At 53.5% G+C, this 65068-nt stretch overlaps 2 protein-coding genes across 6 annotated transcripts in view; both read left to right on the top strand.

Moving 5' to 3' along the window:
- The first annotated feature begins 26789 nt into the window (after positions 1-26789).
- On the top strand, positions 26790-57462 carry ITGA3 (integrin subunit alpha 3). Of its 4 annotated transcripts, XM_029212706.1 has the most exons (27): positions 26790-26819; positions 27254-27461; positions 34599-34726; positions 35047-35126; positions 36914-37163; positions 38695-38781; positions 39145-39352; positions 39811-40007; positions 41679-41767; positions 41894-42030; positions 42198-42284; positions 43231-43298; positions 43374-43510; positions 44107-44256; positions 44348-44445; positions 44743-44890; positions 45170-45244; positions 45855-45934; positions 46044-46121; positions 47189-47291; positions 47398-47580; positions 47762-47884; positions 48609-48722; positions 49673-49771; positions 53323-53448; positions 53809-53950; positions 54706-57462. In XM_029212706.1, exons 2-26 carry the CDS (start codon positions 27256-27258, stop codon positions 53917-53919), a joined length of 3162 nt encoding a protein of 1053 aa, XP_029068539.1. In that variant the 5' UTR covers positions 26790-26819; positions 27254-27255; the 3' UTR covers positions 53920-53950; positions 54706-57462. The 4 variants fall into 4 exon arrangements, with proteins under 4 accessions (XP_029068539.1, XP_029068540.1, XP_029068538.1 ...); XM_029212707.1 differs by lacking the exon at positions 26790-26819 and having other exon boundaries at positions 26837-27461; positions 53323-53397; XM_029212705.1 differs by lacking the exon at positions 26790-26819 and having other exon boundaries at positions 26837-27461; positions 54706-56059.
- Positions 57463-59872: 2410 nt separating this feature from the next.
- Positions 59873-65068, top strand: part of PDK2 (pyruvate dehydrogenase kinase 2) — a 16391-nt gene continuing 11195 nt past the window's right edge. Inside the window, exons 1-2 of one of the 2 annotated variants that reach the window (XM_029213035.1) lie at positions 59873-60158; positions 62018-62159. In XM_029213035.1, coding sequence (XP_029068868.1) covers positions 60041-60158; positions 62018-62159 — 260 coding nt within the window. In that variant the 5' untranslated portion in view covers positions 59873-60040. The remainder of the gene's footprint in view (positions 60159-62017; positions 62160-65068) is intronic. The other variant, XM_029213036.1, reaches the window with a different exon arrangement.

Raw genomic sequence — 65068 nt, 5'->3', positions numbered from 1 at the left:
TCCTCTGTAACCATACTCTAGCTCAAAGCCCTCCGGTGCATCACCTTCACCTTCAAGCCCACACCAGCAGCACTTCAACCCCGCAAGCTCCAGCCCTGCCAAGATCCTTGCATTCCCTAGGGGCCAGCTGGGAACACGTGCCCCTCTCGGTGTCTTTCCTCCTTCTTCAGGTGCTAACCCCCTCTTGTCCTTGGAGACCAAGCTCACCTCCAAGAAGCCTTCCATGATACACAGCCTGGTCCCCTAGCTGAGAGCCTTGCCTCTGGCTTCCTAGGTTCTCTGTGCTTTTCTCTTCCCTACTGTGTGCCCGCTGTTGTATTCGACAGCAATTTGGCTTCCTGTGGTAAAACCTCTTGGTTAGACAGTCTCTCCCTCTAGACTGTGAGTGCCAAGAGGGCAGGATGATACCCCTTATTGCTGGCACTCTAGTCAGAGTTTATCACAGGGTTGGCACATAGTAGGTGCTCATCAATTGTTACATGGATGATCGGCGGACCAGGGACAGCAGAGATTGGCAAACTTTGTAAAAGGCCACATAGGAAATATTTTAGTCTTTGCAGGTCCTATGGTTTCTGTTACAACAAGAAAGCAGCCGCAGACAATAATAAATAACATGTGTTTGCAAAATCAGGCAGCAGGCTGGATTTAGCCTGTGGATTATAGTTTGCCAGCCTCTGAAATACAGGGATGAGCTCTCCCAGTGCTTGGGGACAACTTTCGTGCCCAGTGAGACCCATGCCTACTTGCTGTTCTGACCAGCATCCCTTCTCAGTCCAGCTCCCAAGGCCCTTCCCCCACCTTCCGCTCTCACCCTCCCAACCCATTCCACTCTCTGTGCCTTGTCACCTCCTTCAGGCTCGAAGCTACCTGTGACTCAGAATGCAGCCTTCTTTCCCTGGGACTCCTCCTGCCCAGACACTGGGACTCCCCATCATTCCCACCTTGACACAATGACTACCCCTTTGGACAAAGGAATGACAAGCAGACATTTACCATGAATAGCATTTCCTTAGCTGATCAGAAGCTCTTTCCTCTGCAAAGCAGTTTACCTGCAGTATTCCACTCTTTTGTCAGCCCCTGCCTCTCTTAACCTTTAGCTGGGTTCCCTGAGGTCTTTCCCCTAAAGGCTTGGCCGTCCTGGTCCCTGCCCTGGCAGAGGCACGGCGTGCCAATCAGCAGCGTTGGTCTCCAGGAAGATGAGCGTTTGGAGAGGGTTAGTTGCTTCTCCAGAAAACCGGGGAGGGACAGGTATAGAAAAAGCATGGGAGGTTTTGTTTTATGATAGGCTGGGGGAGTGGAGAGAAGATGTTAGCCAAGACATCCGTCCTTGCCCAACCCCACGGCCTACGCTGAGCTCCTCATTAAGCAGGCGGCAGGAGCATTTATGTGAGAGAGACTTTGAGCCTCTGAGCCCCAGCACAGCTGCTGTGGGGCCCATGCATCGGAGCTGAGCGCCACTCTGGCACCCAGGGGCTGACAGTTTGAGGAACACTGGAAGACAGCACCCTGGGAAGGACACTAGTGTTCTCCCCAGGGCACCATCAAGTCCCTTTGGTGTGGTTTTGTGGGCAAAGGAGCTCAGCTGGAGGGATGGAATGGGGGAGGGGGAGCGGCGTGGGTGCAGCCGGGCACCCACTGCTCGGGGAAATGTTTACGCTTATTCCTGGGCTTCCCCTCCAGAGATCCTGCTGTCCCCAGTAAAAGTGAGGTCTGTGACCAAGGGGGAAGGGAAGAGTGGTTGTCAGGGGTGGGCAACCAATGATCTCACCACACTGGGATATTTCCTTACAGGGACATCTGAGAAGTCCCCATTTGTTCTGCAGCTGGCCCGGGGGGTGAAGAGCAAGACGAGGAATGGAGAGGATGGAGACAGCTATGGAAACTGGGCCAGTGGAAGGAGGGGAGACACGCCATAGACGTCAGCCAGGTATGAAGAGGCAGAGGCACCCCCAATTATACAGGTGGGGTCGCTGAGGCCCAGAAAGGGCAGGTGACCTGCCCACAGTCACACAGCAATGTCTCCCATCCCCAGGACGGGCATTTCCCCATGTTAGAGCCACCAAGTTCATCACAGGCCCTGGTGGGTCCCCACAGTTATCTGCCTTGTGAGGTGAATGGCAGTGTGTCTCTGGGCCCCGGGTGCCCACTGGGGCTGCCCAGACCCTGCAGAGCAGCCTGAAATCTGCCTTCTTTCCTCTGAGGAGGAAGAGGCCAAGTTTTCTCATACAAATGGAGAGAGGCAGGAGCCAACAACCCATCCTGGCACAAACCAGCCAACTTAATATATTTAGAAATCTAAGGAGAAACCGGCAGACAGACAGAATTCCTGCCAGTCCAGGGCTTGGCCCCTCCTCAGGCTGACCATCCTGTCTGGATGAGGGGACAGGAGCCCTCTCATCCTCTCAGTCTTTCTCTGTCTTGAGGATAAGAGGTCAGATCATAGGTAGGATTTTCCAAGGGGCAAAGGTGAAGGAGAAATCTCTTTCCTTGGAGATTTTTAAAAGTAAGAGAAAACTGCCTAAGTGTGCCGGAAAAGAAGGGGGTGTGGTCTGGAGGCAGGAGAAGGGTCAAGGTGGCCCTTGGATGAGTCTGAACGGTTGCAATCAAGGCTTCTGCGGTTTGGAGACGGGCGATGCTGGGCCCTGACCGCGTGCTGCAGTTAGCGCAATTACCACCAGGTGGCAGGTCTGTCCACTTCTAACGGATGAGGACTCCGGCTGCTGGGAACTCAGACGGGTTACCGCATTTGTTTGTTCATCCATCATTTATTCATTCGTGGTTTTTATTCCCCAAGCACTTTGGACTCCTCATATGTGCCAGCAGGCATTGTGCTAGATGTAAGGAAGAAACAAAAGTGGCCGAGACAAGGGCTGTGTTCTAGGCATCTCGCACAGCTCCTCTCTACTCAGCACCCGTCCCATGCACAGACGAGGGTCAGTAAGGGCAGCTAGGTGTCTGTGGGTCAGGCCTGCTGCCTCGGTCGCTTCCTACTGCAGCCACGTGGGATGGTGCCCCTTGCCTCTGTTCTGCAGCAAGAACCGACGGGCAGTGGGCCCTGAGCGAGGTTTGGATGGCCTCCCATCCCTGTGTCGGGTCGCTCACAGCGGGTCTCAGGTGTAGCCGCACAGAGGTCCCCGGGGGCTGCGGTTTTCTCTATCTCTGTTCCTCCTCCAACCAGGCCCAACCTCCAACCACCAGCCCCTCCCCTCCCCTCGTCCTCCCTTGCACGGCTCTGTTCTGGCAGCTTTCCTCAGAAATGTGCATCCAGAGAGCAGAAAGTGGGCCCCTGGAGCAGACCCAGGTCCTGGGTGCCCTGGGGGTCACTGTGCGCCTTCTGCCTTCCTGAAACCTGGCTCCTACCCCACCCCTGCTCTGGGTAACCAGGGCCAGTGTTTACCTCCAGAGCACTGATCTCCTGTGTGCTGGAAGCATCGAGTCTTGTCCCTGGTGGTGCAGTGGTTGAGAGTCCGCCTGCCGATGCAGGGGACACCGGTTCGTGCCCCGGTCCGGTCCGGGAAGATCCCACGTGCCGCGGAGCGGCTGGGCCCGTGAGCCATGGCTGCAGAGCCTGCGCGTCCAGAGCCTGTGCTCCGCAACGGGAGAAGCGACAACAGTGAGAGGCCCGCGTACCGCAAAAAAAAAAAAACACACCCGAGAGTGTCCATGTGTCCAAGTAACTGCCTTGAATTGAATCGGAGGACCCCCTGGACCAACCTCAATGAGGACCGCAGGAGCCCCAGTCTGCTCCTTACACACCGGAACTCCAGACCCAGCAGGGGTGTGGTAGCACCCACTGGGGTCACTTTTTGGACAGGGCCCCCAGGTGGCTTCCTTGGCCAGCAGCCACGGAGCCCTGTCCTCTGGAAGAGTGCCAGCCACTGTTTGGCCTTGCTTCCCACTCCCCTCTCTTCCTGCTCCAGCTTCCCTGGCAACTGGGAATCCCCTCGCTCAACCCAGCCCCCTGCCTTCTGACACATGGTGCAGCTCAGCTAGAAAGCATCTGGCCATGCCCACGGCCCTGGCATCTGGCCCGTTGCCCTACATGAGGAGCACCCCTCCCTCACACCTTCCGTGCAGCTCCTCCATTAGAATTATATCTATTGGAAACTCCCCGACTCTCAAGAAAATCCCCTCTGTAGGTGGGGGTGGCAAAGCACCCCAGCCCCAGTACTCAGTGCCAGGTAGAGTGGGAGTCCCGATCTTATCAGCTCATCACATTCCTAACATTCCCCATGGGCAGGGGAGGAGGGGAGGACAGAGAGGAGAATGCTGCTTGACTTCAACATCCTGCGTCTCTGTTTGCTCCAGATTCTCCCCCCCCCCCACCACCACCCCCAGCCCGGGGCCCAGGGCCCCTCCATGTGCCTCCCAGGCCCTCGAATCTTGGACCGCATGTCTAGTTCCTCATCCTTTTCTAGTCTCTTCTGAGAGTTCCCCCAAAGTCCCCTTCCAAACTACGCAGGACCAGAAGTGAGGGTCAGCTTCTCCACCCACCTCCCACCTCTACCAACCCCAGCCCCCCTCCCTCTCTTGCCAGAGGAGGGGCTGCCTACCCACCTTCTTTACACAGCATCTGTGGATATTCGGACAAAGTTGTCCTTTACCTAAAACACATACACCTCCCTCTGCCCTCTGGCCACCTCCCAACTCCTGGCCAGAGAGCAGTGGCTGAAGGGGGGCTGGGATCCAGGAACCCCGAGTTCTAATTCTGGCTTCTGCCACTAACTTACTGACCTGAAGCTTGTCACCACCCTGTTCTGAGCCTCAGTTTCCCTGAGGAATGACAGGAATGGACTGGTGGTCTGTTTCTGAGCCTAAGGGGAACACCTAGTGACCCCTTAGACTAGACTGAAGCTTGGTGGAGGACGTGAAGGGGAGTTATTAGGGAGGTGCTCCCCCTTTGGAGACAGCTCCGTTTTGGTTTTTGAGTGAGGAGCAGGCCATTCCCAGGGGTGCTCCTCCCCCAAGTGTTCCCCACCCCAGGTCCTCCTTCTCTTATCAGAAAAATGTGTCCAAAAAAGAAGTACCATGGGGCTTCCCTGGTGGCGCAGTGGTTGAGAGTCCGCCTGCCGATATAGGGGACACGGGTTCGTGCCCCGGTCCGGGAAGATCCCACGTGCTGCGGAGCGGCTGGGCCCGTGAGCCATGGCCGCTGAGCCTGCGCGTCCGGAGCCGGTGCTCCGCATCGGGAGAGGCCACAACAGTGAGAGGCCCGCGTACAGCAAAAAAAAAAAAAAAAAAAGAAGTACCACGAAGAGTATCTCCAAACACACACACACACACACACGCACACGCACACAGAGCCAACATCAAGCTTCATGTTGAATTACTGTAAACTTTTGTACGAGATCAGGAATGAGACCAGGATTTCACTATCACCACTTCTGACTAGCACTACACTTGGAAGTCCCAGACAGGGCAATGAGGCAAAAAATAAAAGTTATAAGAATTGTAAAGGAAGAAATAAAACTACCAGTATTTTGGGGTGAGGAGGGGTGTTGAATCATCTATCTTATTTTTTTTAATTGAATGCAAGATTCTTTAAATTCTATAGTGCTTTACAATTTTCAAAAGTTTCACACACATAATTCATGTAATCCCATAATAACCCTTTTTCTCCCTACCCTTATATTGCCCCTCTCCCCTTCCCTCTCCCCACTGGTAACCACTAGTTTGTTCTCTATATCTGTGGGTCTGTTTCTTCTTTGTTTTATTCACTAGTTTGTTGTATTTTTTAGATTCCACATATAAGTGATATCATACAGTATTTGTCTTTCTCTGTCTGACTTATTTCATTTAGCATAATGCCCTCCAAGGCCAACCTTTGCTGCAAATAACAAAATTTCATTCTTTTTATGACTGAGTATTCCATTGTGTGTATATGTGTGTGTTTGTGTGTATCACATCTTCTTTATCCATTCATCTGTTGATGCACATTTAGGTTGCTTCCATACTTTGGTAATTGTAAATAATGCTGCTATGAACATTGGGAAAACTACTAATATTTAGATGACATATGATACACAGACAAAATCCATAAAATATACAAAATATTAGACTAAATAAGTGAATTTAACAAGGTCACTGGATACAAGATCAGTATAAGAAATCAAATGTTCTTCAATATACTATCAATGTACAATTAGGGAAAGGAATTTTTTTTAAAACACCATTTATACACCTTAAGATTAGCAACTATCTACCTGGAAATAAATCTAACCAAAATAGTGCAAGAATAGTCAATACACAGAAAACCACAAAACATTACTGAGAAATACTTTAAAATACCTAAATTAACAGAGGGGTATACCATGTTCATGGATTGGAAGACTAGATATTGTAAAGGTGTTCATCCTCCACAAATCAATGTATAGATTCAATGCAGCCCCGATCAAACTCCTAGTGAGAATGTGTATGTGTGTGAGTTTGTGTGTGTAACTTGGCCAGTTGATTCTAAATTTGCTCCTATAAAAAAATAAAATTTATACAGAAATGCAAAAGACCAAGAAACGCCAAGACACTCTTGAAGAAGAGCAAAGCAAAAGAACTCCAGCACCAGATATTAAGACAGCGTGGTATTAGTGCAAGAATAGACCAGATAGAACAAAATACAGAGCCCCAAAACAGATCCACACAAATATGGCCACGTGATTTTTTTTTTTTTTTTTGCGGTACGCGGGCCTCTCACTGTTGTGGCCTCTCCCGTTGCAGAGCACAGGCTCCGGATGCGCAGGCTCAGTGGCCATGGCTCACAGGCCTAGCCGCTTGGCGGCATGTGGGATCTTCCTGGACCGGGGCACGAACCCGTGTCCCCTGCATTGGCAGGCGGACTCTCAACCACTGCGCCACCAGGGAAGCCCCGCCACTTGATTTTTGACACAGATGATACTGCTATGCTATACTTGGGAAAGAATGGTCTTTTCAAAATGGTGCTGGGTCAATTGGATATTCATTTGGAAAAAAAGTATCTTTTAAAAATTGAAGTATAATGGACATACAACATTATATTAGTTTCAGGTGTACAACATAATGATTCTACATTTGTATACATTGCAAAATGATCACCACAATAAGTCTAGTTATTATCTGGAAAAAACATATCTTGATCCCTATTTCACGCCACACCAAAAGTAAATTCAGGATAAGTTTAGTTCTAAATATAAAAGGTAAGGAAACTAGAAGAAAGCATAGAATATCTTCATGCCTTTGGGGTGGGCAAAGATTTCTTAAACAGGACACACAAAGTACTAACCATAATGGAAAAAAAATTTGATAAATTATTCTCCACTAAAATTAAGAACTTCTATTTATCACAAGTCACCATGAAGAAAGTGAAAAGGCAAACTACAGAGTTGGAGAAGATATTTGCAATGCAAAGGGCTTGTGTCCAGGGCTTGTCCTGCAGATCAATAGCAATAAGATGGACAACCCAACAGAAAATCAGCAAGAGGCTTGAATAGGCACTTCACAAATAAGGCTTTGCAAATGGCCTGTAAACATCTGGGAAGATGCTCCATATCATCAGTCACCAGGGAGATGCAGACACCATAAGGAGCTAAAAGGGAAAAGACCGACACTATCAAGTATTGGCAGGATGTGAAGCACGTAGCACTCTTGGACCCAGCCGGTGGGAGTAAGTTGGCACAGCCACTTTAGAAACCTTTATGGCAGCATCAACTAAAGCTGAACTTATCCAACCCCTATGGCCTAACAGTTTCCCATCTGGGCATGTATCCAACAGAAAGGCATACATTATGCCCCAAAAGACGGGGGCAAGAGTGTTCACCACGGCACTATGGTCAGCAGCCACAAATTTCAAAAGCTGGATGTCCATCAGCAGTAGGATAGACAGATAAAGGGTGATACGTTCACATGATGGTGTATTGAACGAACTGCAACTACAAGAAACGACATGGAGGATCTCACAAGCTTAACGCCGAACAACAACAAAAAGCCAGACACAGAAGAACACATATTGTACGATGCTGTTGATAGAAAGTTCAAAACCAGGCAAAACTACTCTGTGGCGGTAGAAGTCAGGGTGGTGATTACCTTTAGGGAAAGCAGAGATTAGGGGGAGGCAAGAGGGGCTTTGGGGGATGCTGGAATTAATCTATTTTTTTGAGCTGCATTCTGGTTACATATTGTGTTCATTTTTTGCTTTAGAAGTTTGATTTTTTGTTGGTGTTGGCCGTGTCATATGCCGTGTGGGATCTTTTATTTATTTATTTATTTATTTGGCCGCACCGGGTCTTAGTTGCAGCATGTGGCATCTTTGTCGTGGCATGTGGGGTCTTTAGTTGTGGCATGCGGACTCAGCTGTGGCATGCATGTGGGATCTAGTTCCCTGACCAGGGATCGAACCCGGGCCCCCTACATTGGGAGTGCAGAGTCTTAACCACTGGACCACCAGGGAAGTCCCACATATTGTGTTCATTTTGTGAAAACCCCATGCACTTTTCTGTCTGTATGTTACACTTCAATAAAACATTCACATTACAACAAAATTAAATGGTGGCCCAGAGAGACCTGTGAACTTGCTCAGGGTCACACAGCTCTTAGACCGGCAGTTAAAGTCCTAGGTTCTTACTCCTGCTTTGTTCCCCCCCATCTATGTGGAGTGGGAAGAAAACAAAAACCACAGTTGCTGTTATAAAAGCTGACAGCAGAATTCCCCTGAGAGGAGGCTATGCTTGGGAAATAACTTGCTGGGCTCTCTCTGGGCATGAAAGGAAGAGCAGCATGGCCCCAGCTAATAGCCTGGAGCACTCGGGGTTTCAGGGGAGACTTCTTGAAGAGAGATGTGGGCGGGGAGGGAGGGTGGGGGGAGACAGACAGAGAGAGGCTGAGAGCCAACAAGATGGTGGGTGACCAGGGCGAGATGAAAACATGGCGGCTGGCCGTGAGAGGAGAGGGCAGCCTTGGGGCTTGAAGACCAGTGGTATCTGATATTCATCACTCCCCTCCCTCCTCCAGCACCCCCACCCCGCAGGAATGATCCTCCACCTTCACTGCCTTGGGTGACTAGTATTCAAGGAGGAATTAAGGAAGGAGGGGGTGCATTCCACACCTGGGCTGACAAAGTGCAGGGCCAACAGCCCACAGGTGAGAGGCAGAGAAGACAATTCAGCAAAAGCCAGACCCTCGGGGTGGGGGGCTCATGCTGTTCCAGTATGCGCGCAGGCTCAGCGGCCATGGCTCACGGGCCCAGCCGCTCCGCGGCATGTGGGATCTTCCCAGACCAGGGCACGAACCCGCGTCCCCTGCATCGGCAGGCGGACTCTCAACCACTGTGCCACCAGGTAAGCCCCCAGTATGATTTTTATTGTGAGAAGGGGAAGGGTGAGCCTAGAAATCTGGAGCACTCGAGTTCCCTGGGTGACTGACCCTTGGGTTTCATGTGAACCAGGCAGGCGAGCTTGGATGTGGTTTAGGGCCCATTGCACTCAGCTAACTTCCCCAAGCCCTTTCCTGCACTGGTGCAGGCTGTAGACGGTCAGACCTTTCAGCCAGATGTTACACAGACACACAAACACCGTGGAGCATGTCAGTGACCAAAGGCCAAGATGGCTGGAGGAGGCCATGGAGGTTCACCTTGCTGACATCTGGGAGCTTGAAGGAGCCCCCCTTCCCAACCCACCCCCACCCCTGCCCTGTCCAGGCCTATCTTTGGGTGGAAGGACTCTGACACTCAAAGAAACAGGGGTTCAAGGCCCCAAGGGAAGAGTCAGCAGCCCTGAGGAGCTGAGACTGAAGGCGGGGGGGGGGGGGGCCTTCAGCTCCCCCCAGGGCAAGTGGGAGGACGCTTACCACAGTATCTCCTTTGCCTCTCACAATTTAGAAACCCCAGTCACCTGCAGTAGGTCTAGTTTGTTGGTGCAGAGGTACAGGACCTCTCTTCTCTCAGACCTGTCACTCACAGGCCCCCAGTCGATCAGCAGGAAGACTGCAGGAGGCAGTGCTAGACCATTTCTTTCTCACTGACGAGGCTCTGAGAGGCTCCAGCCCAGACACAGCTGGGAAGTCATGGGGGTGCAGGAGAGGCCGGCCCTGGGTGAGGTGGCAGGAGGGCAAGGAACGTGCTTTGCTCCTGGTGGTTAAGGAGGCTCCAGGTCGGTGTGGGAGTGCGGGGGCAGCAGTGGTGGACACAGCCCCCAAGAGAGATAGGACCCTCCTCATGGAGGCCCATCTCCAAATGTCACCTCCTCCAGCAGGCCTTCCCAGATGCCCTCATCAAAGAGGCTGTCCCCATCCTCATCCCCAACCCGCGCTCCCAGAACACAGGCACGCCAGCCCCCCACCTGAGTGGAGGGCCTGCTCTGCCTGTCTCCCCACTGAGCACTGACTGACCTCTGAAGAGCAGGGCCAAGGGCTCCTCTGGGTCTCCCCCAGGCTGCCAAGGTGCGCTCTGCACAGGGCAGGTGCTCACCAGCACTTTCTGAGTCAACCAGAGAGGGGTCCACGCCACCTGGAAGACTTCCTGAGGGAGGGAGCCCAGGAGAGGCAGGAGGACCTTCCAGAATTTAGGGGAGAAGAGGGGGTGCTCGGATCTCCTATGACAGCCACATGCCCACCAAACCCTGATTCTAGGGCAGACCTGCCCTTGCTGCCCTGGCTGGGGACCAGCCCATCCCCATAACTAGTCCCAGCCAGGGAAGCCCAGGTCTGGGGAAGAGAGGCCGTGACTGGGCAGAGGGCCCGTCCTTCCCTGGAGCCCTTGGACCCACAGGACCTGGAGCCTCTCAGGCCCACAGCCCCTCCCCCCACTGGCCAGAGCTGAATGGGGCTCCCCAGGAGGCAGGCGGTGCTGCTTCCCCCTCTGTCCCCAAGGGTGTTATCAGGGAAAGGGTGGCCTTCAGGGAAGGGGAGCAGGTGTTTGCCTGGTTGGGAGAGGCTTGGCTGAAGTTCAAGTTTAGCTACTTAAACATGCCAAGGGAGGAAGAGGTGTTGTTTGCTCCTATGTTGCTGCCTCAAACCTCCCAGGGCACGGGTGGGGCCGGACGGGACCAAGAAAGCTGAGTGTCTGGGTCCTCAACACGCTATGGGGATGCACAGCCACTTCTCCTGGCCTGGCCCCTCCTTCCACCAGACCTCTCTTGGGTGGGTGGCACCTGGATTCTTGTCCCAGCCTGTCTGTGCAGAGATGAGAGATGAGGAGAGAGGGGACAGAGAGGCAGAGGAAGACAGGACTGCAAGGCAGAGGTGGGTGATGGGGACAGAGGAGGGGACAAGGGAGAAGGCTCGAGAAGGCTCTCGGGCAGAGGCCCTGGGAGTGGAGCAGGGCTGCCCAGTTTCCTGGCCCAGAGGGAGGGAGCTACACAGGTCTGGCCCCTGTACACTGCCCAGGAAGAGTATCGTAACTTTCTGGGGGCCGGCCCCTGCCTCTGGCGCCCCAGGGCAGTTCTGAGGGTGTGTCTGAGGCTGCCACGCATGATGGGGCGGTGTGCCCTGGGTGGGGGCCGCTTGTGAGGCCGACAGGCCTGGGATGGCACCCCCAGCCCTGTCAAGCTCCTTGATTGTTTTTTCCTGTCAGCTCTGCCTTCAGGGACGGCCTCCCGCCCAGGATGTAAGGCAGGCAGCAGCTTGTCTGACCCAGCCTGGCCCTGGGGGAGCCCCCCTCCTAGGGGGCTGAATAACCTAAGCCAGTGTGACAAGAGAGACTCTTCCCACCGCCATCCCGGGAGCCAGGGAGGGCCCCCTCCCTGCCCCCAGCTCTCCAGCCTCTCCCCCGAGAGCAGGCCGGGAGCCTCTGGGATGCAACCAGATTCCTGCTGGGCTGGTGGGCCGTGGGAGGATCAGTAGGCTGGCTACTGCTCTCTGTATCTCCCATCCCCCTCAGAGGGTGAGCCAGGCTCCTGCCTCCTCCGGCTTCCCCTCCCCGCGTCCAGGGCCTGCTTGCCTGAGTGAGACAAGAGTAATGGATGCAGCCAGGGCCTGACCCAAGTTCCTTGGCTCTGGGCCCAGCGCCAGGAACACAGTCCGTAAATATTTGGGGAGTGAATGGTGCCCGCCCCTCCCCACACAGCCGACTCATATAGCCACAGAAGGCTTGCAAGAGAAAGAAGCCTTGGTGTCCATCTTCATCAGCCTTGCTGATGGATGTTCTTTCTAAAATCTAGCCTCTGTCCTTCAGGGGCCCCTTTACTTGGTATTGGGACCGAAATGAACTGGTCTAGCCTTTGGAAAGTTAACCATGGTCCTCATCCCGCTCCACTGTGCCCCCTCCTGGAGAGTTGTCTGCCCGCTGTCACCCTGTCTGGAAGGGCTCAGCTCTGGGTGGGCGCCCCAAAACTCCTTGGGAGTCCCCTTTCCTGCCCTATCGGGAGCCTGGAGGGGAACAGCAGCCTTCAACTCCCCCTCTCCCGTGGCCTCAGATCAAATCAACAAGGATGTCTTTTGAAGGAAGTCTCTGGACAGTTCCCATGCCAGGCAGCTGGGAATTGGAGGGAACCAGTGGCCGCGGGCTGCAGGGGGATGGCTGAAGTAGTCTCAGGGTGCTCCCTGCCCGCACTCCTAGACCCTTGGGACAGGCTATGGAGCAGGAGAGCTGGAGTCAGGGCAGGCAAGAAGGTGCTCGTGTGTGCTCTTCCAATTTTGCTCTGTGGGTCTGCCCTCACTTCATGATACGCCCCTGGCCCCACTGTCTTGTCATGTAATATGCATGGGATAGAGTATACAGTAAGTAGTCAATAAATGTTAACCATTATTACTAAGACTTTTAAGACTCAAAGACCAAGTTCTCCACGTTCCCTCAGCCCTGAGTTCCGGGTGTGCTTCTCATTGCCTGGGGGAAGGAAGGCCGTGTAGGAAATAATATACTTTGGGACTGGACAAACCCCTGCCCCAACCTGCCTGCCCTGAGCAGGCCGACCTGCTCCCAGCCACTGTTGCCCTCCCCACCGGGTTCTCATGGGACCCCAGATCTAGGGTCTTCCTCCATAGTCCTCCAGCCTTGCCAGCCTGGTGCCCATCCCACTTCCAGGAAGAAGGGCATAAACACTGCTGAGATAGATTAGAGCCCCCAGCATCCTCTCCGGAAGTACCAGGGTAGTTGGGGTTCCTGTCTGGGTCAGGGAGGTCTGGGAATTCCTAGGGCTTGGGTTAGGGAGCCCAGGGAGTGGGGAAGCACCCATTCCCGGAGCTAAGGAGAGAGGGAGCAGGGTGGTCCGACCCAAAGGTGGCATTTAGACCCCTACCACCTCTGCCTGCATACCTAATGGGTGTGAAGTGGTATCTCCTTGTGGGTTTTTTGTGTTTTTGAGAGGCCTGCGGTACGCGGGCCTCTCACTGTTGTGGCCTCTCCCGTCGCGGAGCACAGGCTCCAGACGCGCAGGCTCAGAGGCCATGGCTCACGACGGGCCCAGCCACTCCGCGGCGTGTGGGATCTTCCCGGACCGGGCACGAAACTGTGTCCCCCGCATCGGCAGGCGGACTCTCAACCACTGCGCCACCAGGGAAGCCCTCTCCTTGTGGTTTTGATTTGCATTTCCCAGATGACTAATGATGTTGAGCATCCTTTTTTTTTTTTTTTTGAGCATCTTTTTTTAAAGCGCTTATTGGCCATTTGTATATCTTCTTTGGCGAAATGTCTATTCAAATGCTTTTTAACCACCTTGCTGGCACCAAGCCACTAGCCTGTCCTGCCTGCATCCATTCTTCCCGTAGCAGCCTGTCCTTTGCTAAGTGAGGCTCTAGCCAGGCTCTTCCCTGCTTAAACCTTTAATGGCTCCCCACTGCTTACAGCTGAACTTGCCAAACTGTGTCCTGTGAAAAGTGTTTTGGGAGAGGTCAGGAGAGGTTCCTTTGAAGATGGTTCCATGGTCAAATTATGGTCACAATTTGGGGAAATGCTACATCCTCTCACCCATGCCAGGAGTTTGCCAACACATGTTGGCCCAAGGAAGTCCCAAGGCAAACATTCCCCTCCTTAACTCAGCATTTCCCAAACGAATTTGATGATAAATTCACACTCTCCTCACCTTGTATTTTCTTTTTCACAGCTTTATTGAGATATAACTCACAAATCATACAACTGGCTCATTTAAAGCATGCAATTGAATGGTTTTTAGTATAGTCACAGAGATGTGCAGACATCACTAGTATCAATTGGGGAACATTTTCATCACCCTCAAAAGAAACCCCATATCCCAACCTGCCCCCCTTATCCCTCCCTCTCATCTCTGGGCAGCTACTAATCTACTTTCTATCTCTATATTTGCCTGTTCTGGACATTTCATAGAAATGGAATCATACTAGATGCAGCCTTTTGCGACTGTCTTCTTTCACTCAGCAAAATGTTTTCAGGGTTCATCCATATTGTAATGTGTATCAGTACTTCACTCATTTTCATGGCCAAATAATTGTCCATAGTGTGGATAAGCTACATTTTGATTCATCAGTTGATGGACATTTGTGTTGTTTTTACTTCGGAGCTATTTTGAATAATGCTGCTATGAACATTCATGTACAAGTTTCTGTGGGAACGTGTGTTTTCATTTCTCTTGGGGTATATACTCGGGAGTGGAATTGCTGGGTCAAATGGTAACTCTATGTTTAACTATTTGAGGAAATTCCAGGCTATTTTGAAGCAATTGCATCATTTTACATTCCCACCAGCAGTGTATGAGGGCTCCAATTTCTCCACATCTTTGCCAACACTTATCTGACTTTTTGGTTCTAGCCATCCTTGTGGGTGTGAAGTGGTATCTCATTGTGGTTTGATTTGCATTTCCCTAATTATTAGAGATGTTGAGCATTTTTCATGTGCTTGTTGACCGTTTGTATATCTTCTTTGGAGAAATGTCTATTCAGATCCTTTGCCCATTTTTAAACTGGGTTACTTGTCTTTTTATTATTGAATTGTAAATGTTATTTATATATTCCAGATACAAATCCCTTATCAGATATATGATTGATCAATATTTTATTTCATTCTATGGGTTATCTTTTTGCTTTCTTAAAGGTGTCTTTTTATTTATTTTTATTATTTATTTATTTAGGCCGTGCCACATAGCATGCAGGATCTCACCCATGCCCCCTGCCGTGGAAGCACGGATTCTTAACCACTGGCCCACCAGGGAAGTCCTTAAAGGTGTCCTTTGAAGCACAACTTTGATTAAGTTCAGTGTCTCAATCCATTCTGGCTGCTATAATGAAATACCTCAGACTAGGTAGCTTCTAAACAACAGAAATTTATGTCTCACAGTTCTAGAGGCTGGAAGTCCAAGATCAGGGTGTCAGCATGGTCAGGTGAGGGCCCTCTTCTGGGTTGCAGACTTCTTGTTTTAGCCTCACGTGACAAAATGGGCTAGGGAGCTCTGTGGGCCTCTTTTATAAGGATACTAATCCCAGTCACGAGGGCTTTGCCCTCATGACCTTATAACCTCCCAGAGGTTCCATCTCCTAAAATCATTGCCTTGGGAATTAGGATTTCAACATATGAATACGGGTAGGGGGGTGGGGACACAAACATCCGGACCACAGCATTCAGTTTATCTATTTTTTCTTTTGTTGTTTGTGCTTTTGGTGTTATAACTAAGAATCCATTGCCAAATACAAGACCACAAAGACTAACGCCTATGCTTTCTTCTAAGAGTTGTATAGGTTTACCTCTTATATTTAGGTCTTTGATCCATTTTGAGTTAATTTTTGCATATGATCTGACGTAGTGATTCAACTTCATCCTTCTGCATGTGAATATCCCAGTTCTCCCCTGCAGCCCACCTTGTATATTTACAAAACCTCCAGTAGCATCTCATGGAACCCTGGTGCTTCAGGGAACACCAATTGGGAATTGCCAACCTATATGATCAGGTCCAAGTTTCTTAGCCTAGCCAAGGCCTCTCACCATCTGCCCCCAACTGGCCTCTTGCTGTTCCTTAGACTTGCACTGGGTTTTTCTGCCTCCAGGCCTTAGTATATACTGTTCTAACACTGCACCCAACCACTATCACATTTACACACACCATCCACCTTTTCCTACTGAAATTCACTCATCCTCTAAGGGATAATAATAGCTAACATTTATTGAGCACTTGCTGTGTACCACTTTCCTAAGAGCTTTATTTGTAGTATTATCTCATTTAATGCTTACACTAACCCTATGACGTATATACGCCTATTATCCTCATTTTATAGGTGAGGGAATCGAAGTTCAACATGGGTAAGTAAACTGCCCAAGGTTGCACAGTTAGCAAGTGATGGAGGGAGAATTTAAACCCAGACCGTCTGCCTCCAGAGGCCCTGCTCTCACAAATCACTGCCCTCCAATCAACCTTCGTTTATCACCCCCACTCTGCCCACTACTTCACTGGTACCAAAATATATTTACTGAACTCTACTATGTATTTTGCTGAAATACCAAGTTAGCAAATGAGTAAAAGAATGAATAGAACTGCATTGTCAGAGCTGGAAGGGCCTCAAGCTTCCTGGAATGTGGGGTACACTCCAGGATAACAGGCTCTGTGACTCACCCAGGGTCACAAGGTGGGGCAGAAACCATGTCAGGACGAGGTCTTTACCTCCTGCAGGTAGTTTTGATGCCATGCCTGCTGTGTCTCCATTCAACATACGTTTATTGAGTTCCCTGCCTGTGCCAGGCCCCAGTCTGAGCCCCATCTGAGACAAACAGAACAAGACCCCTGGGACCCTGCCCTGTCTCTCTCCCCGGGGACAATGGGGCTTAGGCCTGGCGGGGTTCCTCCAGGGTTTCAAGGGCCATTCCCTGGGCTCCGACCCAGCTTTCCCTGTTCCCTTGGAGGAAGCGCTGAGAATGGGAGATGGCAGGCAGTCAGGGGCACAGAGCTGGCGGGGAGGAAGGGCCCCAGCTCCAGTTCTTTTCCTGGCACCCTTGTTTGCTGCATGTCCCTGACTTCCGGTGGTTGTTTCCGCCCCACCCATAACCTCCCTGGCTGAGTGGGCAGCTGGCCTGGGACTGGAATTCTCCCACCATCCTCAATTTCAGCCATCTCTCGGATAGGCAGTCCCTCAAAGCCCAACAGACCTGGATGAGAATCTTGCTCCCTCCACCAGCTGCATGACCTTGGGCCTGTCACTTTGCCAGTCTAAGTCTTTGTTTCCTCTTCTGGAAAAGGGGACAATGGGACTGACCTCACAGGTTTGTCATGAAGAATAAAAGACATAATATACATAAGGCGCCTGGCACAATGAGACTCCCAATACAAAATGTTATCTCTTTTCTCAGCCTAGCTCTTCCCACTTTCCTCCTCCAGGAAGTCTTCCAGGATGCCCTCTTTCCCCTGTCTCCCCATCCCTGTGTTGGGGTCCCAGTCTGAGCCCCGGGGAAGGCCAATTGGGCTCCTGCGTGATGGAGGTGCTATGATGGGGCTCTCCAGGTGCTGATATCTCCATGAGCTCTCAAGTGTCCATTTCTCTCACATAGACGTATCCATGTCTCATAGGGAATGGGGCTGAAGGGGACCCACAGGGAGCTTCATGAGTTTTTCAATGGACCAGTTCAATTCAGTGTACATCATTGACCTCGACTCCAAGCAGAGCACTGTGGTAGGAGCTATTGGCAGGGTGGAGAGAGAGGGGGGTCTGAGCTTACTTTTCCTGGAGCATTGAGCTATAGGGGGAGAGATAGCCACTGCCACCCCCACACCCATTGCAATGAAAAATAACTTTTATTGAGCTATTACTATGTGATAGACATTGTGCAAATTCTTTTACTCTCCACAATGACTCTATGCTTAGGGTGCAATTTTAAACTCAATTTTACAGACATAGAAACTGAGGCACAAAGAACTTAAGCAACTTTGCTCAAGTGAATAAGTGACATCTGGCCAAATGTGACAAATGCTCTATCAGAGGGAGAAATGCTGGAGCAGAAAACATCCACTGAGATCCAGGGAGCCTGGGAAGATGATGGGTTTCAGCTGGCCTTGAAGGAAGAGGAGTTGTTCATGGGCAGGAAGAAGTAGGAGCACTGCTTGCAGGCAAAGGCCTCAAGAAGGGGGCGAGGGCTTCCCTGGTGGCGCAGTGGTTGAGAGTCCGCCTGCCGATGCAGGGGACACGGGTTCGTGCTCCGGTCCGGGAAGAGACCACATGCCGCGGAGCGGCTGGGCCCGTGAGCCATGGCCGCTGAGCCTGCGCGTCCGGAGCCTGTGCTCCGCAATGGGAGGGGCCACAACAGTGAGAGGCCCGCGTACCGCAAAAAAAAAAAAAAAAGAAGGGGGCGAGCAGGCATTTGGGGGATGAAGATCTGCCTGGCAGTTGGGGCTGTGTGGGGAGGACGGGAGTGCAGAGGGCAAGGGCAGAAGGTGAGCAGGACGGTCATGGAGGACCTCAAGCCCCCGGCTGAGGACCTGGGCTTCAGGTTTGGTTCTGCAAGGCACCCAAGGTAGTGTTTGAAGTGGAGTCAGATCAGAGGAGAGGAGGAGGGCCTCCTGGGGCCAGATGACAATTGTCTAAGGGGAGAGAAGGGAAAGATATGGTGGGTAGCCCGATGCCAGGTGCTCCCTGTGTATGATCTCAGCCTCCCAACAGTCCCTAGAGGTGGGCATGATCATCACCTCTTTGTAAATAAACTGAGGCTCAGAGCTGACCAGAGGTGGGTTAGAGGCTAATGGCATTGGGGTGGGGGCCCCTGTTCCCTAAGGTGAGGCCAGGTCCCAGACCATGTTTGCCCACTGGCGGCGAGGGTGGGTGTGCAGTACTCTGAGGTCTTCTCAGGGTGTCTGTGGGTGCAGAGAGGAGGGTGGGCATGGAATGAATGAGGTGGGGCTTCTGGGGTTACAAATGGGGTCACCAAGAGAGCTAGAACAACAGGAGGTCAAAAGGAAGGAAGGGCAGAGCTGAGGGGCCGGAGCCCAGGGTGCAGGTGGTGAGAGGCCTGCGGGGGTTGGGACCGCAGGGGTTGTCTTCAGTGAGTTTGTGGTGGGCCTGGCTGACCACTGGCCTGATCAACAGCAGAGCTCAGGCTGGTGCTCTTGGGGAAAGGCCTGGGTTTGGGGTACAAACCTTGGGGTCCCTTCTGGACTCTGGCCTCCATGTCTATCTCTAGCCCTGCCCTGGGGCCTCGGGCAGATTGCCAGCCAGACCTGCACCTCCACCTAGGAGGCCCTAGAGGTCCCCGACTCGCTGGCTGTCCTTATTGCTGACTTCTCCCGTGTGCCCTGCATCCCATAGCCACCAACTCCTGCCCACACTCCTCGTCCAAATATCTCGACAGTCCACCTACATCTCTACAGTAAGGCAGCCCCTCACCCCTTCTCACTTCTGTCTCCACATCAGCCCCCAGATGGGTCTCCCTGACTCCCAACCAGAGGAAGCTTTTGAATCCACAAAGGCTGTCAGCTTACTCCAAGGCATGAACCCATCACTTCCCTTCAGTTCCAAGGCCAGCAAGCTGAAGCCCAAACTCCAGGCTCTAGTGCTTTCCTGAGCGTGTCCCTTACAGCCAGCTGTACTTGTGATTACTGCCCAGTGTCCTACCTACTGCATCTCAGTGCCCCCCACCTCTCCACACTCCACTCGTAAGTCCCCTTCTCAGCAGCCATGGCGGACTGTGCTCTCACCCATCGCAGAGCTATACCTGTCGGGGGCGTGGTCCAGAGCAGTTCAGCCACTTCGGGAGTGGCCTTCACATCCTCCAAGCCCCACCTGACTCTTTACCTCAGATGAGTCCCTGATGCCCAGGACAATCCCCCAGAGAGAAAAGGCCAAGCCCCTGGGGGATTGTTTTACAGGAAAGTGAAATCTCCATCATTGCCCTCATCATGCTAACAGTTAAGCGAAGAGGGCAGTGCCAGGGCCTGTCTGGAACCCCTGCCTGCCCCGCCCACTCCCCACTAAATCATTCTTTGTCCCAGCTCTTCCCTCAGCACCATTTCCTCCCTGCCACCCCCACCCCCACCTTCATGGCTGCCTGAGTCATTTTATACCCCAGGGCCCTGGTTTCTGTGTGTGATGCTGTAACATCCTGCCCCATCCCTGCCAGGTAGGGCTCCCCGCCTTTTAATAGCAACCTTCAGGAAACAGGCCCTAAGCCACAAAAAGGTTGCCCAGTGGTGAGAATTTCTGTGATCCTGGCAGGAAAGGAGAGGGCCATGAGGAGGAGGAACGTCTGCTGTCTCCCAGATCAGAGTCCAGAAGGGTGCCCTGCCTTGCACATCAGACTCTGGGTCCCTAGAGCAGGCTTGCACCTCCCCGCTCCGTCTGCCTTGTAATCTACTCTTTAGCTCACTGAAACTTGCAAGCAGATTTCAAATCAGCGGCAACTCGCCCCACTGCCCTTCTAGCCGCTGCTGGCCGCTCAGGGGTGAGGTCCCAAGTGAGGGGCTGGTTGGGGACGGGGCGGTGCTGGGATGAGGGGCGAGAGCTGGGAGGAGGCTACAACCTGCGTTACTCAGGGCCCTGGCCCGTCCGGAGCAGGCGGGGAGGAGGAAGTGAGTCAGTGGGCACAGCAATTCATGCCTCAGAATTCTGACTTTCCTTTTCAACCCACTGAGCCAAGACGTTTGTCCCAACAGGATTCTGCGGTGGGGGAGGGGAGGGGAGGGGAGCAAGAGGATATTTATGAGACAGAGCTGGCCTCTCTCTCACTCACCTCTACCAGGTTCACTTTTTTAGGGCCATAAACAGTATGTGGCCAACTGAATTCAGCCAGACATGCAGTGGTTGAAGACCTACTGTGTGTGAGGGACTGTCATGGGTGCTGGAAATACAGGTGTAATTGACAGTGAGCACAGCTAGTACTTAGTGAGCGACTTCTGGGTCCCAGTTCTGCTGTTTTTCAACAAACCTGTGAGTCTGGTATCTGTGTCCAATTTATAGTGAGGAAACTGAGACTAAGAGGTGAAGGGACTTGTCCAAGGTCACGGCCCTATCAGTCTATAATCATACCATGAGCCCAGCCTACAAGTCAGTGCAAGGCCTGGAAGATGCACGAGTGATTACGTGTGTGTGTGTGTGTGTGTGTGTGTGTGTGTGTGTGTACACAGGGGTGCAGGGGGCAGGGGTGAGGGAAGGAAGTGAAAACTCATGAAAGATTTCAAAGAACAAGTGGATATTTTCCAAGTGAACAAGGGGGTGTAGGGAGGCAGAGGTATCGGCATGTGCAAAAATCAAGTGGCACGGACCAGCCCTGGCGTGTCTGTGGAATCCTGCCAGGGGCAAGGCACTGCGACAGAGGCTGTTACAGGGGAGCAGGCTGTGGGGACAAGGGGGAGGTGCTGAGCCCGTTCTGGATGCTCAGAATCTGGGAAGCCTGTGGGTGGCCAGCTGGAGGTGACTGGCAAGGGTTGAACATCAAGGCTGGAGCCTGGAGGTGCTTGGGTGGGGGTCATCAGCATGGAGGAGGATGGTAATGCACAAAGGGTGATCTGGGGAGGCAGAGGGATGAGCACAAACAGCAGCCCAGGGTGGGCTGAGGAATCTCGCAAGGGGGTGAGGGTGCTGGGCAGAGACAGTGCGGGAGGAGGGCCAAGAGAAGGTGCAGAGGGCAGTCAACAGGGTCACTGCTGCCACCCCAGAGAGGTCAGGGGCAAAGGACCAAAGACTACTACTGGGCGTGCCCCCCAGAGGAGGCTGGTTCCCAAGTGGATAAGGTTTCAGTGAGATGAGGGGGCTGAAACCAGGTTGGGGAGGTAGAAGGGACCAAGACAACCCAAGGGCAGAATCCCTACTCCAGTGAGAGCAGACAGGTGACTGATCTCAAGGATGTGACTTCTAAGCTGTGTGTGTCCGGGAAGAACAGAAGGCAGCCAAGATGACTGGGGGATGGGGGAAGCAGGGTGCCTGGAGGAGATATTCACACCTCTTGCACCTTGGGCATCTCAGTATTTTCAGCCGTAAAGTGGGAGACATCTCCACCTCATAAGGTTATTAGAAGATAACATACATAAAGGGTGGGACACACAGTAGGTGCTCAATGAACGTAAGCTTCCCTTCTGAATTCAAATGTTCATAAAACATTCAGAGACACATAGGCAAACAGGTGTGAATGTGCAAGGGACCATGTGCACAGATACATGTTCCAATCAACATGTATATAGGAGTGCTCCATAGACAACCACACATGGCCCTCCATCCTTAGCAGTATCTCTAGGAAGTTAGTAGGAGTGTGTGGAGGAGGTAGATGAATCCCCCCACCTGTCCAGATTTCCCACCTGGCCAATAAGAACCCTGCCAATAAGAAGGCATCTCCCCAAGAAATGGCAAGGCCCTAGGGGGCTGGTGACTCAGCTCAGCTGGGGCTACCAAGTGGGTCCCCGTGGCCTCCCAAACTTGAAGAAGCCACCTTGGCATGAGGTAGAGAATGCTATAGAGTCCTAATCTCCCAGCCAGGAGGGCAGGGCTTGTGCAGCAAGGCCAGGCCGTGGCGGGCAGCAAGGGGACCATGGAGAGGGTTGAAGGAACTAGAAAGACAAAGGGGTTGGCCAGCAGGGATGTTTCCTGATGTCTGCAGCCTGCTCGCCAGGCCCCTGTGGGGGTCACTGCCCATTTATCCCTGGAACCCCTCTGCTCTTTCCCTCCCCCACCCGCTGCATACCCCACCACACACGTACCTGAAGTCCAAGTCAAATCAGCGCCCTGGGTCCTTCTCACTCACTCTCTCCCTCCCTCCCTCTGCCCCTGCCCCTGCTCAGCCCCCTTCACCCATTGCCTAAATTATTACAGCAGCCCCTTCCTGCTCCCCAGCCCAGTTCGTCTTGGCAATGCCAGCTTCACGCTGTAGCCAAAATGTTCTTTCTAACACCCCCATTGTTCCATAATCACCAGCCCTGAAACATAACGCAATGTTTAAATTTGAGAGCTTTCAGAACGTGAGGCCAGGATGAAACCCTGGCCTCCTGAAGAAGCCCTCGTTCATCTTTGAACCCCTGAGGGTTCTCAGCTCTGTGCCAGTACATAGCAGGTTGTCAAGGAATGCTTGAAACTGACAGATTCTGAGCCAGAGAAGTTGCCTGGCCTGGATGTCTTTCCTCCCCCACATCTGGGGCACAGGAGAAGGGAAATCTGATAAACCCATTCATGCTTCACTGCTCCTCGCTCCCTCCCCAGTAATTTGCATTTTCAATTCAAGTCAGAGATAGAGACCTGAGTCTTAGTTCCATAGCTGAGATTTGGTCCATTTAGTTCAAGGAATATTAGGAGCCTTGGGACACAAGGGATGCCAGGTGAGGAATAATAAGGGATTCCTTCCAGCCTTTCGTTTCATAGATGGGGAAACCGAGGCCTGGAGGAGGAAAGGAACTTGCACAAGGTGAGAGGGCAGAAGACAGCCTGCATCCAGCCCTCGAGGAACCACAGTTCCACTCCATCCATATCTCTCCACCTCTGCACTGACCTTCCTATGAGAAGTGAGTGAGCAAGTGGTGTGCTCTGGGGCTCTGGGAGAGGGAGATGGGGAGGGAGGGAAGTGTTGTGTGTGGGCGGGGGGAGCAGCAGAGGAAGGCTGGTATGAACACAGCAGGCACTGAATAAATGGAAGGTGCCTTTACAGAATATGACGTTGTCATGTTACAACTGGGAAAACTGCACCCCAAGTTAGGCCCCAACTCTTCTGCGTTCTCCTCTTGAGGCTCCCTCTTGCTAATAATCCTTTCCTTCTCACTTGTCCAGATACTCCTCCTCCAGGAAGCCTCCCTGACTCTACAGCAGAACCCACAGTTCGCATGTTGTCATGTTTGCCCACAGAGGCAGATGGACCCCAACCAAGATCTGGTTCAATGTCAAGACTGATGATACCACGCGCACACTGAGAGGGATTGAAAAGGTTGATTATTTACATAACTGAGGTCTCTGGAGGAGCAGGGCTGGCTTCTCAAAACAGGTCCAAGATGGCTTGAGAGAGCGAGGAAGGGAGATTGGCCTGGGTTTTTACTGTGGTGAGGGAGTGAGGCCAGGTGAGCATTTGTGAGGAAAGTGGCTTGCATGGTTCGAATCTCCCATGGACGCCAAAGGAGGCAGCACAGCACCCAGGCTTTCTTTTTTTTTTTTTTTTTTCCCAGCTATGAGCTTGTCCAGGTGGGAGGCACAAGGGGAAGAGGGAGAGGGGACGGCTTAAAAGGTGTCAGCAGTCAAACATCGAAAACTGGGCTCAGACTCCTCATTACACATGTTATTCTCCTTGTTTACATGTCTAGGTGGGTCCCTTCTCCACAGGGAAGGGTTGGCATGGGTCAACTGAGGGGTGAGATGAGGTTGTGGGTGATAACGTCACTTACATCAGAGGATTCTGGACCTTTGGCATGAACTGGGGATTTCTCTTTCTGCATCTCTCCAGCCCAGAGACCCCTCCAGTCCCTTCATCCCTCCATTCCCATTCCATCTCCCCCAGATCTGTCTGACACTCCCCCACATTCCTTAGCTTGGGCCCTCCCCCTACCAGGCACCCGTGCTCCCACTCCCACATTCCCTCTGGACACTCCCCCAGAGTGGAAAAACCATTCCTCATCCCTTTCCTGCTCCCAGCCCTGGGATCGGACATGCTGGTCATTCCTGTTTGGGATGGCCAAAGAGATAACACCTGGCATGGAGCCCATCTGTCATCACAGAACTCTCAAAGCTGTTTCAGGTGGGGCCCCTGTCCACACTGAGTGTCCACCCTGGCCCCTGGGCTCCTGGCCCTGTCTGTTTCCTCCTTCTCTAAGAATGAGGTAGAGGACCCAGCAGCCAGCTGGAAGGAGAGAAAGGTAACTGTTCAACTTCCATCCAGGTCAGCTTCCTGTTCCTTGGCCCCACATGTCCTAACCCCTGGAGACTCTGGGCCACAAAGCAGACCATGGAGAGAGGCTGGGCAGCTCTGAGAGTCAAAGCTTGGGAACAAATGCTGCTCCAAGGGCAGACAGGGATGAGTGTCCTCTCCCCAAACACCGCAGAGAACGCTGCTATCACAGCTGCTTTTGTTTAGGCGAGTCTGGCTTTCTGACCAACATCTGGAGTTTGTCTCTTAAAGACACAGCTGTGGCCAGTGGCCTCCAGTCCTAGCTCTACCTCCCATGAGCTGCGTGACCTTGGACATCCACGTTCCTCCTTAAGTCAAATGAGGAGTCAAATGAGGCCAGGAGAATATGAGAGTCTGCAGGTGAAAGGATTCATAAGCACAAGTTCATCTCGAGTCCCTTCCCAGGCTCTGAATCTAATTCTGTACTCCTAATTCTTTGAATCTAATTTTGTACTCCTAATTCTTTATCTTTTTCCTTAAAGAGGGCTCCAAATTGTAGCTTCAAGGCCCCACAAAACCTAGATCTGCCCTGAGTATGGTACAAATGTTAATTATTAGCATAAGTGGTCAAGAAGGGCCCTGGGCTCAGATAACACAGGATTAAAATCCGAGTTGCATAGCCTTCAAGTTGCTTAACCTCCCTGAGCCTCAGTTTTCTCATCTTAAAACAGAGGTAACACCTCAAAGATTGCCGTGAGAATTTAATAATATTTGTGGGCTTCCCTGGTGGCGCAGTGGTTGAGAGTCTGCCTGCCGATGCAGGGGACACAGGTTCGTGCCCCGGTCCGGGAAGATCCCACATGCCGCGGAGCGGCTGGGCCCGTGAGCCATGGCCGCTGAGCCTGCGCGTCCGGAGCCTGTGCTCTGCAACGGGAGAGGCCACAACAGTGAGAGGCCCGCGTACCGCAAAAAAAAAAAAAAATTTGTAAAGCACTTAGCATAGTTTCTGCTGTACAAGCACTACTATATGGTGGTTTTCTTATTATCATAAACTCTCAGAGATAGGGGCTCTAAAATGAATTTCAAGGAAGTAAGAGCTGAGAACTGAACTCCTGGACCAAAATAAGAAAGCTCCTTTAGCCTAGAAAAAAGAATGGTCAGGGGAAAAATGGGTCTTTGTGCTGCAATAAGGGAAATCTTAGTCAGACTCAAGAAAATACAGAGTGATCTCTTTAAGTTTCCTTTCCGTTAGATTCTTCTGCGGGTAACCAGGCCTTTGGGCCCTGCCCACCTAACTCCTCCACCTTGGCGCCACCCACTACACACCAGTGGGGGCTGGAGTACCCCCCCCACCCCCCGCTGTCTCCAAACGCTCGATTGGAGCCTGCGTGGTTGAAGAGGGCCTTTGGAATTCTGCTGGGCTGGGCCCTGAAGGCAAGGGTGGATGAGAAATGGGTCCAGTCTGGGCCCAGCTCCCTGGCCACGCAGACACTCTAAAGAGAAGGGACTTCTTTCCACATCTACCGGACATCCATGATACAAAATAGATATCAGAAGGCGCAGCCCTTTGGGGAAACGCTGTCTTGTTGGTAATTACAGTTAGCGATGCTTGGTTATCACCAATGCTAAATATCTATCTGATTTTGTTGAGCGACCACTCCCAGCTCGGATCAGGGTGGGTGGGAGCGAGTGGGCAAAAGAAAGAAATCTTGACAAGGACGGTGAAGGGCTGGGTACGAGGAAGAACGCCCAGAGACCGCTAACCTTCTCTCAGGGGCTCACAGCGCGGCGGAGGCGAGGGCATTCCAGCCAGTGGCTTGCGGATGTCGGCTCCCAGATGCGCCGACGCCGGGGCTCTCCAGCCGGACTCACAGAGGTGGCCGCGTCCGGAACGGCCTTTCCAGCAGCTGTAGCCTCCGCAGCAAAGCAGCGGGACAAATCCCACCCTCCGGCCCCGCCCGTCCAATCCATCTTGCTCGGGAGGCGACGCTTCTCGGGAGAAACAAGGGGCGGGGAGGGGTAATCCAAGCCTTTGGGGGCTCCGGACAGGTGTTTGGGGGAGAGGGCGGAGCCGGGTTAGGGAGGATGGAGAGGGAGGGGCGGTGCTGCCCCTTTAAGAGGAGGCGGCCGAGCCGGGACCTTTTCTCTTTCCCCGGAAGGAAAGCCTAGCCCCGGCTGGGCGCGCAAGGTGGGGAGGTGCGGGGCTGGGCGTGGAGAGGCGGGGCGCGCGCGGTGGGACCCCTCCTTCCCGTCCTCCTTGCGGTCGACAGGTCTGCCTGCCCAGATACGCTGCCGAGCCCGGATCGGAGGCGACAGTGCGGCCAAGTGGGCGCGGCCGGCACGAGTTGGGGGGCAGGGTGCCCGGGGCAGGGGGGCGGTGACCCGGGACAGTGCAGGCGGGAGAACAGACCCGCGGACCTCAGAGGGGAATCTGAGAGCTCAGACCGTGAACGGACGTGAAACTGGCCAGGGCTGGGGGCCAGAAACTGATCAGCGCTTCGGCGCTCAACTAAGCGGACGCCAGAGTGTTCTCCGGTGGCGCGGGGGAGCAGGTGAACAGGTCCTCACTCCCAGCTCCACGCCCTCACGCGCTCTCGCCCGGGCCCCGGCTCCCGTCCGCAGCCATGGGCCCCGGCCCCAGCCGCGCCGCCCGCGTCCTACGCCCGATGTTCTGCGCGCTCGCCTTGATGGTGGCCGCCAGCGACCGCGTCGCCTCCGCCTTCAACCTGGACACCCGATTCCTGGTGGTGAAGGAGGCCGGGAACCCGGGCAGCCTCTTCGGCTACTCGGTCGCCCTCCATCGGCAGACGGAGCGGCAGCAGCGTTACCTGTAAGTGAAACTGGCCGGGGTGGGGTGGGAGAGTGTGTGAACAGGGTGCGGATCCCGAGTGGAGTCCAAGCCCTGGGCCAGCTGGCTTCCAGGCTCGCAGGCCTCCAGCTCTGGGGAGCGACGATTAAGGGAGCGGGGACCTAGGCAGCCCTTCTGCTGCCGAGGCTTGGCGGGAAGTAAAGGGATTCGGTGTGGGATGGGGGGCAGTAGTTATTGGCAAGTGCTGACCCGGCCAGAACCTGTCTAGACTCAGCCCCTCAGGCCTTTAAACCTCTCTTGAGAGTAGAAGTGGGGTCCCCGTTTCCTGACCCCCCTCCCATTCAGTGAACTGGGTGCTTAGTATACCGAATGCCTCTTCTCTCCAGGGCTGGGAACTGGGGAAAACTGCAAGATAAACACCTTTCCCCTTTCCTGGGAAGAACCTACGGGGACATGCATTTAAGCCCGCCCCACCTCGCACATAGTCTGCGGCCCGCCAGCCACACCCTCGGCAGAACCACACTGAAGGGCCTTCTCAACTGCTTGGCGGTTGGAGAGTGAAGTGATGGGCGAGTCTGGGCGTTTGGAGCTGTCCAGGCGCTCCTTCTGACCCCTTGAGGATGCAGAAGTAGAAGTGAGAGGAGCTGCTGTCCCGACTCCTGCTTGGTCTTCTGCAACCTACCCCCACCCCCAGCAGTGATGCCCTCCCACCAGACGTCCTCCTCACATTCCACGGATTCATGTTGAATCTTCAACCCTGAGTGTGTTTGTTTTGGTCTCAGGAGGGAAATAGTGTTTTTCTCTTTCTTCTGTTCTCCTTCCCCAACAGCTGCAAGAAGGAGGAGAAAGAGCTAGGCAGAGGGGAGAGAGGGGAAGGAGCGCATCCAGCTGCTTGTGTTGCCACCCCCGCCCCCCTTAGTCATGCCCAGTGGGGCATGTCCAAGTTTGAGAAGTTTCTCTGCATGGGCTCAGCGTGCTGAGGTTGGCAGTTAGGGGAAGAGGCCGCTGGGGAAGGTGAGGCTGCCCCAGGAGGGAAGGTTGTTAGGACGGGACAGGCAGGCCCTCTTTGGGCAGTAGCCCTTCTGGTTGACCTACCGAGATGTCAAACCCTGCTGAGCAAGAGGACATGGTCAGATAAAGGGTGTGTTGAAGCCCTTCTCAACTCTGGCTGGAACCTGCAGAAACTTGAGGAAGTTGCAATGTCCAAAGTTCAGACTGCCCCAGCCTTGTTCCCTGCCCTCCTGGCCCAGCCCCTGCCCAGGCCACCTACCTACTTGGCCTCAATTCCATCTAGCTTCTGCAGAGGCTAGGGCCACCACACCCTTCCCAGCCTGGCCCCAGCAGCTGCGGTCTGGCCTTAGCCACTCTTCCATCTTTTGGAGACCCTACGTGATCACCAGCACACATTTCTTATCGGTGCTCTTTCTGCCCCAGCCCAGAAAAAGATTCTCAGCTGAATCTGCATGATATGAGGCAATGGAGTGTAAAGAGAATATCAGAAAAGCAAGGGCAAATAATGGAAAGCTGGAGTAAATAATAGATTCTGTAATCACACCCCCCCCCCTTTTTTTTTTCGCTGTGTGACCTTAAGCAGGATATTTCTCTTCTCTGGGCCAGTTTTCCCCAAGGAGAGGTTGGGTCTGGATCTATGTACTCCTTCCTGCCTCTGTTGGCAACTTGGCACTGTGGAGAAAGAAGAGGCTCCCAAGTCCCATTGCCAGTTTCCTGCCTTGAATCTGTCACTAATACCTGAGTCTTAATCATCTTACACGTCAGGGGGAGGGGAGCCACATGCCTTCTTCATGGGGTGATAGTGGGCTTTTAATGAGATAATTTGTGTAAAATGCTCTGCATCTGCCTTCTTCTCCCAGCGGCAGCTGAGGGCTCTTGTGCTGAAGCTGGGACCTGGATGCGCCCTCACTAACCAAGGACCTCACCCAAGAGGGCTGAGCAGAGGGGTCCCACTTTTCTTCCTGGGCAACTAGAGATGGCATTAGGCCTGCCAGGAGCCCAGAAGTTTCTAAAACTAATGAATCTCAGAGAGGCAGGTAGTCTAGATAGCGTTCTGGGTGACTCACTTGGGTATCCTCAGACTTTTCCAGGGGTGGTTCTACATCTTGGGTCATCTCCTCATCTCACTGAATTCTGCCCCATGACCCTTTGGGAGAATCAGCTGGGCCAGCTGGGCTTAGCTACAGCCAGCTGTATAGCCAGATGTAAACAGCTTTCTGAGTGCACAGCTCAGGGCATCCAGCAAGTCAAGTGGCAGTTTTGTTAGCTTCAAAGTCCCTTTGGAAAAGGGGGAGGGTTCATGATCCTGAACAAAGTCTTAGCCTGAAGTTCACTGAAGGTTTTCAGGAGATGCAGGGATCCTGGAAAGTGTATGCAAAATCTTGCGTATTTGTGCATTGTTCTGGGGCCTGGAGGAGGGGAGAGCATAGCTTTCGTTATATTCTCAAAGGTGGCCTTATTCCAGAAACGGTTAAAAACCCAGGTGTGTCTTTGTTCCCCATCACCTTCATCTCTAGACTGAGGGTCCATGCCCACAACATCAGAGGCTTACTGCAACCCCAGCCCCGATTTCGCAGCCTCTGGAGTGAGGGGTCAGGAGCAGGACAGGGAACCAAGGTTCTTTGGGCTTCTTGGTGAGATACATGAGGACCCCTGGGTGAGCAGAGGGGCTATTCCTCGGGGAGATGGTCACTGACCTCCCCCCCTTCCCCCAGCACCTGTTCTGTCATTCCCTCCTGGGATTCCAGGTGTCCTGGTCCGGCCTGACCTTGTGGGCTATGGGAGATACCTCTGGGGCTCTTGCCTGGAAATGAGGGTGTCTGGGATGCCTGGGGCGGGGGTGGCTGCAGCTCCTGGAAGATGAGGTCATACCTGAGGTAGGCAGGAACTAGGCTTACTTGCTCTCCTAAAACATGTTTCCCTGGGCAGGGTAGGCACCTGGCAGCCTCCAAGGCTCATGCCAGAGGAAATGGGCATAGCAGCTGTGGCTGCAAGCAGAAGGCGTGGATGCATAGTGTCCTTTTTCTCTGGCTCTCTCCAATGCCCAGGCCAAGCCAGAGAGCTTAAAACTGGGCAGGAGGTAAGGGAAGCCTGATCTTGTAGAAAATGAAGTGAAAGGGGCTTGGTCAGAACTAAACAAAGAAGGAAGAGGATGGCGGTAACAGCAAGGGAGACTGAGGTTAAATGACATGAAGAATGCCCTAAGGGATCAAATGTGGAAAAATACTAAGGAGCCAGGGAAAGGGAGAAGAAATGAGAAAAACAGCCTTGTTCTTTATTATTGGAGGCTTGAGCAAGGCCTCTTTCTCCTGTCCTCTCTCATTCTCTCACTTTCTCCGACTTGCTGCTCTGATTCTAGGGCTGAGTCACCAGAGGGGAAAGGGAGCTGGGGGGCAGCGTAAGGAGAAGTAAGGCAGGGATTGAGAGGACTGCAGTTTCAGCGACCACAGGAGAAGCCTCTGGGGACATGGCTAACTCAGTCAGGAGGATTAGCACAGAGCTGGGATCCAGGCATCTGAGAGCTGCCCCCAACCCACCCCAGGGCTCAGAGCTGGAGTGGGCCCCCTCCCCAACTGGCTTCCTGGCCTAAGGAGTAAGGCATGGGGGCCCGCTGGACCCTCATTGTTAACTGAAGTCTTTCCACTGGGGCTACCCCAGTGCCTTCCTGAGGTGAGGAGTCTGGGAAGTTGAATCCTCCAGGCTGTTTCTCTGAGCATCACCCCACCCCAGTATCCCTCAGGGGGCCTTCTTCTCTGGGGTGAGCCAGCCTGGTGCCCTGACACCCCTGGGCCCCATTCCCCTGCCTCCTCTGATTCCACTGCTTTCTACCTGGCTGTTCCATTAGCTTTGAACTGCCCCAGGAAGAGTGATGGGGCAGGAGTGAGAAAGTGCTTCTCCAGAACTTGGAGCTCAGGGGCCTCCACAAAGGCCGGGAGGGGCTGCCTGGCCGGAGCCTAAGGATGGGGTGAAGAGGCAGCTGTTTGAAAGCCCTTGCGAGGCCATTTTATTCATCTCCCTACCTCCTGGAAAGACACCTACTCCCACCCAGCCCAGCCTGACTCCAGGAAGGAGGCAGTCCGGTCTCCCTTCCTCCTTGCTCCAAGAGCTGGGCACAGCATCCCACTTCTGGCTGCTGCTGGGAGGGTGACCTCAGTGGTGGTTTGAGAGGGATCAGCTTCTCGACTCTTTGATCTGGACCAGATCCAACAGCAGGAGCAATGTGCTCATTTGCATAGTAACTTACATTCATTTACATACCAGTAAGATCTTTCCCACCCTCTGGATTTTCCCACACCTGACTGTGGCTGGAGGAAGCTGGACCCGGCCCTCTGTGCACCCTCCTTCCCCCATCTACTCCCAGTCCTCTGGCCGTAGACCCATTGGATCCTGGGCTGGGAGCCAGAGGGCCTTAAAGGGCCTCTAAGCAGGCCAAGTAGGAGCTAAAAATACTCCAGGGAGGTGGGAGGTGCTCCCTGTGGAATCTCTGAGGAGGGAGGGGCCTGGGATGCGGGGGCTGGGATTAGGACCCTGCCCCACTGCCCATCAATGGGCACAAGGCTGTTGCGGGGTGAGAGTGGAGAGGGTATAGGTGGTAAGGGGATTTATGTCAATCCAATTGCTATTAATGCCCAGCTCTGCCTGCTCTGTACCACAGGAGGCAAAGAGGCGGGGACCCTCAGGCCACTCCCTCTAAGATGAGGGAGCTGGGAGGGCGTGGCCACCCTTTTCCTCAGCCACCTCCCACCCTGACAACTTGGGCCCAGAGAGCTGTAGGCACGGCAACACTTCCATTGCACGCCCTGGAATGCAACCTGGGCTCTCCAGGGACCCCTTGCCCACTGAGGCCTGGACCCACCCCTTCAAGGTCATTGTAGCCACCCCCCAGCTGCCACCTCCAGCCAAATCTGGGCTCCCACCCTCGAAAGACTAGCTGCCAGTACCCCACCCCCACCTGACTGATTGCCTTAAGCCGTGGATCCTCTGCCCCATCTGAACACCTGAACTAGTCTGCTCTGTGCCTGTGCTTCAGGTCCCCTAACCCAGTGGGGCAGAACTTCCTGGGTCCCCGGAGCAAGGCCTGGGGGTGTGCTAGGGCCAGTCCTGGTGCCACAAGAAAGCAGAACGACAGTGCTCACGTTGGCCTTGGCTTCATAGTCAGGAGGCCCTTTCAAAGAATGAACCCACTTTTTCCCCCAACAACCCTGGAGGGTGCTGGGACAGCTGCTGTCCCATTTTACAGATGAGGCACTCACAGCTCAGAGAGGGAAAAGAAATTGTCCCTCGAGGCAGAACAAACCTAGAACCAGGCCCTTCAGCTCCAAGGCTGAGATACTCCTTTCCCACAGGCAGCAGCTCCCCTCTCGCACCTGTCAGGCTGGGGGCAGATGCCCATGGGTGGTCAGGCAGCGGACTCGCTAGGCGCCCTACCCAGCCCAGACAGAGGGTGACTAACAGGGCCTGGCTGCCACACTGGCCCCCTGCCAGCCTTCCTGCCGGAGCTCCCAGCCCTGCTCTGCTTAGAGAAGCTATACCCCTGCCCCCAGGAACCCTTCCCCAGGGTGAGGTCTGAGCTGAGGTGTGAGGTGCAGGCAGAGTCCCCTTCCCGGCACCCCCAGGCAGCGCATTCCTGACACCCAGTGGGCCGAGGCACCCAGGCCCTGGCATGCCCAGGCCCTGCCCTGCCCACTCCCTGCAGCCCTCACTCTCAGGTCCCAGGCGGGAGCTGCAGGCAGGGCTGTTGCTCTGCACGTCCAGACTCTGGCAGGGGGCCTGGCGCCCAAGTTCTGAGCTGGGCGCCTCAGGTGACAGCATTGCTGGGGCCGGATGGAGGGGTACCTACCTAGGAGGTGCCTGCCACCCAGGAGGCTGGGGCCAGCAGGACTGAGGAGGTGGTCTTGGCAGAACGTCCAGAGGCTGCAGACAGATGGTGCTGGGAGAGCAAGGGGTGGTAGAGCTGGGTTCTCAAACTGTGGTGTGAATTTTTGGGGTGCATGTTAAATAAGCAGGTTCCAGGGCTCCACCCCCAGATTCAATCCAGGTTGTCTGTGGTGGGCTGAGGAATTTGCCTTTTTAACAAATATCACAGGGATTTTTGATTCTGGTGGTCCAAGAACTGTCTTTTGAGATAATATTTCAAAGCTGATCACCCGCCTTCCTCTCCTCTAGTCACCTCTCTGGTATGGGAAGGGCTGCTAGAGCCCTAAGAACCCTTGCAGAGACTTGCAGTTGGTGTCCCTAAAGAGGGGTTCCAGGCAGGCTGGGGACAAGGTGATTTATAGTCCTCACCCATCCCTATTCTCATGCCCACCAGCCAAGAACTCTGCCCCGGGGCCACACTGTCCAAAGTGTCAGGTACCCAGCTCCCCTGCCACCACCCCTATACCTCATATGTCTGTCTCAACAGGGTGGGGAGGGGGAGAGTAGACATCGCCCAGGTCACATAAGGGCCCTGCTGACCTCAGCTCACCCAGCTCTGGTTTAGGGTCAGTTGTCCTTTCCTGCCCACATTCTTCAGTGCCCGCCCCCGGATCTAAGTCCTCAGATGTGGCTCAAAGAGGTAGGACCAGGACTCCTCCAGCCTTGCTCTCTTCCCCTCTGGCTTCATCTCAGAGGCCAAGCATTCCTTCCCAAACCCAGATCTTGCCATGTCGCTCCCTTGCTTGAAATCCCTCCGTGGCTGCCCTTCCCACCCTGCCTCTTGTCCCTCCCCGTGTTTCTGGCCTCCAGCTGTACCGAGGGCCTTGCAGATCCCTGAGTCACTCTCTTGCTCATGCTTCCCGGCTCTTGCACAGGCCAGACCTTGGCCTACAGAGCCCCTCCTCCCCTTCTTTACCTGGTAAGCCCTGGTCATCAGACTCAGGCCAGGGTCCCCTCTTCTGTGGGCCTCCCTGATTGCCCCCCACGCAGAGTCTGGGCTGGTTTGCTCCCTGCTTTCCTCTCATGAGGCACTGACCGCAGGTGTCTGTCTCCTTGCCTGCCTTCCCCTACCCTGGGCACTCCTCGAGGGCAGGGGCGGGGAGCCATTCATCTCCAGACGGCAGAGCCTGGCACAGAGCGGATGCCCGGCCCATGCACGTTGAGCAGTGAGTTGTTTGAAGCGGGCTTTGGGGACTATGGGCCCGGGTCTACCTACCTTCTTGCCCCCAGGCTCCTGGCTGGCGCCCCCCGGGACCTTGCTGTGCCTGATGGCTATACCAACCAGACCGGTGCTGTGTACCTGTGCCCACTCACTGCCCACAAGAACGACTGTGAACGGATGGACATTGCAGAGAAAAGTGAGCAGAGGGCCTGGGAATGGGAGCTGGGTCAGGAGCCTGGTGGAGGGCGTAGCACAGAGAGAATGACTGGAAGAGACAGAAGGCTCACCTGGGTAGCTTCTAGTCCCTTCTTGTCCGGCTGGGAAGAGGGAGTCCTAGAGTGGGACCAGATGGGATTTGTAGAGCTTGGACTATGATGGGCTGGAGAAGGCGGGGAGGGAGGGCTGCCCTGCTGGAGTGGAAGATCCGGGAGGGACCAACCCCTGCCCCCTGGGTGCTCTTGATGCTGGGAGGGTGGGGTGAGGTGCCCTGGCTCACGACCCCTCCCACGCCCACAGGTGACCCTGACCATCACATTATTGAGGACATGTGGCTCGGGGTGACTGTGGCCAGCCAGGGCCCTGCGGGCAGAGTCCTGGTAAGTGGGCGCTCGCCGTCGGTCCCCCCCTCCAGCCCTCTCCTTCGTCTCCCAGGAGCTTCGGAGGGAGGCAGAGGGCAGGAGAAGGGTCCGTTGTGCATGAGCTGGAGCCTTGCAAATGTCCATTTCTGTGGCTGTATGTCTCCACGGCATGTGTGTCCCTTCATCCTGCACTTGTAGCAGGGGGTGGGGGTGGGGAGGGTGTCTGGCGCTCTCCAAGGGCCAGCCTGGGTCCTGTCTGAAGCACCCACTGCCGCCCCCCCCCCAGGGGGTGGTGTTCACCCTTCGTAGGAATGAGCTGAGGGAACTGTGAGATGGAAAGGGCAGAGAGGGCCTCAGGCAGTGCGGCCTGGGCGCGCTCCTTCCGGGGAGGCCGGCTGGTGGAAGAGGCACAGCCCTGCTGCCCCAGCTCACCCGGCTGGGGTTTGGGGGCCCCCTCCCCGCTGTCAGCTGTCACCTCCTCAATTTCTGAGTCCCAGATAGACAATTTATTTTTCATCTTTAAATTCATGTAACATTTACATACAGTGAATGTACAAATTTTGTTTCAGTTGCGTTTTGACAACTGAACTGCGTTTATACAACTGTGTAACCAACACCCACTAAAGAAATAGCATATTTACATCATTCCAGAAAGCCCACTCCTTTCCAGTCAACCATCACCCCCATAGCCATCACCTTTGGATCGCGTTGTGATTTCTGTCACCTCTGAACACTGTCATAAGCTCTGGGTTTGACCCGTTCACTGAAACACCCTTTCTAGTCTTTTGTTAAGGATGGTGTGGGTCCAGGTTTCCACTTAAGTCAGTTCTAGATCCTGGGTCCTTCAGCAGTTTTCTGCTCACCCATCCATTCATTCAGTCCGTTTTTGGTGAGCACGTCCTGTGTGCCCTGCACTGAGCCCGCACTACAAACTTTGTAGTTACCCGGGACAGGCTCAGGCCAGCACGAGCATGGGTTTGGCTCACGGCTGGACGGGGACACAGACGGCAAGCAAACAAAAACTAGGCCTGGTTCTGGGTTTCCCCTGGCCCCTGGCTGTTTTTACAAATACCCTATTCTGATTGATTTGCCCAATAACTCTTTATGGAGCACCGCCCATGTGCAGGGAGAAGCTTCAAGAGAGGAAGCACAGCCTGACACTTAGGAGCTCAGACCCCGGAGCCCGACAGCCTTCGTTAGAATATCCCCTGCCTCTCTCTAGATGTGAGATCTTAAGCAGGTTTCTTAGTTCTCTGTGCCTCAGTTTCCTTATCTAAAATGGGGAAGATAATTATCCCTACTCCATAGGGCTGGTAGGAGGCTTAAAAGAATTAATATGTGAAGAGCTCAGACTTGTGTCTGGCATATAGTCAGCACTCAGTAAGTGTTATAGCCGCTGCTGCTATGGTTGTTCTAATATTGACCTTTCATTAAGAGGGCGAGGCCATCGGGACAGCAGAGAAGCAAATTCCTAACCTGCTCTGTGTCTAGCTCCTTTTAGACCCAAGGGCCTGAACCCCACATTCTCTCATCCTTTTCCCTTTTCGTTTTGCCAAGATCCCTAAGCCACTCTCAAATCCAATACCTTCTGGTCTTCCAAAAGTGTTCTCAGGCTTCAGAGCAGATTTTTGAATTCTGGAAAGGCAATGCAGGTCCAAGCACCACTGTGGGAAGAAAGAAAAGCTGGGAGACCTCTTTCCACTCCCCACCTGCAAAGCCAGAGGCACACAGGGCTGTGGAGACACTGCTCCTGAGTCCCTGCCGCGGGCTCAGCTGTGTGCGTTGGTGGGGGTTGGGGTCCCCAGGTCTGTGCCCACCGCTACACCCAGGTGTTGTGGTCGGGGTCGGAGGACCAGCGGCGCATGGTGGGCAAGTGCTATGTGAGGGGCAACGACCTGGAGCTGGACCCCAGTGATGACTGGCAGACCTACCACAACGAGATGTGCAACAGCAACACCGACTACCTGGAGACCGGCATGTGTCAGCTGGGCGCCAGCGGCGGCTTCACCCAAAACACTGTGTACTTCGGCGCTCCTGGTGCCTACAACTGGAAAGGTGGGGACCGCGGGGCAGGGGGAGAGGGCAGCGGCCACCACCCCTGTTAGGCCCGAGGGCAGCCTGCCAGAGCCTCCACACGAGAGGGCAGAGGACAGCATTCGTTTGCCAACACCAGCAGCTACCTCGACCTCTGCTATTTTAAAGTGCTTACTAGGTACCAGAGGCTTTACACCTATTATCTGAATTAATCTTAAAATACGAGTATTATTATACTCATTTTACAGAAAACTGAGCCTCAGGGAGGTGAAGTAGATCACCCAAGGCCAACAGTAAGTTCTGAAACCTGTATTGGAATGCAGGTCCACCATTTAAAAACTTAAAAAACAAAGCACGTTCCTGGTACGACTACTAAATGGTACAGTAAAATAAAGAGGAAAAGTGCCCTTCTTCTCCCCCATCTTCCTTGTCCCATTTCCCAGTGTATACTGCTAAGTGTCTTGTGGATCCTTCCAGACTTATTTTAGAATGTATAGGTATCTTCACACACACACACACACACACACACACACACACACACACACACTCACATTAAACATACTGTTTTGCTACTTCCTTTTCACGTATCGATAAACTGTGGGCATCTTTTCACGTCAGTACATACAGGGCAATCTTTTGGGAGGGCTGCAGAGATCTCCTTGTATCCAAAGTCATGCTTGTATCTGCCACACCACATACTGCCTCTCAGGAGTCTGACGGCTCACACCCCCTCCACCTGCCTCTCTCCACCACATAGGCTGTAGCAACAGTGGCGCCTTTTCCCTTCCTGCACCTGCTATTGCAGAACCAACAGGCAGAGGGAGCCCAGAATCTGGTTTTGCTTTTTTTCATTGCAGTATAGTTGACATACAATATTTTGTTAGTTTCAGGTGTACAGCATAGTGATTCAACATTTAAATACATTATAAAATGATCACCCCTATAAGTGAAGAAACAATCTGTCCCCATACAAAGTGATTACATTATTATTGACTATATTTCTTATGCTCTATGTTACATCCCAATGATTTATTTATCTTGTCCTCTTGACCAACAGGTAGCGCAGGGCGTAGTCACAGCTCTGGGCTTGCCTGAGGCCGAGGCCTCTGCTCACTCTGCTAGTCTTACCTCCCACCCCTTGGTCCTTTAGAATCTTGGCAGGGCCACAGGTACTCTCCAGCAGCAGCCCTGGGGAGCAGGGTAGGGGTAGGCAGCCCGAGTTTGGGGCAGGATTAGGAGGATATAATGGTGTGGAGTCTGGCTTCGGTGTCTAGGGTGAGGGAAATGTCATCTAGTATCTGGGTGCCTGGATGACTGGATTCCAGCTGGACAACTAGCTCTCCATCCCTGAGCCTCACTTTTCTCATCTGCAAAATGGGGGTCATCATTCTACCTCACAGAATTGTTAAAATAAGGAGGAAGTGATTTGCAAATGGCAAAGTACTCACAAATAAAAGGGGTTATTATTATCCTTATCTGGAGGTGGGGGGCCTGGACATAGTGGAGGAAAAGAGTGGTGACTTATACTCCCCCTCCTCAAATCCTCGTGAAGGAAACAGCTACATGATTCAGCGGAAGGACTGGGATTTATCCGAATATAGTTACAAGGACCCAGCGGACCAAGGCAACCTCTACATTGGTGAGTCCAGTTGTGGTGGCCCTTTGGGTGGAGAGGAGGAAAGGGGCTCAGTGGCCCTCTCACCTTCGGTGTCTGGTGGAAGAGTGAGGCCAGGGTGCAGTGCGACTAGTGGCATTTAATTCAGCTAGCACACAGTTATTGAGCACCACCTGTATGCCCCCAAGATGCAGAGTCATGACCCTCGTGGAGCTCACGGTCCAGTGTGCAGGCAGGACTGGGGGGGCTGGGCATCCAAGGTCCACCTTCTTGCCCAACTTAGAATAGAGGAACAGAAGATAATGGGGGGATATTGGGAGGTGGGTCCAGAGTAGAAGGGGACAAAACTTACTGGAGCCTTGATTGACCACCTTCCCCGCTTCCCAGGCTACACGATGCAGGTGGGCAGTGCCGTCCTGCACCCTACGAGCACCACCATTGTGACGGGTGCCCCTCGGCACCAACACGTGGGCGCTGTCTTTTTGCTGAGCCAGGAGGCGGGTGGAGACCTGCGGAGGAGGCAGGTGCTGGAGGGCAGGCAGGTGGGCGCCTATTTTGGCAGTGCCATTGCCCTGGCAGACCTGAACAATGATGGGTGAGAATCCAGGGACGTTTCTCTGGGGCTGGGATTATGGTGAGGGGGGCGGGCTTGCCCAAAGCAGGGCAGAGAGATGGAGGTTTGCAATTGTGCATTTCTTTGCATGCTGTTTGCAGGGATTTGCTAGTCAATTTTGCATGTTGATCTGCAATCAGACTTTATGGGATTCTGGGTATTTGCATGTCAATTTCACGAGGCTTGCATCTCCTCGTCTATGCCTGTCATCTGTATGGCTCTTGTGGATGTGGGCTGTTTGGGTGTGACCTGTGTCTACATGGCTTCTCCACAACGTGTGTTTTCTATTAGACGGGTCACAGTGACGCTTCCTTGTCCTTCCCGTGACCTATGGCCAGAGGCGCCATTTGTAGAGTCACGTGCCCTGCCTGGCACAGTTATGTCTGCTAAATAAGAGTTATGCTGCATGTCCCATCTCCACCTTCTTCTCTCCTGTGCAGGTGGCAGGACCTCCTGGTGGGTGCCCCCTATTACTTTGAGCGGAAAGAGGAGGTAGGGGGTGCCATTTATGTCTTCATGAACCAGGCAGGCACCTCCTTCCCGGCCCACCCCTCCCTCCTTCTTCACGGCCCCAGTCGCTCTGCCTTTGGCTTCTCCGTGGCAAGCGTCGGTGACATCAACCAGGATGGATTCCAGGGTATGAGCCAGCACTCCTGCCCCAGCATCCACTGACTGAGAGCCAGCTGCATACCAGGCTTGACAGGGTCCGAAGAGATGACAGGCTGGGGCCCAGGTCTGGGGAGCTCACAGAAGTGCTGGAGAGACAGCGTGCAAAGGGAGCCCCCACAGAAGCGAGGCTTGGTAGACCTCCTGGAGGAGTGGACGTACCACTGGGCATCAAAGGCTGGGCTGAGTGTACACAGTGGAGGGAAGAGAAGGGGCACAACATGAGTGTGGTACACTTGCCTGATGTGCTCAAATCTAGTAGGTGTGGGTTGTTCACATCAGAGATGAGGCTGGAGAGGTAGTGTAGGGGTGGGGTGGCCGCTTTGAAAGCCAGGCAGAAAAACTAGGGCTTTATATTTGGGTTATGGCAGAGCGGTGTCCAAAAAGATTTGGGGGCAGGGATTTGATATGATAGCTTGGCACCTTGCAAGATGATTCTGGAGGGAGATGTGGGATGGATGGATGCGGGGAGCAAGGCTGGGGGTGTTAAGATCAAGAATATAGTATATCAGGTGTGGGACGTTAAGCGCTGGGACAAGATAGACGTCCCAGATATAGGGGATGTCATTCGTGCTCTGCAGGACTTGGGGACCAATCAGACCTGGTGTATCAAGGAGAGGGACAAATCAAGGGGTTGAGCCTGGTTGCCACGGGAGCACCTGGCGTATGTGTAAATCACTTCTCTGACAACCTCAACTTCCCAGAACATACCTGAAAACCAAAAGGAAGGCAGAGGCGCCGCTAAAGAGACAAAACAGGTGCTAGAAAGTCTAGTTAATGAAGCCCAAGCACTTACTGATACAAGAGTTGCCCAGTTGTCACTCAGGACCTACTTCCTTTTCCTTTTCTAACAAGCTTGGCTTTCTGGTTACCTAGACCTTATCAGGTCAAAAGCAGAAAACTAGAAAGTTTAAGAACACAAAACGTTTTAGATTTATTTGTGCAAATAATGTTTAGAATTAAAAAGCCTGGCCATTTTAACAAGTAAAGCTCACTAGACTGCTGTGATGATAATCCCAGCCCCCACACGGAGACACACATGGGCTTAGAGGCTCTTCTCTACTCCTCAGCTGTGTGACTTTGGGTTTCCTGAGCCTTTTTTCTCATCTATGAAGTGGGGACGGTAGTACCTACTGCCAAGAGAAAAAACAAAAAAAAGTAGTACCTACTGCCGGTACTCTTGTGAGGACTGGATGAGATGAGTGCTTGATAACTACCTGGCAAAGTCACCAACGGATAACACCTGCTTTTGTGACCCTGCTGGTAAATGTCATTAGAAGAACCAGGCGTCTGGAGGGGCGGTTGGTGGGGGAGAAGGAAGGCACTGCAATAAGGGAAAACAAACAACAGCCAGTGGTCAGAAATCTGGGGTTTAGGCCTGCTGGACACATTAACTTGCTTTGTGACTTTGGGTAAGTCACTTCCCTCTTCTGGACCTAATTTCCCTCATATAAAAGAGGCAATTGGGTGCCCAGTGGTCCCAGTTTTAATCCTGAGCCACAGAGCTCTGTTCCCTGATGCTCTGAGCACTGTCTGACAGGGAGGTCAATGCCATGCTGGGCTCTGTGGCCTGGAGCACAGGGTTGGGGAACTGTGGGGCCCATAGTACACGGGGTGACCCTGTACTGTCTCTCCTCCCCAGACGTTGCCGTGGGAGCCCCTTTCGAGGGCTTGGGCAAAGTGTACATCTACCACGGCAGCTCCAGGGGGCTCCTCAGACAGCCCCAGCAGGTATGGATGGACAGGGACGGAGGGGCCCTTCCTCCTTTCCCTCATCCACCCCTCCCTATTCCCCCTGGGCCCCGCTCCCTGGAGCCTACCCCAGAGCCTCTCCCCGCCACTTCCCTCTGCCTCCAGGTAATACACGGAGAGAAGCTGGGACTGCCTGGCTTGGCCACCTTCGGCTACTCCCTGAGTGGGCAGATGGATGTGGATGAGAACCTCTACCCAGACCTGCTGGTGGGGAGCCTGTCAGACCACATCGTGCTGCTGCGGTGAGCCAGGGCAACAGTGGGTGGGGGCCTTTCTCTCCTCCATCCCTGTCTGCATGGAGCCCCAGCTCTGTCCACCTTCAGCATCATGTCCGTGCAAACCTGAGCCCCGACCCCAGCCTGGCCTGGGACAGGCCAGAGGCATTGATGTCTGTGGGTTTTCCATGCAGGGCCCGGCCTGTCATCAACATCCTCCACAGGACCTTGGTGGCCAGGCCATCTGTACTGGACCCCACACTCTGCACAGCCACCTCCTGGTGAGACCCTCAGGCCCCACTCTGCCCACCCATCCCTCCTGATGTATGGGAAGACTCTCCCAAAACCCTCCCCTGGCAACTCCTGATAGCCCACCATTAAAGGGTTGATTCTTGGGTAAGCATGGCCCTCCCTACCCAACCTCATTAAAAAGCAAAATTCCTTGCAGGAGGTCATGGGTGAATTGGGGGTTGGGGCAATAGGGCACGGTGGTTGACAGTGGGAGCTCTGACTGCCTGGTTCAAATTCCAGGTATGGCCATTGCAGTGGTGGGGATGGGCTCTGGGGGGTGAGATCCTGCAAGGGGAGGGAAGAGAAATACACTTAGGTGATGGGATGTGGGGAAGGAGAGAGAGCCACCTTGAGCAAATTAATCTCTCCGAATCTCAGATTCCTTGCCTATAAAACAAAGTTAATCACCAATTCACAGGGCTGCTATGATCATCAAATGAGATAATATACAAATAGCCCTTAGCATGGCTCTCTATAAACCCTAAGTGCTCAAAAAATGTTAGTTGCTAAGATGGTTACAATAATGATGGTGATGACCCCAAGGTCTGTGTGTGAATGAGGGTACTGGATCAGAAGGCAGGGGGAGACAGGGCAGGGAAGTGGGGTGCGGGGTGGGGAGGGAGATCTGGACTGGGGATCCTGCCCAAGACTGGGCTGGGCCAACAACTGACTAATGACTTCAGGCAACTCCTGCTCTCAGGGCCTCCGTTTCCCCATTGGTGCCCTCTAACCCTGTTTTCTATGGCTCTGATGAGAGTGGGGAGGGAAGGGGCCAGGGACACCCCAGCCCAACCCTGTGGACTCCCCAGTTTTGTCCCTGCCTTTTCCCTGAAGGGCCCTGTTCCGCCTTGCCCAGGAAAAGGGGTGAAAGCCAGGGCCTGGATATCTGGGTCCCACTGTGACCAGACCCTCCTCCATGTCCCCCACCCTCAACAGCGTGCAGGTGGAGCTGTGCTTTGCTTACAACCAGAGTGCCGGGGACCCCAACTACAGGCGGAACATCAGTGAGTGCTGGGCTGCAGGGCGAGGGGGAGGGCATGCTCACCTGGTCTCTTGCTGACCACACTGTGCACCTGCAGCCCTGGCCTACACTCTGGAGGCCGACCGGGACCGCCGCCCACCCCGGCTCCGCTTTGCACGCAGTCAGTCAGCTATCTTCCATGGCTTCTTCTCCATGCCCGAGATGCGCTGCCAGACGCTGGAGCTGCTCCTGATGGTGAGGGAGGGGCGAGGGGTGGCACATGGGCTCCATGGCCCCAGGAAGAGGTAGCCAGAGTCCCCAAGGTCAAGGGTGAGGGAATGAGGTCTCCCCAGAGACAGAGGTGGCAGGTCGGCCTGGAAGGCCATAGGTAAGTAGAGGGTACAGTGCACAGCACCCAGCCCATGGTAGAGGAGAGAGGAGACCCTTGGAGTGCGGATGGGGGCCACAGTGAGGGGTGTGACATTCTCGCCTCAGCTCACCCCTGGGGAAAAGGCATCCGTTAGTAGGGGCAGGCTCAGGCTCTCTCTGGGACATCAGGGTGAGAAGGGAGAACTCAACCTGGGAACCCCAGGGATGAAGGGAAGCTCAACCCTCCCCCCAGAGGGATCCCTGGAGAGGAGGAGCCCCACCTTCTCACTTGTGGGTCAAGGTGGTACCAGTGGGGTCAATTTGGTGATCAGACGGGAGGGGGTTCAGCCTTACAGCGGGTTTTCAGGGTTGAGGTGGGGTGGGGGCCTTCAGCTCCTCCCTAGGGGTTTAGGATGGTGTGAGGATTCAACTTGGTTTGGAGGGCAGTACAGAGCTGGGTTCAGCGCACCTTCCTTTCCCAGGACAACGTCCGTGACAAACTCCGACCCATCATCATCTCCATGAACTACTCTTTACCTTTGCGGATGCCTGAGCGCCCCCGACTGGGGCTTCGGTCCCTGGACGCCTACCCGGTCCTCAACCAGGCGCAGGCTCTGGAGAACCACACGGAGGTGGGTGGGGCCGAAGGACAGGGACCCGGAGAGCTGTGGGGCCAGAGGGCGCTGTGAGTGGTGGGACCTCCACGCCTCCGACCACCCCCAGGTCCAGTTCCAGAAGGAGTGCGGGCCGGACAACAAGTGCGACAGCAACTTGCAGATGCAGGCGGCCTTCGTGTCTGAGCTGGGGCAGCGGCTGAGCAGGTGCGCTCTGGACCGCGGGGATTGGCCAAGGGTGGGGCGGACTTCACTGGCTTTGGGGAGTTGAGGGGCGGGGCCCTATTGGTCTGGAAGAGGGGAGAGAACTGGTAAGATCTGAGGGGAGGCGTCTCAGAGAGAGGCGAATCGGAGAGGAGGGACCTTAATTAGCGGGGTGGGAGCTGTTAAGACTGGCCTTCCCTGGCCAGAAAAGGGGCTTTCTTCTGGGGGCGGGGCCTAACAGGTCTGGGGCGGGCCCGGGGGCGGGGCTTTGGGCTCAGCCCGGGGCTCCTCCCCTCTCAGGCTCCCGTACAGTAGAGACTTCCGAAAACTGCTGCTGAGCATCAACTTGACCAACACCCCAAGCCGGGAGCGGGCTGGGGAAGACGCCCACGAGGCGCTGCTCACCCTGGCGGTGCCTCCCGCCCTGCTGCTGTCCTCAGTGCGCCCCGTGAGTGCCTTCCGCCCCCTCGGAGCCCAATCACGGCTCCACCACGTATATGCATCCTTCATACATGTCATGTACATGTGTTGTCATTTGCCATGTGTTCCCCGCCCCCCCCCCCCTCAACTCCTCTAGGCTGGGCTTCCTCAGGTGCCTGCAGCGTCTCTGCTGCTAGGAGAACACATGGGTTCTCAGGCCTCTAGGGCTTCAGGCCCTGTACCACAGGAGAGGGGCGGGACAAGCCCTAGTCTGACCACCCAGACGTGATTTGTCTTCTTTCTTCAGCCTGGAGCTTGCCAAGCCAACGAGACCATGACCATCGTTTGCGAGCTGGGGAACCCCTTCAAACGGAACCAGAGGGTGAGCGCCGACCACACCCTCCCAACCCCGTGGGTCCCAGGCTACTCCTCTGATGAGTTCCTTATCTTCACTCTGCCTGCCTGCTTCCCAGGCCTCCTTGAAGCAAAGAGCCAGAGTGGAGGGGGGGGGGATACAGTAGGGGGGGGGGAGAGACCCAGAGACAGAAAAATGGGGCCACTAGGGAGCTATGCACAAAGCTAGAGCAGGTGGAGGTGAGGAAACCGATTTTGCTGAGCACCTACTATGTGCCAGGCCCTGACCCCAAGGCTGTGCTTCTTTTATATGATATAATTCTCACAACCTTCTGAGGAGGTAGATGCTGATTTACAGAAAGGAAACATGGGCTTATATAGTTTCAGTGATTGCTCAAGGTCATGTGGCTCAAAAGTAGCAGAGATATTACTAACAGAAGAGAATGGGAAAAGGGAAAGAGAAGGGGCTAGGAAGGTGGAAAAATGGAGACAGGTGGCAGTGGGAGACCGCACCCTGAATGGGAGGAGGAGGCCAGAGAACCAACTCCATAGCGTAGCATTCAGCCCCTCGCTTCCCCATGGCCTCACCCCTGCCTGGCCCCAAACGCCCCTCTCTGCCTCCCTCACCCTCATGGCAGATGGAGCTGCTCATTGCCTTCGAGGTCATTGGGGTGACCCTGCACACAAGGGAACTCCAGGCACAGCTGCAGCTCTCCACGTGAGTGACCTCGAGAAGCCAGGCTATGTCGGGGTTGAGATGTCCTGGGCCCCCCCACCCCAGCCTCAGCTGACACATTCCTCCCCTGCCCTCCCCATTCTTTCCCCAGGTCAAGTCACCAGGATGACCTGTGGCCCGTAACCCTGACTCTGCTGGTGGACTACACACTCCAGGCCTCGCTCAGCATGTGGGTACCACTCCCCCCAACCCCAGCCTGCTGGGCCTGAGCTAGGGTCTCCCCTGCCTAAGGTGTCTCTCAAGCTCCTCTGAGACACCTCTCCTGGCTCGGTATCCTTAGGCCAAGACATATCAATATCACTATCATTATTGTTACTATTATTATTATTCTCCTTGCAAAGCAGGTAGCAGTGAAGGAATCAGAAACTCTGGGGCTAAGGTGTTGGTGTGGCCCTGCCATTTCATGAGAGCTTGTTGTGCTAAGGATATATTTTTTTTATATATTTTTTTAAACATCTTTAGTGGAGTATAATTGCTTTACCATGGTGTGTTAGTTTCTGCTTTATAACAAAGTGAATCAGTTATACATATACATATATCTCCATATCTTTTCCCTCTTGCGTCTCCCTCCCACCCTCCCTATCCCACCCCTCTAGGTGGTCACAAAGCACGGAGCTGATCTCCCTGTGCTATGCGGCTGCTTCCCACTAGCTATCTGTTTTACGTTTGGTAGTGTATATATGTCCATGCCACTCTCTCACTTTGTCACAGCTTACCCTTCCCCCTCCCCGTGTCCTCAGGTCCATTCTCTAGTAGGTCTGTGACTTTATTCCAGTCTTGCCCCTAGGTTCTTCATGACCATTTTTTAAAAAATTTTAAATTCCATGTATATGTGTTAGCATACGGTATTTGTTTTTCTCTTTCTGACTTACTTCCCTCTGTATGACAGACTCTAGGGGAAGCAACCTAAGTGTCCATCAACAGATGAATGGATAAAGAAGATGTGGCATGTATATACAATGCTAAGGATTTTATATACATCATCTCATTGTCTTCTCACAACAGCCCCATTATATAGTGACCCTGCTTAACAGATTAACCCCACTTTACAGATGAAGAAACTGAGGCTCAGAGAGGATAAACAACTTGTTTGAGGCCATACAGCTAGTAAATGCTAGAGCTGGGGTTTATCTCAGGTCTGCCTGATATCAGAGGAGTTGTAGTTAACCTTGGTGCCCCCGCCCCCGCAAGGGCCCCTCCCATCCCCTGTGACTCCAGCATCTTTCTTACCCCTAGGGTGAGTCACCGGCTACAAAGCTTCTTTGGGGGGACAGTGATGGGTGAGTCTGGCATGAAAACTGTGGAGGATGTGGGAAGCCCTCTCAAGTATGAGTTCCAGGTAAGGGGACCTCTGGGTCCAGGGTCTGAGGGTGTGAGGGTGGGGGTTGGTGAGATGGAGGTGGTTTTCCAGGAGACAGTAGCCATGACACCCCTTGTACCCGCAGGTGGGCCCAGTGGGGGAAGGGCTGGCAGCCCTTGGTACCCTGATCCTGGGGCTGGAGTGGCCCTATGAAGTCAGCAATGGCAAGTGGCTGCTATACCCCACGGAGATCACGGTCCACGGCAATGGGTCCTGGCACTGCCGGCCACCTGGAGACCTTGTCAACCCTCTCAACCTCACTCTCTCTGTAAGGACACCAGGGGAAGCGTTCACTTGCATCTCATTTCCTTTGCAACCTGCAGGGCAGAGAGGCCAGCGTCTTCCTCTCCCTCTCCTCCTACACCTCTGGGGCCTGCCCCTCCACCTGCCCTTTCCTCCTCTCCTCACCTTTGATCCTCCCTCCAACAAATCACCTCTTCCCCCTTCAGGTTCCTGGGGACAGGCCCCCATCTCCACAACGCAGGCGGCGACAACTGGACCCCGGGGGAGGCCAGGGCCCCCTGCCGGTCACTCTGGCTGCTGCCAAGAAAGCCAAGTCTGAGATCCAGCTGGTGAGTGACCGGGGCAAGGTTGGAGGGGATTGCGCCCACCCATCACAGGGTGCACACGAAGCAAGGGAGATAGGTGCTACGCCCCAGGAGAACCCAGTCTGATGAGGTGATGTGGCCCCTGCCTTCAGGAGCCTCCAGTCAGGGGGAGGGACTCATCTCCTGCCCTCAGAGGGACCCCGCTGCCCTTGCCTTGTGTTGGGGAGCAGCCAGTACAGTGGACTGAAGGGAGAAATACTGATTCTGTTCCCAGGAGCCCCAACCTGTTGGGGGTGATATAGCTGCTCAAAGCTTTGATCCTTAGGGCTGGGAATGGGGAGAGGCAAGATGAAGACAGGGTGCAGGGCGCCCTCTGTCAGAAGGGAGAGGGGAGCAGACCTGGGCAGCAAGTTGAGGTCTAGCTGGGTGGAGAGGGAGAAGTGGCCTTCCAAGTAGAGGGAGCCGGCAGGACCAAAGGCTCAGCGTGGGAAGGCATTGGAAAGGTGGCGTTTGGGATTGGGCCCCATTTACACGAACAAGGATCAGATTTCCCGTTCCCCCTGTCGCTGGCATCTATGTATGCCTGGCCCAAAGAATGTGCCTTAAACACGTAAGTGCAGTGTGCGTGAGTGAAGGGATTAGGGCAGGCCCCTTCAGGTCAGCCATGGGTGGGACAAAGCCAGGGGCGAAGCCTGAAGAATCTAGAGACCCAGACTGTCTCGTGTTCTGTGTTCCCTGCCCACCTCAGAGCTGTGGCGGTGACCACACCCGCTGTGTGTGGCTGGAGTGCCGGATTCCTGATGCCCCCGTCATCACCAACGTGACAGTGCAGGCACGAGTGTGGAACAGCACCTTCATCGAGGTCAGTGCTGGGGTCTGGAGGTCTCCACTGCCACCCATCCGGGCAGGGAGAGCAACAGGAAGAGGATGAGGCTAGAGTGCATGTGTGTGCCCAAGTGTGTGTCAGTGACTGCATGGAGACTGATACACGCTGGGTTGTGCACCTGTTACTGTGTCAGTGTTAGTCTGTACATCTGTGTGGGGGATATGACATAAGTTTGTCTCTAGCCAAGATGACCTTCTCTCACATGTTCATTATTCTGTCACGTGTCCATTGCTTTCCCACCTCCCTGCTTTGGTCCGTGCTGTTCCTTCCCCCTGGATGCCGGCTCGCCTCTGTTATCTCTGCATGTAAACTTCTGTTCAGGCTTCACAGTCTCCCTCAAGAGACCACCAGCGAGGTCTTTTCTGACTTTTCCAGCTGAAAATGACCTCTCCCCTCTGGACACGCACAGAACTTTCTCAGAAACCACACATGCCACTCACCATGCTCTGCTCTGGGTTGCAGTGCCAGCCGTCTTGTGCCACGTAGACCAAACTTTTTCTGTAAATGACTAGATGAAACGTCTTTTCAGCTCTGTGGGCCACGTGCTTTCTGTTGCGACTACTCAGTTCTGCACAGTAGCACAAAGCTGCCACAGACAATAATAGATGAACGGGCGTGTCTATGTGCCAGAAATACTTTATTTACAAAAGCAGGTCATGGGCCAGATTTAGCCCACAGGCCGGACCTAGACTGTGACCTTCATTGTCTCTGCTGTCCCCAGCATCCAGCACAGGACCTGACGCACAGATGAATGAATGACGTGTGTTCGTGTGTAGAGGAGAGGCCTGGTGTCAGGTCCTTTTGTGTGCTGCTTAAGGATGGGGGGGATGGTGTCCTGGGGGTTGTTGTTGACCCTGAGGGAGGGTCAGGAGAGAGGCTCAGAAGGGCTTCAGCTGCTTCTTTTGACCCATCCTTCCCCCCTCCAGGATTACAAAGACTTTGACCGAGTCAGGGTAGCCAGCTGGGCCACCCTGTTCCTCCGAACCAGCGTCCCCACCATCAACATGGAGAACAAGACGGTGCGGGTGAGTGATCGTGCTAGGAGACAGCAGTGCCTGGCCAGGGCATGGGAGAACAGGGCATCTTTTCAGAGCATGTTCACACGCTTTAGCTATGTGGTCTCAATCTTGGCAGCACATTGGAATCCTCTGGAGGACTTCTGGTGTCTGGACTACACCCCTGATCAATGAAATCTGAGTCTGTGGAGGTGGGACCCCAGTGTTGGTATGTTAAAAAGTACCCCCCAGTGATTCTACCGTGCAGCCAGGGTTGAGAACCTCTGCGTGAGCTCATTTGATCTGCACGACATCTCTGTGAAGATGTTCCATCTCCGTGGAAACTTGAAAAGAAAGTTCCCAAACTTGATTCTGAGTTACATATGGAAGAATAAATATGACAAAATGGCTAATAATTTGTTATGAAAGGGATATAAGTGGAGATATGAAGGGGGTAGGTATAGGAGGTGAATGACGTTTTGGTTAAATACATTATGGTACATTTCCTAAAATAAATTAAGGTAGTATAGGAAGGGCCAGAAAGATCAATGGAACAGGATAAAAATTTACTTTATTATACAGATGGCATTTTTAATCAGGCGAAAAAGGTAAACAAGTAGTATTGGGAGAACACATTTGGAAAGTAAAGGCAAACCCCTGCCTCACACCGTAAACAAAAACACATTTGAGTTAGATTAAATATTTAAATATCGGAAATAAAATCTATTATACCAGAAGAAAATTCAGGAAATAATTTAATAATCTTTAATTATAGACAAAGGGAGTTATTTTATTAAACCCAGAAGTCACAAAGGAAATATTTGACAAATTAGACTATATGAAATTTTATTTTATGTTATTTTTTATTTTTTTAATTTTTATTGGAGTATAGTTGATTTACAATGTTGTATTAGTTTCAGGTGTACAGCAAAATGAATCAGTTATAAGAGACTGTATGAAATTTTAAATCTGTGTACAGCAAAAGAGATGGTAAGGAAACTAAAAAGGCAAATGATACATTGCTTTTTAAAAAAGTTTATAGCATACATGATAAAGTATTGATAGACATATATATATATATATATATATATTTTTTTTTTTTACGGTACGCGGGCCTCTCACTGCTGCGGCCTCTCCCGTTGCGGAGCACAGGCTCCGGACGCGCAGGCTCAGCGGCCATGGCTCACGGGCCCAGCCGCTCCGCGGCATGTGGGATCTTCCCGGACCAGGGCACGAACCCGTGTCCCCTGCATCGGCAGGCGGACTCTCAACCACTGCGCCACCAGGGAAGCCCCCCGACATATTTTTTATATGTAAAGATAAAGGGTGGCATAGAGATAAACAGGCAGTGTACATAGAGTGAAATACCAATGTTCAATTCAATAGTAAAGAAACAAAAATAATAGCAATAAGATTTTTTTCCTATCATATTAGAAAATATTAAAAAGAATAATGCTGTCCGGTGCTGATGAGGTAGAAGGAAATGCTATTGATTGGAATATAAATTGATGGATTCCTTTTGGAGATGAATTTATCAATATCTATTAAATTTTAATTGCACATTTCCTTTGATCCTGCACATGATAATATATCTCAAGGAGCTAATAGGACAAGTTTGCAAACATAAATATATGGGGATATTTTTAAAGCATTGTTTATAATGGCATAAGATTGGAAACAATCTAAATGTCTTTCAGTAGGAGATTGGTTCAATTAATTATGGTACATTTCCTACAATGACTATGCAGTCATCAGAAGAGACTAGGTTGATCTTTATTAATTGACATCGAAAGATAATGAAAAAGTTCGCAGAAGAGTGCATAGAGTACACACAGATCCCATTTATGTGGAAGAAAAAATATATATGTTTAACACATACATTTAAAAATATGGAAAGAGGACTTCCCTGGCGGTCCAGTGGTTAAGACTCCACCCTTCCAATGCAGGGGGTGCAGGTTCAATCCCTGGTCAGGGAACTAAGATCCCAAATGTTGCACAGCACGGCCAAAAAAATAAAAAAAAATTATACATATATATATATGGAAAGAGATTCAACAATATGTTGAAGATAGCTTTTTCTATGGAGTAAAATTACTGGGAACCTTTAATTTTCTTCATGTCATCTTTTAAAAAAAATAATCAAAATAACTTTCTGTTGTTGTTGTTGTTTTTTGTTTGTTTGTTTGTTTTTTTGCGGTACGCGGGCCTCTCACTGTTGTGGCCTCTCCCGTTGCGGAGCACAGGCTCCGGACGCGCAGGCTCAGCGGCCATGGCTCACGGGCCCAGCCACTCCGCGGCATGTGGGATCTTCCCGGACCGGGGCACGAACCTGTGTCCCCTGTATTGGCAGGCGGACTCTCAACCACTGTGCCACCAGGGAAGACCCCAAAATAACTTTTTAAGAAATAATAATGTAGCATCAGAAAAAATATTTTTCTATATATAAATGTATATTTAAAATATATGAAATAACTTCATATTATAAAACATATATAATTATATATATATAATATATATATATATCTTCATTGTAGGGGGAGAAAAAATTGTACTGTATGCTATGCACTCTTTGTTTTTTTTGTAAGTATTTATGGAGTGTTGCTGTGTACCAGCTATTGCTCAAAGCAGTTTACTCATATTAAACACATTTAATCCTCTCCAGCAACCTATGATGATGTAGGTATTATTAGCATAATCCCCATTTTATAGATGAACAACAGAGAGGTTAAGTGACTCGCCCAAGGTCACACAACTAGTGAATAACACAGCTAGGGCTTGAACCCAGGCTCCAGAACCCATGCTTTTGGTTTTACTTTTGGTTCTCTACTGGATTATGAGGTAGGCATTATGATCCCCTCAGAGAGCATGAAATGGAGATTCAGAGAGGTGAAATTACTTGTCCAAGGTTCCACAGCTTGTGAAGGATGGAGCTGGTACCCAAGCCCAGATGTGTGGGTCACAAACCCAGACTACAGGCTGCCTCCCAGATCTGAGGCTGCTCCTGTGGAGAAAGGGGAGGATGGAGGAATCTGTGGCTGTCAGTGTACGGGCAGGGGCTTTTCCAGTCCCTGAGTGCCCCCTACTGGCAGTAGATCAAAAAGCAGGGACCTGCGCAGATGTACTAGAGGACGCTGGGAGGGGGAAGGATAAGCTGTGACAAAGTGAGAGAGTGGCATGGACATATGTACACTACCAAATGTAAAACAGATAGCTAGTGGGAAGCAGCCGCATAGCACAGGGAGATCAGCTCCGTGCTTTGTGACCACCTAGAGGGGGGGGATAGGGAGGGGGGGAGGGAGGGGAGACGCAAGAGGGAAGAGATATGGGGATATATGTATATGTATAACTGATTCACTTTGTTATAAAGCAGAAACTAACACACCATTGTAAAGCAATTATAGTCCAATAAAGATGTTTAAAATAAATACATAAATAAAAATTTAAAAATAAATAAATAAATATGTGCAACTAAAAAAAAAAAAAAAAAAAAAGCAGGGTCCTGGGTCCAGCTGGAATAGGAGGGATGAGCTCTGGGCCTAAGGGCATGGATACAAGGCTGAGCCCCTTCTCACCCCCTCCAGTTCTCCGTGGACATTGACTCTGAGCTGGTGGAGGAGCTGCCGGCCGAGATCGAGCTGTGGCTGGTGCTTGTGGCTGTGAGTGCCGGGCTGCTGCTGCTGGGGTTGATCATCCTCTTGCTGTGGAAGGTTAGGACACCCAGCCCGCCACTGGGACGCCCACTCTGGGACCTCCTGCCAGCAGACCCTCACCAACTCTCCCTTCATCTCAGTCCTCACTTCCATCTCACCCCCCGTCCCCCAAGTCCCCCCTACCTCTTCGCAGCTCCCAGTCGCACCCCCTGCCCCATCCTCATCTCACCCAGGATGCTCCTGCCTGGGTTAATGGGGGGACCTGCAAGCCAGAAAGGGGAACCAGGAGCTCTGGCTCCTGCTACATCACCAAGCTGGGGCTGGGACCCAGGCATCCGGGCCCCCGTTCATGAGTGCTGCTGGCAAGGACCCCCCAACCCCCCCTGATGGCCCCTCCCCACCTCCTCCCCTCCGCAGTGCGGCTTCTTCAAGCGAGCCCGCACTCGGGCCCTGTATGAAGCTAAGAGGCAGAAGGCGGAGATGAAGAGCCAGCCATCAGAGACAGAGAGGCTGACGGACGACTACTGAGGGGGGCAGCCCCCCACCCCTGGTCCACTGGGTAACGCGGCCTCTGGGCCCCTTCCCCCAAGCCCCCAGCTGGCTGGGGCCTCTGACTCTGTTCTGTCTGCTCCTCTTCCTTTATGGGCCCTCTCTGCACGTCACTCTGTCCCCAGCACCACCACAAAGAACAGGCCACTCTGTCGGCCTCCTCCTCCGCACCCTGGGAGAGCTCGGGGTGTCTGCTCTCACCAGCCTCCCCACTGAGCCCCTCAAGGACTTGGGACCCCCAGAGGGAACCATAAAACCCTCCCTGTGCCCCCTCTGCTTTCTGAGGATCGGAAAAGGGTCAAGGCCAAGGCCAGGCCCCATCTTTGTAGGCCACAAGACAAACTTCAGAGTGATTCCACACCCCCATCCCCACCTCTAGAGAAGGAGGGCACTAGTAGAGTCCTTCTTCTGGGAACCAGCCCTCTTCCTCTTGGGAGTCCCCTGGGGTGACAAACTGACCTCTCCCAACACTGTGGTCAGGGTAGATCACCACCTCTCCCAGCCATTCCGTCAGCAGTCTCAGCGACTGCCCCTCTGTCTCCATCTGCCTCTCCCTCTCCTCTCTGCCTTCCTCAACTCCTCCTTCCTCTGGGGCCTGGGATGGGGAACCTTGTCCTCCCCGTCTCAGCGCAGGGAGATGGCATTGTGTTTGGGTAGGGGTCCTGGCTTTGAGGACCTCCGGGTGGGGAAGGAAGGGGCTGGGCACATCTTCCCACTGGCGCAAAAGCTGGATGCTAAGGGCCTTTCTCTTCTCTCCTTCTCCAGTGTGACTTCTTTAAGCGGACCCGCTATTACCGGATCATGCCCAAGTACCACGGGGTGCGGATCCGGGAGGAGGAGCGCTACCCACCTCCAGGGAGCACCCTGCCCACCAAGAAGCACTGGGTGACCAGCTGGCAGACTCGCGACCGATACTACTGACATCCTCCCTGATCCCACCCCTGCTCCCCTAGTGTCCCCTTCTTCTATTTATCATAAGTTATGCCCTGACGGTCCACAGGGGCTACTGCCTTTGGCTGGCACCAGCAGGCTCGGGCACACACACCTCTTCAAGTGTATGCACGTGCCCTCCAGCCATGGCCTTCTCCCCGAAGGAGGGCTGGGGCCGTGGAACTTGCACTGCTGAGCACTGCAGCCCTGTGCCCTGGACACATATGAGCACATGTGGGTCCTACTGCTTGAGGACTGTGCTTGTGCACCCCAGATGGTGCATGGACATGCGTGTGCCAGCCTCTGCCTGTGCCGTAACCAAGCCCAAGGGCCTCCACCAGAGCCAGGAGGAAGAGGCCCCCAATGTGGTGACACCTCCTCTGTCACACTGGACCCATCGTGAGCCATAGTCACTGGACTGACTGTCCTCAAGATGAAAACTACTGACAGGCCCCCGGTGCAGCTCCCAATACCCATGCCAGAGAGTCGGAGCCTGCCTAAGGTTGTCCAAGGGGGTGTTCACAGGACCTGGCATGCTCAGACCCGAGAGCAGAAGGAACTAGAAGGAAGGTCCCCAGGATGGCTTTCTTTCATGAATCGTTGCGAAACCTCTGTCCTCAGCCATGACCATTCCATGCACTAGCAGGAAATTCAGCCCTAAGAAACAAAGATGGACACAGTGCTAGGCAGCCAGGACACACTGTGCTGGGACTGCCCTGGGAGCACAATGGAATCCTCAACAGAAGAGGGGACTGGTCCTGGGCCAAGGAGATGTTGGAAGGATACAGAGCAGATACCCCTTTTCAGCCACATTACCATCCTGGCCTGGAGGGACCCCCACAAGGTCACAGAGGGAGCGACGCTTGAATGTAGAACAGGGAGGGAGCCCCATGACGCCACATAAGCCAGACCCCCCCCTGCCCCCCCCCGACCATGGGCTGGAGACCTAGAAGTGAAGGTCTTGGCTGTCCTTGGCTTTCAGAGCCAGATTAGCTCTGCCTTCTCCCCTGTGGCCCATTCTAGAAGTTGAGGCTGGTTCCAGAAAACCTCTCCTGACCCCTGCCTATTGGCAGGCCCCCTCCCCAACCCCTGCCCACTTCCATGGTACTGTAGGGGAGCTCCCTCCCCCTCCTCGTGCCTTCTTTGTATATAGGCTTCTCACGGCAGCCAGTAAAGAGCTCCCAGTTTGTACACGCTGCATCTGCCTCCATCCACCCCCACGCCTCACCAACGCCATTCGGTCTGACGGATCATGCTACCTAGCTGACCCCCAGGTGGACAAAGCCAGGTGCAGGGCTCATAGAGGTTGGGAGGGTGAAGCTCTATGGCGGAGATACCTGCTCCTGTTCTCAGGGGTGTCCCAGTCTAAGGGATGGTCATGGTCACGTAACTGACATCCAGAACACAAGATGAACGAAAAGACCTGAGTAGACTGGATGGAACCCAAAATGGCTTCATGGTGGAGAGTGCGCCAGGCCTGGGGAAGAGGCGGTGGAGTGCAGGGTCTGGAAGAAGCAGGAAGCTACTGTGCTGTAGAAGCAGGTAGTCCCGGGGAATGGTGGAGTGAGGCTGGGTGCACAGGTGGAGAGCCGAGAGCCCTCGTCTGGTGGCTAAATTCAGACAAGAACCTGCTTTACTGCCTCAGTTCCCCCACAACCAGCCCTAGGCCCCATGATGAGTCGAGCAAAAGGTGGACCACTGAACCAAGCCCGGAAAAACTGAAAGGTCGTAGTATCCATGTCCTAGCCTCTGGGCAGGGGTACCTGGAGCCCTAGCCTGCGGCAGCTCCTCCAGACGTGCTGCTGTCCTGAGTCCACAGCCACAGTCCACAGCTCTCCGCTGCGCTAAGGTTGTCCTAAATCATGGCACAGGTCCTTCTGTTAATTGTCCCTAAGGCGGTGACCTTTGGCAAGAAAGAAGGCCGGAAATTACCACCCAGAGAAGCCTAGGGGCAGCTCTTCAATTCAGCTACTCAGAGCCCTCAGACCCAGCCGCTGTCTCGGGCTCCTCCTGACGTGTCTGCCTTCCTGTGCCAGCTGTCTGCCCTCCCCACCCTCTACTAGAGCCCACCCCCTCACTTTCTGTGCTGGGATTTGTCACTGATTGACAGTGAAATGTCCAATTCCTCCAGGAGAACCCCAGCCCCTACCCAGAGCTCTCAGAACCAGTAACCGGAGACCTCAGTTTGTTTTCCAGAATCTGGGTTATTCACTGGGCCAGGAATAATACACGTGTGGGCTGCCAGAGCCCAGCTCAGGTTGAGCAGAGTTCCGTGCAGTTCGGTCCAGTCCTTTGCAACCACTTCCTGCTGAAGAAAGAAGTGGGATCTCCACATCCCTCTGGCCAGCTTCACAGGCCCAGCCCTCCACCTCCTGTGAGCACCTGTTTGGATAAGAACACACCGTCTGTCTCACACACACAGTTGTGAGAATAAGTAGTCATTTTTCAGGACTGGTGCAGCTACCCTTTCATGAAAGAAACATACTGGCAGAGATGCAGCAATGTCCACTTTATAGAAAAGGACCCTTTCTAATGCCAAGCTTCTTGAGCTCCTTGGAGCTGCAGCACCTCCGAACAGTTTCAGAAGAGGGTCTTGGCTTTTATATCACTAAAAGAATCCATAAAGTAATTCTCTTCTCTGGTCACAGGGCTGGATTGCATTTCCTGGGCCCTCCTGGTTGGATGAGGCCACGTGAGGCCATTCCGGCCGACGAGTTGTCAGCCAGAGGGAAGGGGATCAATTCTGGGCTGAGACAGTTAATTGCTGGGGGAGACTCTCCCAGTTCTGCTTCTCCTAACTCTGCTGCTGTGGAAGCCTGTGTTGAGATAAAGCTTTGTCAGTCCTTGACAGCCCCCCAGCAACCCACGTTGTACATTTAGTGGGAAATTTGGGAATTTGGGGGGTTTTTGTTACCTCCCATCACCTAACCTAGCTTGACTGATACACCACACCACACCACTCCCATTACCACCCTTCAGCCATCTCTGCAGGGGGAATTTAATCCAAGCTCAGAGCCCCATTACGGAAGTCCAGCTCTAAGGGGACGATCATGGGAAATCTCTTTCTGTCGCTTACATGTAGCCTCAGAGGTCATGGCCTTTTCCTTGTTACTTTAATTTTGATAATAATAGTAATAGCTGCTATTTATTAATTATTTACTGTGTGCCAGGCATAGGGCCTGGCTTTTTACATATAGTATTTCATACACTCTTCTGGGCAACTTGAAGACTGCACTCACCAACGTTGTCAGTGACCTAATTGCTAGCCTGAGGGATGTTCAGTGGTCCTCCCTGATTCCTCTGAGGCCTGTCTTCCCAGTGACCCCAACTTCTTTTTTTTTCTCCTTCTTTTCCGTTCAATGTGCCGGGTGCTGCGCCTGGTGCTGGAGACAGAGTGGTGAATAAGACCAATACAGCCCTGCCCTCGTGGGGCTTAAAGTCTAGTTGGAGACAAATGAGCTGGCAGATGAATACCACTTGGTGTGATAAGAGCTAAAATAGTGCTAGATCAGGAGGCCTAAGGAACTTTTGGAGGGAGCGCATAACCCAGCCCGGGGGCTCAGGGGCCTGAAGAATGGGTAGGTGAAAGTGAGAAGAAAGAATGATCCTTGGGTAAGAGACAGCATTTGCAACAGCGGGGAGATTGGAGGCTGGTTCAAGGCAGTAGATAAGTATGGCTAGGAGTTGAGCAGGGAATGTGGAGAGATGAGGCTGGAGAGTTGAGCCAAATCAGATCATGTGAGAGCTAGAAAGGCTCCAGTAAGAAGTGGAGAGCCATCAAAAGGCTGTGAGCGAGAGAAGTAACACCTTCAGATTTGCAGTTGAAAATGATCCCTGAACGTCTTTCCTCATCTATAAAATGGGGATAATAGTAGCACAGTAGAGCTGTCTGGAGAATTAAATGAGATGATGCATGCAAACAGTGCCTGGCACATAGGTTATTATTCATTCAGCTAAGAGAGTCCCTTCCATTGTGAAGCCTTGCACATAGCTCTGCATCGGCTGTAATTGCATTCTGTTATAACTATTATTTACTTATGCAGCTGTCTCTCAAACTGAGAACTGAAATAATCAAGGGAAAAGACCATGTCCCAATCCTGTCTATGTTTCCCGTTCCCAGCATATAAGCCTAGCACCTATTAGGCACTTGGTGAGTGCCAGACAAGGACTGAAGGGTGAAAAACACCTCAAAGGGGAAAGCGGGAGGGGTGGAGGGAACAGGACTTACGGCGTTCGACCACAAGAGGGCGCGCTATGTTCCCACGAGAGAGCCGGGCTGCTGGGCAAGGGTGTGCTCTCGGCCTCCAGCACAAATCACCTTAAAGGACCTTTCTTTAACGAAGCCCAGTGCAGAAAAGGTTGCTTTCTCGGGTCAAATGAGTAGGGAGTAATAAAATAAAAGTGTTTTGAAAAGTTTATTGTAGCCGCCGCTAGGCGTTAGTTAGGGGGTTGGGTGTTTTTTAACTGGAAAAGCAAAATGCCGCCTTTTCCTGAGCGCTTGGATATTTGTGGAAGTGGGTGGGTTGCACATCTATATGAGGGATTAGCGTGGGCTTGCATCGCGAACCCGAAGTTAGCAAACATTCACAGTCTGAGTCACCCATCAGGACTGGAAACCCACCAGACCCCCTGAGGGAAAGCAGGTGTGTGGAATTCAGGACAGGTGAATCAGACCCCTTTGGGAGGAAAGGAATGCGTTGAAAGCTACTCGGACAATCTCAGGGAAGGCAAGTGAAGGAGATTCAGGGAGGGAGCGGGGAAAGGAAGGAGTGTAAGAGGAACGGGAATAACGGGCCTCTGGGGAGGGAGGGGTTAACCCGGGCTAGGCGCAGAGGAGGAAAGCGCGTGGTGACGCCCGGGAGGCGGGCTCTCGGCGAGGCCTCTCGAAAACACCAGGCCGCTCCGGGTAAACAACGTGTTAAGGGGGTGGGCCCAGGGGCAGCCACGTGCCGGGGCGAGAGGCTACTGGCTCTCCCGGAGTTGTTTGTGAGCCGCCATTGGCAACGTCGGGGCGCCGCGACGAGCCGATTGGCCGGGATTCGGAGCCCCGCCAGGGCCAGGGTGGGGTGTAGGCGGCTGCCGCGGCGCTGGGCCCACCTGGGCCGAACGGAGCGCCAGCGCTACTCGCGCGGGGACCGGAGCCCGAGCCCGAGGCGCGGCCGCCGCCGCCATGCGCTGGGTCCGCGCGCTGCTGAAGAATGCGTCCCTGGCAGGGGCGCCCAAGTACATCGAGCACTTCAGCAAGTTCTCCCCGTCCCCGCTCTCCATGAAGCAGTTTCTGGACTTCGGTACAAGTGGGCGGGAGGCGGCTGGCAGCGAGGGCCCGCGGGGGGGTGGAGGTGGAGTGAAGGAGTCCTGGCCGTGAAGGATTAACGAGGAGGGTAAGGGAGGCCGAGTGACAGGGAAGGTTTGCTTGCAGGGATCCAGACAGGAAAGGGTTAACGGGGAGGAAGGGGCCGGCCGCCGGGCTTGAAAGGGTTAAGGGCACCGTTACTGAAGAGACTGAACTGTTAGCAGGAAGGGGGGGGCACTGAGAAGGAAGGGTCCAAGATGTCTTCCTGGGCTTTGTGAGGGGTCTTGGAGAGGAAGGGGCAGTGAGGCGGTGATGTTGGAGCAGAAGGGTGTAACCAGGCACTAAAGGGTTACTGGGGGTTGTCCTGGCGACTCTAAAAGTGAAGGTCAGAGAGGAAATGAGGGGGATGCTGGTGGGGGTAACAAGGCAGCACTGGGAGGTGCAGCCATCTGGAAGGAGACCTGCGCAGGGGTGGGCGCGGAGGGGTCGTTTGCGGGAGGGGGCTCTTTCAGGTGCGTCAACAGGAGTGAGGCCCTGGCCGGTACACCTCCGCCCACTGAAGGAGCTGGCTCCCAGCTGTCCTAGAGGGCAAGGACATTTGCAGATCAAATCTGCTGTGGCCTGGTCGCCTTACCCCAGCTGGGCAGGGGTCCGGGGCACCATGAGATGGAGTCAGGTAGCTTGTACTTACCCATCTTTGGCTGCCCCCCTGGGTTCCTGGGCCAGGGTCCTCTACCATCAGTGTTCTGGGGGTGGCAAGGCGGTGCCAACGTGGGGACTGAAACAGGCATTGTGTGGATCCTGTCTGTTCACACGGAATTTCCATGGTGCCAGCTGGAGATTAGGAGGGGTTGCCCAGGTCTCTCAAAGAGTTGAGGAGACAGAGCCTGGCTTAGGTTACAGCTGTGTCACTGGTGGGACAGGGCGGGGAGGTGGCAGCCATGATACAGGGCATCTGTTCCCCAAGACTTGTCTGCCTACCCCCCTCCCTGTTTGAGCTCCCCCCATGTAGGAAAGCCTCCTGTGCCCACTCCCAGCCCCCAGCATCTGTCCAGTCCAGACTGGACCCCAGTTAACAGAACTGTCACAGCAGGGAGGGGCTCACAGTAGAGTTTGGTCCCCCACTTGGAGTTCAGTGAGGGAAACAGACCTTCAGAAGGATGGTGACATGCACTGGATGACAGTTAAAAGCAGAACCTGGACTTAGAACCCAGGTTTCCTGACTCTAGGCCATGGCCTCATTCAGTCCTCTACTCCCTCTTCATTTTCAAGCCAGACCAAGGATCAGAGTATTTGGGCCCCAGTTCTCAGGCCCTGTCTACCTCACAGGTGGGCGGGCATTAACATAGGGCAGCTCTACAATGGGCATAAAGACCAGCTGGGCCAGAGATGACACCGGGACCCTGCAGCTGCGGTAGTCCGAGCATAGCTCCCCTCAGCCAGGGGGAGCTCATCCCAAGGTAGGGATGGATTTCCCAGGCCCTTCTGCCCACCTGGATCAACCCCCCCAAAGTGAGTATCTACTAGGAGGGAAAGAAAGAGAAGTGAGATAACTTGGGCTGGAGGCAGCTCCCAGTGGGCCCAGGATGACCCTTTTCCCTGTGGTTGAAGGCAAGCAGGGTTCAGCTGGGGGTGGGGAGAGGATGCAGCCTCTCTAAGGGTTAGGCTGGGTGGTGTGGTGGTCAGTGCAGGGTGGGGTCAGGAAAGGCTCCTTGTCCCATGCCTCCATCTCTTCTCTTCTGAACCCTCAAGGAAATAAAGGATTTAGTGACCTGACCCCGCCCCCCCCCCCAAGATGTCCTCTGGCTCCAGTGCTTTGTAACTCTGTGAGCTCACCCTTCCCTCTCCCACCAGGGTCCAGCAATGCCTGTGAGAAAACCTCATTCACCTTCCTCAGGCAGGAGTTGCCCGTGCGCCTGGCCAACATCATGAAAGAAATCAACCTGCTTCCCGACCGGGTGCTGAGCACACCCTCGGTGCAGCTGGTACAGAGCTGGTGAGACCCCTGAATAGGTCCCCGCACCTCCCACCCCATTGTCAGATGCCCCCTGCTCCCAGGAACCTTGAGGGAGGCGGGGAAAGAGGAGAGGCACAGGGACTCCGAGAGGTAGGGGGGTTCCTATGGTCAAGTGGGAATGTTAGGCTAGAGCAGGGACTCAGATCAAGCTCGTAGCCTCCATGTCTAGGGGACACAGCCCTATACTCACCACCCTCCGTTCTCTGGAAACACAGGATCCGCCTAGAAATCATCATTTTCACAGCCAAAAACCCAAATCAGGCTAATGTCCGCATTTGCCACCAGCCCTGGTCCTGAAAATCTAGCACCTGTTGGGTAGTATTTACCTGAGGCAACTTTGTGGGAAGCAGACACCGGAAGAAGCTAATCTTCAAATTATATAATCCAAACACGTCAGCGTGTTTTGGATGTTGGAAAACCCTCGAATAGATGCAAGGACGGCACAGTACCAACTCCAAAGAGCTTTGGATGGGCAAAGACCAAAGGTTTATTGCACAGAGCAGCAGCAGCAGAGAGAAATCCTCAGTAAAGTTTACTCAGAAACTCTGTCCAGGGATAAGTAACTGAATGCCATTAGCCAGAGGCCAGTCACATGAAGAAGGAGCAAGAATTTGCTGTGTAACTGGGTATGTAAATGCGTCATCACGGTTGATCTTCAGTGGCGTGTGTGCAGAAATCTTTTGCCCTTGCTTCTGGCGGTGGCAGGTGTGGTATGACTGTGGTTTCCTTCCGGACTCGCGGCATCCACACCTACTTCGAGCCCAGAGCCGTGTTAGGTTAAACAGGCAGCAGCTGCCCTCAGGGAGCCTGTGATCGCATGGGGGGAGTAGAAGAGGGCAAACCAAGAGCTACACAGTGGCAGGAGCAGGAAGCCGCTGAAAAGTTAGCTTTGTTTAAATTAAAAGCGAAGTCTTATTTTAAAATAACATTGATTGGGTTTTTTCCCCTCGTTGCGGAAGTATGACATGTTCACGTTGACACCTGGAGAACACAGAAAAGTAGGTAAAAGGGAATGCCAACCACTACCGTCCCCTTAACCAAACACTGTTAAGGTTTTGTAAGTGCCCTTTATTGGTGCCCTTCCAGCTTTTTTCTATGCATGAATATGCATATGCATGACTTACTCTAATTAAATGAGGAGAAGGTAAGGAAGGACCAGGTACATGATGTGTGCACAGTGAATTTCAGTTGAATCAGAAAGTTGTGGGGCAGTTGAAATGGACGCAGAGAGGAGGTGACGTGTCACTGGGCCTTACAGGGTGCCTAACTGAACCCTGACCTAGAAGGGAGGGAAGGGCGTTCCAGGCCAAAGGAACTGCTTGTGCAAAGGTGCAGAGGCCGGAGAGGGCCCAGCTGGGGCATCTGAGTGCTCACTTTGTGGATATAGCGCTGTTACTGCAAGCGGTGAAGGTGGACGGGGGAACAGAGAGCAGAGCCTGATTTGCATGTGGCCCAACAAGGTCACCCCTCGCTGGGCCCTGTCCCTTAGAGGTCCAAGACCTCTGAGCCAACTGGCATTTCCTGCCATCGGGCAGTGTGGAAGGCATGGGGAGGGACAGAAGGTGCCATCTGTTCTCCCCAGCCCTCCTCCGGCTGAGTGACCTGGCTGCCTCTCCAGCTGGTCCCTGACTCCAGGTCAAGGCTTCTCAGGCCCCTCCCTGGACACCGTGTTCCTAGAAGAGTCAGGGGATGTGGGGAGGGAGGGCCGGGAGCTGCTGAACTGCCCGCGATGCCCCCGAGGCCCCCAGAGTCCCTTCCTGAAACTCAGTTACACGTGTGGGGGGCTTGGCCTGACGTTATTCTTCCCTCAGAGCTGGGAAGTAATGTCCAGCAGCAGCAGGAGGGAGTGAAGTTAGACAAAAGGGAAGACTTCCCAGTGCATGACTCGCTTAGAGGGGAGCAGGCCAAGGTATTGCTAGAGTGTGCCGACACACTGAAGAGACGGCCTTCTGCGGTTGTTTCCAGAGAATGGATGTCAGCTGCAGCAAGAGAGACTGTGGTCTGAGGGAAGGAAGGGCTCTCCGAGAGCGGCTGCCTGTGAGAGAGGGCAGACCTCCCTATCCAGGGGAACCCCCTTGCCAGCTTGGATGATGGAGGCGGTGGAGGTGGGTAGAGTCTGCGGGAGAGGAGGGGGACGACCTATCAGAGAGCCTGGCAAGAGGCCCGCCAGCCTCAGAGTCTGACGAGTGAGGAGCAAAACCTCCCCTTTGGAAATGGACAAGCCCTGAGCACCTGCTCTCTGGAGGAGCAGAGGTAATAGTTCATCTGTGGCAAGAGCTAATGGAGTTTCTATTCAGCTGGGGAAAGGTTCCAGGCAGGAATCACTGTGGGCAAGTGGAGAATTCCTGGCTCTAAACAAACCTGATGTATTATTTCAACCGGAAAGACTTGGTGTTGTGGGAACTTGTTTTGGAAGTGACTGGAAGGTAGAGGAGAGCCCTGGGTGTGGCGCCGGCATGCCTGACTCTGAGGCTTGGCTTTGCTGCTTGCTAGACACTTAATGTTTGGTCAGCCACGTGGCCCCTCTGAGCCTCGGCTTCCTCATCTGTAAAATGGGGATCCATTCTGTTGCTAAGGGTCAGATGCCACGGCTGGATGTGAAAGTACACGGAACTCTCTAAGCGTGAGTGATGTCTGCGAGCTTCTGGCAACAGCACCTCCAGGACAAAGATGATGTGCTGTGGCATAGGTTCTCTTCACAGCGTAGTAATAATAATGATGACGACGGCAGAAGCAGACATGCCTGGAGCTGTTCTAAGCGTGTCCACGTATTAACTCATTTAACTTCACGACAGCCTGATGAAGTAGGCCTTGTTCTTATCCCCATTTTGTAGATGAGGAAACTGAGGTTCAGAGAGAGTAAGAAACTTGTCTGAGCTCATTCAGGT

Source organism: Monodon monoceros, unplaced genomic scaffold (assembly GCF_005190385.1).
Source record: "Monodon monoceros isolate NGI ecotype Baffin Bay Population unplaced genomic scaffold, NGI_Narwhal_1 Super_Scaffold_9, whole genome shotgun sequence".
NCBI classification, from domain to species: domain Eukaryota; kingdom Metazoa; phylum Chordata; class Mammalia; order Artiodactyla; family Monodontidae; genus Monodon; species Monodon monoceros.
Note: the sequence above shows the minus strand (reverse complement) of the source record. Positions and strands in the feature narration are given on the sequence as shown.

What these genes read in the sequence shown, in the direction of transcription:
- ITGA3 (XM_029212706.1), top strand. Translation starts at nt 27,256, where the DNA reads ATGGGCCCCGGCCCCAGCCGCGCCGCCCGCGTCCTACGCCCGATGTTC. An exon ending in GATGGACATTGCAGAGAAAA is followed by an intron (nt 34,727 to 35,046) that starts GTGAGCAGAGGG and finishes CCACGCCCACAG; the next exon opens with GTGACCCTGACCATCACATT. An exon ending in CTCTGCACAGCCACCTCCTG is followed by an intron (nt 42,285 to 43,230) that starts GTGAGACCCTCA and finishes CACCCTCAACAG; the next exon opens with CGTGCAGGTGGAGCTGTGCT.